This window comes from Micromesistius poutassou (assembly GCF_964030765.1).
Source record: "Micromesistius poutassou genome assembly, chromosome: 22".
NCBI classification, from domain to species: Eukaryota; Metazoa; Chordata; class Actinopteri; order Gadiformes; family Gadidae; genus Micromesistius; species Micromesistius poutassou.
In genome coordinates, this window is record NC_140292.1 from 11844713 (window position 1) to 11916801 (window position 72089).

Genomic DNA, 72089 nt, shown 5'->3' on the forward strand with positions numbered 1-72089 from the left:
ATTGCGATTACAAGCCATCTTAAAACCGCCCCTTTAGGGACCTCACAAGGTGGGGGACAGGGAGGGTGACAGGTCTCCTGCTCTGTGGGACTGCACAGCGTCTCAACCTTTGTCCCGCGTCTCACATATAGCCGGGAAGGCTGTCATCATGGGGATGTGTTTGATGTCAGTGAAACTGCACACATGGGTCAACCATATGGCTATGAGAAATTGTGAGTCAGAACAAAGTCACAAGCTATGCAGATTTAAAGCCCATGTTGCAGGTTAACCGGAAGTTTCGATTAATGGGTACATAAAGCACTCAAGATATGTATATAAAGTTAGAAATGTCTCCAAAATGGTGTTAAAGTCCAGTTTTTGTAGTTTTTGGTTAGTAACGGTTATTTTTTTACGAGCTCGGCGATGACGTCACATGAGGTAGTCGTGGTGGAAGGTAGCCTCAGCCTTGAAGCTGCTACTAGAGCACTATGCCGTCTAACTGGGATGAGGAAGAGGCTCAATGGGAAGAGGTGGCAAGACCCACAGTTAACATTTATGATATTTCGAACCGGTTAGACGTGAGAGGGCGAATGAGGAAATACCGAGAGCCGATGGCCGTCAAAATAATTGCATGGTCAGAGGAGAATGACTGGAGAGTTGGTGAAGTGTCCTGGTGAGCTATTTAGAAACGCAGCAAGGAGCGCTGGAGCTAGTAGTCTATGAACAGCAGTGCATACAATAACAACTTCTTTTTTTACTGTCAGTGAATAGCATCGAGTGAAAGTCAACGTTTTCTTTAGTTCCATGGAAACTGTGGTGGAGAGCTTGTGTTGTAGGGAGGTGAGCGCGTTTTGGTCGCTGGTCGAGGAGCTTACCCCGATGTAAGATGCAGATGTAACGTGCCTAACTGAGCATCCTGGATTTGAGGCATGCTGCCTGAATCCGTTTGTGCTAAAGATAGCATCAGTGTTTCCCACACATAGGCCAATGTGTGGCGCTGCGCCACAGATTGAACAACGAGCGCCACAAATTGAATCCGCTTTTCTTATTATTTTTACTTGAACGCGATTTTTAAATGTAACTCCGCCAGCCCGTAATCGCGCCCCCGAAATGCTGCCAGTACGACAAGTTCCCATTCCGACAGCCCTGTGCGCGTATGCAAATTAGCCATGTGCGCCAAACAGAAGGGCCCTATCTTGCGCCCGGCGCAATCGACTTTCTACACCGACGCATGTGTCGTTGCTAGTTTGCACCCGGCGCAAAGCTGATCTTCCCCCGCAGCAACCAGGCACCACTACACTTGCATGTTAAATATTATGATGTCAAAGATTATTCATACGTGTGAAACTGCATAGAAATCGCGTGTGGATTGTGGAAACATTTTTTTTCCATAGGGCTGCATGAATGAACATGAATGAAGTATAGTAGGCTATGCCATGCGTTAAAATAATAATAATACATTCGAGCAAAGTATATTCCAGGCTTCCAAAACAAAATCTAGTTTTAGAGTAAATGATTGGTAAAATTATTTGGGAAAGAACAGCTGATACAACGGTAAGTTGTACTTTTAAATCAATGCATCTGCAAACACCATACAGCGAAGATATGTTCTTGACCCAGACATCGTGTACAAGCCCATTACTTAGGATTGAAGAGTATTTGATCGTGAGAAAACTGTTTTACCGCGAGTGAGTATTTAATAGAATGAATGCGGGTGATGCTTGGTGCGCGCCCATCTGTCTAAACACACGCAAATTAAACACATAAGTGTATGAGAAGGAAATCGAGTCAGTCGACCTGCGATAAGCAGCTGATTCTGAACGGACTCGTCTTCGAGATGGACGTGTTCTAACGCATTTTTAATCAATGAAATGTTAACACAACAGTATATATCTGACCATTTAATTTTCGAAATTGTAGGTGAAGCCGAGCTTCCCTTGCAGTCGAGAAGTCGCCACTACGAAAGAATGCAATGTATCCAACTAGCGGGATCTAAACAAACTAAGCTCCAGTGAATTACTACAATGCAGAAGTAGTGGAGAATGGCGAAACACAGCAACTCTAGCCTACTCTCAACCAAAATAAGACTAATCGCCGCCCGGTGCAGCAGTGTGAACTGCCCCGTTTTTAGAACGTCTCAGCCCGTCTTGTCGCAAGGAGTTGCGAGTTGCAAGCAGTTGCGTCGCAACTCGCAACCCCCCCCCCCCCCCCTCAACAAATCCGACACACATTGCTACCTGGTCTGTGGGAAACACAGTAGCATACTTATATTTCAGGCAGGATCATGGTCCCCTTCAAGCCAGCAGGCACGAGTATGTTCATTAGGCATGGGCGATTCGCGAACGATTCGGTCAGAACGAAAGAATCCCGAAGGTGAACGACGAGAACTGATTCCCAAAAAGAAGAGAACTGATTCCTTTTTTTTTTTTGTTTACATAAAATAAAAATATGGTCACGTAAATAAAAGATACAAACGAACAGAGCTTCGTCTCCCCTCGACTTCATATTGATTGAGTCTAAAACGTTCTCAAACCACACGTGTGTCATGTTATGTTGTTATTCTATCTATCTATCTATCTATCTATCTATCTATCTATCTATCTATATATATATATATATATATATATATAGGCTATCTCTATCTATATATTTACTTATATAATCTGACACTGTCACTCTCTCACTAGCTGCTACTCGTCTCTCTCAAAGATATCAAGGCGGGTTTTCGGCTGTCGTCCCAAAGCGGAGTACCTCATGTGACGTCATGCAATGCATTGTGGGAGAAATAAGAATCATCGCTAACCTGTTAGCAAACCGCTAACATATCACCTACTTTTCCTTATTATATTTCTTTTTTGTGATACCCTACAACATCAAATACAATGGATAATTGTTTAAATGTTTATTACCAACTAGAAAACTGCCAGAAAAGAAAAAAAAAAAAACCTGCACATTGGCCTTTAAGCAGAAGAACTACCACAAAGAAAAGGAAATGCAGCAATCGGCATTCACTTAACACATTTAATATCCATATAAAAATAAAAGATGCTGCATGTCGTTAAAGTTCACACAGCATTTTTCAAATAAGAAATAAGTGATTGACTTGATTTTCTTCATTTAAATTCCAAATAAGGTATTTGGTAAAAATAAAATAAAAAATAAAGGAGTACATTACTATGCAGAATCATGCAGGTCAAATATAAAATAATATAAAAGGTATTTAAAGATTTTCTCTCTCTCACACACACACACACACACACACACACACACACACACACACACACACACACACACACACACACACACACACACACACACACACACACACACACACACACCACTCGAAGCTTGAGGCAGCCGGGTGCAGTGGATACTGGTGGTAATACACCCAGTAGTGCCAGGCATGTCTTGGTAAGTATAATAATGTAACAGGATTCAAGTTCATCAGACCCCGTGTCACTCCTCGGTTTCGTTGCCTCACTGCACCACGGACATCGAATCAAACGCACTGGCCGCCGCTGGTGTGTGTATTACTTGTGTGTAGCCGATAAAATGTGTCCTAAAACACGTCACTTCCGATCACAGCCACACTGGAAAAGTTATGCATTAGCGCAACAAGTCGCAGGACATGACCGACAACCTACTGGCTAAATACCGACACACCGTGAACTGATCTCATGTTGGGACTCGAACATGTAGCGACCCGAGGTAGGCCTCTTGAATCACTTCGACTAACCAATGTAGGCATTTATTGTGGATTTACTGACTAAATCTGGGATGTAATATAATAAGGTCCACGCCGTTTACCTACCTTTCATATCCCAATAGATAATAATCGTAATATAAGGCTATAGAGTTAAACACGAACAGCTCTACGCTGTATCGAGTATTTTGAAATGATTGTAGAGAGTCAAATGTATGTTTTAGAAAGGGTTTGTTGAAGTCCGCCCAATGCGTGACATCAGAGTCCTCCGACCCCGACTCAATCTGCAACAGCAATGTAAGCTACATGTTATAAATGTATTAACATGTCAATAACTTGTGTAATCGAGGAGTTGATTAATGTCCCAATGCACGCTTCACACGTCACTTGCGGTGACGTTCGATAGAGAAAGGCTTTTTCTCATTCTCTCCAAATGAACTGACATGCTTCTTCACTGGATGGCATAATGTGACCCCCTCCTCCATAATGTGACCCCCCCCCCTCCTCCATAATGTGACCCCCCCTCCTCCATAATGTGACCCCCCCCCCATAATGTGACCCCCCCCCCCCCCATAATGTGACCCCCCCCTCCTCCATAATGTGACCCCCCCTCCTCCATAATTTGACCCCCCCCCCCCTCCATAATGTGACCCCCCCCTTCTCCATAATGTGACCCCCCCCCTCCATAATGTGACCCCCCCCCCCTCCTCCATAATTTGACCCCCCCCCTCCTCCATAATGTGACCCCCCCTCCTCCATAATGTGACCCCCCCCCCCCCCCCCCCCTCCTCCATAATGTGACCCCCCTTCTCCATAATGTGACCCCCCCTTCTCCATAATGTGACCCCCCCCCCCATAATGTGACCCCCCCTCCTCCTCCATAATGTGACATAATGCGAAAATATTGGAATGCACAACCACATTTGACTGGCCACAAAGCCAGATTTGCGTTGCTACCACAGACTTTAAAATGTAACAATTCGTAGGTTTGTCGTTTTTGCAAGCTTTGCACATTAGCGTCATTATACTTGCTTGTCATGACTTGGATCTGTTTTTTTTTAATCACATTCCCTGGAACTTTGGGCTTCTGCAAAAACAGCTAGAGGTTTAACACAAGTTAAGTCTCCCTACTTCATTATTCCGCTTGATAAATCACCTTACTGTCATCCTTGCTTTATATGCTAGAACTTACATCTTTCGTCATAACTAGGGGTGTAACGATACACAAAAGTCATGATTCGGTACGTACCTCGGTTTTTAAGTCACGGTTCGGTGACTCAAAAACAGAGTTTTCACACCGTTTCCCGAAAGCATCATTGCGTAACAAACATTGTTAAAACCCTTGTAGCTAACGAGGGCTCCAGGGGCGTAGAGCGCTAAGAGCATCCCTCAGTGGAGTCACCAGCTGGACATTCAGTGGTATTGGATGTGTTTTATTAAAACATATCCCACATCCTGCATATAATAAAATCAAATTCCATTGCTGTTGTGTGGGAGATCGCTTTCAAGCTGCACTCTCTCTGATTTAAATTCAACCATCATGGTTAAAATGTCCTCGTATTGATCAATGACAGAAGACATACTGTACATGAATCATGCTGAGACCAGCAGGTGTCAGAGAATTTCTGCAGGCGTTTTTTGTTGTGATTGTTTGCCATAAAGCACTGTAGGCGTATTGGTGAGGCTGTGATGAAGTTCACTATTTACTGGACCGTGTCTAGACAGTTACGAACATCCCTGACCTTAGTGGAGTGCACAAACCTGAGTTGAGAGTTGAGAGCGTGGTTTCTGCAGTAAACATAGACTGCTGCGGGAAACTGTGCTGCGATGCGTGTCTTTACTGCTTACATTGCCCGCACCATCATACCCCTGCCCAACAATATGGGCAGGATCTAGACCAGCAACAGCAATAGCCGTGTCAATGCCTCTGCGTTTGAATGATAATGAATGAATGTAACGTTGCGTTTTTAATGTTGACACCAAAGTTTCTAGCCTAGAGAGTGCGCGCACCAATCACTGAATGAATGAACCTTCTGCGGAATGAGAGAAAGTCTGCCCTCTTTGCGGCACAAAGCATGTTTCAGAAATCAGCACATTTAGATAAATGCTATAGTTGTCACACAGACACATGCTATTTTTTATTTTTGTAATATGGAATTATTTCAGGGGGAAAAAAATGTACGCATGGTGCGTTCAGGATTAGGACTGATATAGTCGGCTTAGACCTAATAAATTGTTTTAATATTTGTAGCATTCATATTAGTCTATTCTTTTCGTAGGCTACTCTGCTGTTGACCTTGATGGGGAGATATTTTTTTTGCTGCCACAAAATATAGTTTAATCCAACAACATTCCTGCGTCTCCCCCTCATACGGAGCCCATTTCAGCACTGTGTCAGTGGACAGCTACAAGCCTACGACGTCGTAAGAGCAGAGCACGCACGTTCATGTTCAAAGATTTTATGAAGCATCGAAAGATCCTTCATAAGAATGATCGTACGAGCAGGGGTCCATCATTAAAGTCCTGGGCCCCGTTTCCCGGGGCCCAGGACTTATTTCCATTGTGGTCCTCAACACAAAACATCAGGACAAGACAAGACACTCAGAGAGTGTGTGATAATCAATAAAAACGAAAATGAAACGTGCATCGAACCGTTACGGAAAAATTTCGGTACGAATGAGTGTTTCGTTACACCCCTAGTCATAATGTTACTGATGTCCTCGAAAGCTTCTTTGTGAGCTTTTACATAAAACATAGAGAGCTGTTGTATTCAGGGCAGGGATTTCACTGGCAGCCATGAAGTTGCCCCTCTGTCTGGCCGTGATGCCTTTCTGAATATCGTGGCCTTGGTGCCCCACACTCTGCCCCTTTTGTTTTTTCTTTTTTAAGCATTAAAGAGCTCTTGTTGACCGGCTACCCGTGCAGCACAGCGATCCCAAAGACCATGTGATAATGTAAGAGTTCTAGGGATGCACGATAACTTTTTTTTTTAACCGATACCGATAACCGATAACTTTCAGCTCCTAAAGGCCGATAGCGATAACCGATAACACACACACATATCCATATATATGATCATGACCTAAGATCATGACATTGTCGCGCAGACATCAGTAGAATCAACGGGGGGTTTAGGGGGGCGGGCTTGCAAGGGGTGGGATATGACGTAGAGTCGAGGTTCGCAGGACGGCCTCTGTCACTCAGGTGTGTCTTGGTCTGACCGCAGACAGCACGGAGGCAGAATGGGCAGAACTCATCGCGATCATCTTAAATGTTGCTGCAGCGATGCATCATATATTCCGTTGCATCCACAACATCCGCATCAATCGATGAAAGATTGGAGCATGAGTTACAGACAAATAGAAGAAACGGCGAATAAGAAAGGCGTCGCAAACGACTGCGTTAGCGGAGGAAGAGCGTCTTCTTTTGCTTAATTTCATATCTAACAAGCACTGGGACAAATGTAGTTATGTGTTTAACTGAGAAAACGGAGTGGAAGGCCGGGACCCTATAATGTTCAGCTAACTGTTGTCAATAATAAGTGTTACGAGAGTAGACATGTGTGTGCGAGAGGAGAGGAATGGTATATAACACGTGCGGAGCATCTCTAAGCTTTATATCTACGATATGCCGCCCAAGAGATTCTCCTAGCGGGTCCAAGTTAAATAGGCAGGTAGGGTGGGAGTGTTCTGTGGCTTTAAAAGCCCGCCCCCTGACGTTGCAGCCCTACCGTATGTGCTCGGTGCTGCTCCCTTGTGGCTATGTGAGAATATTACCTCTTAACTATTAAATGTGCTCGGTGCTGCTCCCTGTGGCTATGGGAGGATATTATGGCTGAAATATGTCACAAACATAATAATAATAAAAAACATTTCTATATCCGCGTGCCGTTATGAACTCATGTATTGTAATTGATTGTATGATGTGTACTTTTAGGGTTATGATAAGACCTCTAATTTAGCGTTATTGGGAGCGGGGCACTGAAATTATATAGGCCAGCGGTTCTCAAACTATGGTACGCGTACCACTGGTGGTACGTGATGCGCTATTAAGTGGTACAGTGTACAAAGTGGTAGCACTATAACAGACACAGAGACACACACGCACACAACTGAGAATCCCGTCCGCCCGCAATCCAACTCCTATATCTTAAGACTAAATGTGCCTCCGGTGTGAACTGTGTGTAGCAGAATAGGGCCGCGGGTCTACGCTACTGTAGTTTGTTATATTGTTATATTATATTTTATTGTTCCTAATGATGGTACTTGGGGAGACAAATATTTAGGTGGTACGCGGTATAAAAAGTTTGAGAACCACTGATATAGGCTATGTTATCAGGGCTATTTGTCATGATATCGGACTTATTGGAATGACGTAATAATTTCTGTTATCGGCCCGATAATTATCGTGCACCCCTAAAGTGTTCAAATAGCTTTTTTTCTAAATCAAATAGCATTATTGACCAAGTAATGCGGTAGTGTCCACACAAGTTACATTTTCTCAAGCATTTCTGAAGCACAAGCGCAGCGGAGCTTTTTGCTGCACTCAGTGCAGCAAAGGTTGTTGTCAGTGTTGCCAGATTGGGCCCGATTTCCCGCCCAATCTGGCAACATTGGCAACCCCCATGACGGCAGAGGGAGGGTTATTGTCATTTTGAAATTATCGTAGTTATGTCTAATTAAAAAATAAATATTACTTATGGCAAATTCTAATCTCATAGACAATAATACAGTTTTAACATTTGACAAAATTCAACAAATTTACTCAACTTTTTTTCCTTTTGAAAAATAAGTGGAGAATTATTGCAAAAGGGCTCTTCAAGATGCAGATCAAAACAGCAAAACAATGAACAATTTCTCTAGAATTGTTACACTGTTTATTAAAAAAACATTAATGCTTTTAGAAATTGATTTGTCTATTTAAATTAAATCAAAATCAAAAAATGTTTTTTAACTTATGCCCTTGATGCCCTGACATGTGGCCTTTGTCACATGTTTTGCCTCGCTGCAGGCCTTGCCACGAAATTCCAGGCCTGGTTGTATTGCTTGGGTTCTCCATCTGAGCATAACGTCATACAAACTAGCCACCCACTAGACTACGTTCACACCCATCCTTTGTATATGAGCATGTGTACAATAAAGAAAGTAAGGGGGGAAACTGGTCTTGTACCCATCCATGTTAGCAAACATCACATAAAATAAGTGGAGTGCTGTATGCATCTAGCTGTATGCATCTAGAGAAAAATGGATCCATAATTTATTTTACAGACACAGGATAGGATAAATGTATTAATTCAGTGTTTGTATAGAAATATCTTTCAACTAGAGTCTTGTAGCTGAAGGCAGTGCAGAGATTCATCCTAGAAACCCAATAACCTGTTGCTATGGCAGCTAACACTGGCTATCACAGGAACTGCTACAGCCATGTTCAACCCAGTCTCATACCAAAATGGAGGAAAATGGAAAATGTAGTAGTTCACAATGACGGCTCTGAAATGTTGACATGCCTGTTTTTTGGCCTTTTCGTTTCTATAGGCCTGCGTCCACGCCACGTGAAGTTTCTGTCAGCCAAAACATTGTACAGTCTAACGGTAATTGTACAGTCTAACGGCACCAGGTAGGAATGATTTCCTGTGCCGTTCTTTAAGGCAGCAGGGTTGAATGAGTGCCGCTGAAGCTGCTCTTAAGCTTGTCCAGAGTTTCGTGGAGGGGGTGAGAGACATTGTCCATGATCAACAGCAGTTTTCCCAGCATACTGTCCTCCGCCACCTCCTCCAGGGTGACAAGCTTAGAGCCAACAACAGACCCTGCCTTTTTAATTCGTTTTTAATTAGTTGCCCGCACCCCAGGTCACCACAGCGAAGAAGATGGTGCTCGCAACAACAGACTCGTAGAACATCTGGAACATCCGGTTGCAGACATTAAAGGAGCTGAGCCTCCTCAGGAAGTAAAGCCGGCTCAGGCCCTTCTTGTAGACTGCCTCTGTGTTTGTGGTCCACTCTAGTTTATTGTGCAGCACCACACCCGGGTATTTGTAAGTCCACAATGTCAACGTCTGACCCACCGATGCAGACTGCAGTGGGCGGGGGCTTGTTCCTCCTGAAGTCCACCACCATCTCTTTCGTCTTCGCAACGTTCAGCTGCAGGCGATTCTCCCCGCACCATTTAACAAAATTGCCGACCAGGTCCCTGTACTCATCCTCCCTCCCGCCCTCTACACGCCCCACAATGGCCGTGTCGTCAGAGAATTTCTGTAGATGACACGACTCACTACGGTACTTAAAGTCTGCAGGGTAGGTGGTGAAGAGGAAGGGTGACAGCACAGTGCCCTGGGGGGCGCCGATGTTGCCGATCAGACGGTCGGACACACAGCTCTGTAGTTTCACAAACTGCGGTCTGCCCGTCAGATAGTCATCGACCCATGTGACGAGGGGAGAATACACCTGCATGTTCTCCAGTTTGGCCTTCAGCAGCTTGGGCTGGATGGTGTTGAAGGTGCTGGAGAAGTCGAAGAACATGACGTGGACAGCAGTGTTGGGTCTATCCAGGGAGGAGTAGGCTTTCTGTAGCAGGTAGATTATTGCATCATCAACCCCAACATGGGGCTGCTATGGAAATTGTAGGGGGTCCTGTGATGGGCACACTAGGGGTCTGAGGTGTGCTAGAACCAGCCTCTCCATAACCTTCATGATGTGAGAGGTCAGCGCAATCAGCCTGAAGTCATCCAGTGCCACAGGATGTCCTTTTTTGGGCACTGGAACAAGGCAGGATGTTTTCCAGAGCACTGGCACTCTCTGAAGGTGGAGGCTCAGGTTAAAGAGGTGCTGGAGAACTCCACAGAGCTGGATGGCACAGGCCTTCAGCACGCGAGGGCTGATGCGGTCCGGTCCAGCAGCTTTTCTCTGATTGAGCCTCTCCAGCTCTCTCTTCAGCTGGCTGGCTGTGATGTAAAGTCCAGTCTGGGGGGTGGGGGGTTGTGCAAAGTGGTGATTGCTGCAGGAGTATGTAGGCAACAGTGAGGGAGGTGTAAGTGTCCTGGGGGAGGGGGGGGGGTGAGACAGTCTGTGGTGGGGGCCAGCAGGTGTGTGGGGGGTGGAGGAGAAGGTGGTGGTGAAAGATGGTGTCTGCTGCAGGGGTTGGTGTGGGGCTGTGAGGCCGGTGTCAGGCTGTGGGGGGGTTGTATCCAGAGGTGGTTGCTCAGAGGAGCAGCAGGGGGGCTGCTGGGGGAGCTTGAGTCGAACCTGTTGAAAAACAGGTTGAACTCATTCGCACGTTGTACCTTTCCCTCCGCTTTCTCTGGAAGCCGGTGATCTCTCTCATCCCCCTCCATACATCCCTGGTGTTATCGTTTTCCAGCTTGAATTCCAGTTTTCTCCTGTATTTTTCCTTATTCTCCCTGATGCTGTGTTTTAGTTCTCTCTGAACACGCTTGAGTTCTGCACGGTCCCCTGACCTGAAGGCCCTCTTTTTCTCGTTGAGTAGGGCCTTAAGGTCGCTGGTAACCCAGGGTTTGTTGTTTGGGTAACAGCGGACCTCTTTAGTGGGGATGGTGTTGTCCATGCAGAACCCAATGTAATCACAGACAGTTACACACAGTTATGCCATCAATGTCATCGCCGTGTGGTTTGTAGAGGGCCTCCCAGTCAGTGGCTTCCAGGGCACCCTGCACTGATTCCATGGCCTCAGGAGACCATTTCCTTACAGTCCTCACTGTCACTGGTAGCTGCTGAACCACAGGCTTGTATGATGGAGAGAGCAGGACGAGGTTGTGGTCTGACCTTCCCAGGGGAGGGAGGGCAGTGGAGCTGTATGCATCTTTAATATTTGCATACAGCAGATCTATAGTTTTATTGTCTCTTGTTGTACATTTGACAAACTGGCGAAACGTTGGAAGTGTGGATGAGAGAGAGTGGTTGAAGTCACCTGTGATGATGACGAAGGCTCTGGGGTGTTTCGTCTGTAGTGCCGCGGTCACAGCGTGGATGACGTCACACGCAGCGCCGGCGTTCCCAGATGGCGGAATGTAAACAGTAATGGCGATAACACTTGTGAACTCCCGCGGCAAATAATATGGACGTAGTCCGATGGCGTTGAGCTCGATGTCCGGGCTGCAGAACCGCTCTTTCACGGAGATGTGCCCGGGGTGGCACCACCTGTTGTTGACGAGCACGGCGAGTCCTCCTCCTTTCTTCTTGCCGCTCGCGGTGGTGTCTCTGTCGGCTCGGACCGCGTGGAAGCCGGGGATGGTGGCGTTGGAGTCCGGTATCTGCTCGTGTAGCCACGTTTCTGTGAAACCCATGATACTGGACTCTCTGTACTCCCTCTGCGTCCTGGCGAGCGCTTCCAGTTCATCCATCTTATTTACGTGATGACAGCCGGGATGCAGGGTTTAAACGTTCTACTCTTCCTTCTCCGTTTAACACCCGCTCTGCATCCTCGCCGTCTCCTTCTTAGCTCTTCCGGTACTGTCGGTCTCTCCCCGGCTAAGAGGGTCTGGGGCCTCAGGGCGATCAGCTGGTCGCTACTGTAAACAATGCCGGCTGTAGAGCGGGCCCAGCTTTCAGTCGCCAGGAGAGACCAAAGTACAACAAAGGTAACCAGGAGATATCCAAACCGGTGGAGAAGCATCTTGTTGTGTGGATGGTGTGTTGATCCACAGCTCAGTGTGCAAATAATAAATAAAAACAAACTAAAAACACAATAAAAAGTAAATAAAAACTACAAAGTACCAGGAGCTGCTACGATAGGCTGCCACTCGCACTGCGCCATCTTGTAGATGTAGTATGGCTTTTTCTCCCTCGGCTTTACACAGGCAAGACAGTGAAATCATACCTGCTTGGCAGTGTAAAAATGCCTACTGTGAGTTATTAAGGAGAAGCTTTTAAAACAGCAGGAATTGCTTGGACTTTCTAAGCTGAATATGCTTTTTAAAGACACTGTACAAGAGGGAAACCGCACTTTGTTGACCCCCCCCCCCCCCCTCAGTGAGGTTGATTGCTCATCTGCAATTTCCTCAAACACAGTCCAGACTAGGATGTTAACGACTCAATATTTTGTGAGTCAACGTGCGATATGACTATTAGATTGTGAACGATTAAAATGTCTCAAATGTCTCCGCGATCTGCCTTTACAGACAGATCGTTAGTATCGTGCTACAGTGCACGTTAGGGCTGTCACTTTTTATTTGATATTCGAATATGCATTCAAATATGACGTGACATATCCTAGTCGAATATATATAATCGATATATAAAGTGCCATGTTGTGTGTTTCTTACATTCTATCATTAGACCGTTTGGTTTTTACTTTTTATTTTATTGTTTGCCATCTCATCCATTCGCAGGCGTGCTAATCAAGTGTTTAATATATCCTGATTCGAAATGGATAACGCACGGAGCAGCCAGCCTGAGCAGTAAATTGCGACCCCAAGTCATCCCCGCTGACAGCAACACGCTGTATTGGTGGAGAGACACGGGCTGCCACAAATACCCGCTTCTCTCAACATAGACGCGCAAATCCCTGTGTGTGCCAGGCACGTCTGTGCGCTCCCAACGTGTGTTCTCCGCCTCACGTAACATCGTGAATAAAAAGAGAGCCGCACTTCATCCACATCAAGTTGATAAATTGGTGTTTCTAGCAAACAACATTAAGAAATTATTATTTATTGTAGATAGGCTATAGGTTTTACTCCTGCTGCTGTCTCCTGTTTAAGTTGTCACGTCATTGTTTGCACTGTGCAGTTTCAATTCCGTTTTTGTTTTGCATAGCCTAATTTTGTGATATAGTATAGTGGATATTGATTAAGTTGATAACCTGTTTCAAACAAAGAGGATATGGCCTAAGTCCTGTTTATGTCTCCTCTTGTCACGTAATACATTTGTGATTGAATCTCTTGATTTGATTTTTCTCAAAAGTGACAGCCCTAGTGCACATTCAATCAGTTTCAGTTATATGGCTCATACACACATCCAAAGTTGTTGCTCAGCCAAATCTTAAATCACACAATTTGCTAGTCCGTTACACGCCTTCCCTATAGAGACACACCAATAAACCAATAATGGCAGTAGGTAGTGCCTTGGATTTAATCCCCTCCCCCTTTTTATTTGGCAACTTAGCGGCATGGATGACAACACTTAGGAGTTGGTCAAATGCAATTTATTTTCTATGCCTAACATTGTGCCAGATTTGACTCTTAATAGGTCTATGGTTTGACTGAGTTTACGTAATTATAACTGAAAATGGCGGAAAAGACGGTCTGGCAGCTGCTGCGGGATAAATAAATAAATAAATTGCAATGTGCGTGGATGATCAGCTGGTCTGACGAGGAAGTGACGTAGTTCCCCCCCAGACGCGATTGGCTGATACGTTTTGCAAAACGTTTTGCAAAACGATTTGCAAAGTGTTTTACGGATTGAAATGTCATTTGAATTTTGCAACACACGGAGCGTGGCGAAGTGCATTGCAATCACGGGGACGCTATAGCTTTTCAATTTGAATAAAGGAACTCAAAAAATTTGACAAAATGTTATTCTATTTTTATTGTTAGAACTTTTGCAAATTTTATTGAGGATTTCATTTTCACTTTGCATATTAAAATACACTTTGAATAACGTATTTACAAATTACATTATTCAATTGCATAATGTAATGACTTATTGAATTGCAAATTGCAAATTGCATTGCCATTTGAATTTTACTACATATATGCTTCCATAGTTTGCCCCCAGATCAAAGATTGTACAAAGGACATGCACCACCGAAATCGGAAGATGGTTCGTCAAGTGAAGTCAGTAGGCTACTAGAGCCAAAATCACACCGTCGCTTTCTTATAAATTTATCAGACAACAAAGTGAAATTTGTGCGGGATTGTCCCGCATTATGCTGGCCTGAGTTGCGGGATTTGAAAAAAATATGTGCAATACCCGCAATCCCACGCTGATATTTAAGCCCTGAGGAAGCTTTACCTTAAGGAGCCCATTATACCACCAGGTGTGAGGGAGATTTGCCATTGCAAGCCGGTTTCAATTCTCCTATTGTTATTGTCCACCTAGATTTATGATAGATAGATAAGCAACATTTGCTTCAGTCCACTGGTTAGCCTAGTAGACTGATCTATTCAGGCTACATCTAACGAATTTGCATAAGTTCTGATTCTATATCAGTATAAAGTATATGCCAGCATCTAGAGTACAAGTACAAATATTTGAACTTAAACTTAACAGAAATGAACACTGGGGAACATTTAAAATAAAGGCCAGGCCGGCTCGTGCACTTTTGCCGCTCTAGGCTGAAAGCAATTCTGCTGCCCCTCTATTTGCAGGTGACCATACCCTGACCAATCCTCAACAGTTCAGAGGTTATATGTGTGTGTGTGTGTGTGTGTGTGTGTGTGTGTGTGTGTGTGTGTGTGTGTGTGTGTGTGTGTGTGTGTGTGTGTGTGTGTGTGTGTGTGTGTGTGTGTGTGTGTGTGTGTGTGTGTGTGTGTGTGTGTGGTAGGGCTGCCAAATTTTTTTCAATGCATAATCAGGTGTTCACTAGTGCTGCCACTAAGGACTAATTTTATAACGACTAATCTAAACGATTAATTAAAAATAAATTGTTAAAAATATATATGAATAAAAAGGCTTTGTTGCACATTGTATGCACATTGTTTTCAACCACTCTGTACCGCGCTGTATTAATTCCCAAGTTTTGAAAAGAAAAAGTATTTGAAGCGAATAAGCGACGCTGTTTTTGATTTGTTTATTTGGTTTTGAACAGATAGATTTGGATGCATGCATCGGCTTCGCCTCGTGCACACTACCTCCGTCAACGGACGCATCTCATTGACTTTGCATGGGGCGCCCTCGAAATGCATTGTGGGTCCGTCCGTCCAGTCGGCTCCGTGGCTGGCGTCAAAAGTTGAGAAATGTTAAACTCTTCGGGAAGCGACGGGTCTGTCGGCCAATCAGATTGCGGTTATGCAAATACACTAGTGTGACGCTACTTGGACTCTGTCCAATGAAATGGTCTTTGCGATAGAACCCACCGTGGAAATGTCAAAAAGTCGGCCGGCAGCGGGGGGGAATTTAAGAATGGATTTAGGAATTGGGCGATTGCTGTGGTACACGTACAGGGGCAACACTGTCCTTGCGACTACGGGATCCATTTATCAATAACAACAAGCAGGAAGACGCAGGAAAAAGCCGGCTTTATAATGCCTGGTGCAAGCAGAGTGTTGCCCCTGTTGCAGGCTGCGTCCACAAAGACTACTCCCCCATACGTCAGACACGCCCTCGCCCATCCGTCGACTGACGGAGGTAGCGTTGCCCACTGTACACGTCCGTCGACGGATCTCATTGACTTTGCATGGGACGCTCCCGAAATGCATTGTGGGTCCGTCCGTCAAGTCGGCTCCGTCTCTTGCGTCCAAAAGTTGAGAAAAGTTGAACTTTTCAGGCAGCGACGGAGTGCACTGTCCAATGAAATCGCCTTTGTTATACAACCCGGGAAAACACATAGATGCGTCAAAAAGCCCCCATCCGTCGATGGACGTGTACAGTGGGCAAGAGGCTGTTGAAAATGAATATGGCATAGTCAAATAAAACTAACAAATATTTGTTGCCAATGTTTGTCATAGGACGTCAGGTTGATAGCCCAGGCCATCTGACCTTTGCCTCAAATAGGCCGTGGATGGCGTATTGAACGGTTCAATTTTATATTGAGTATTGCAACATCCCATGCACATATTCCCATATTGTCAACACCCATGCACACATTATCGGTCCAATCAATGTAATTGTCGTCTATGTAAAAATCATTGACAAATTTATCATGTCATGGGCTGAGGAAGTGAAAAAAAAAAAGGTATTGAAAATGAGAATAATATTTCCTACAATAACAATAGGTATCGACAGATGGCATCAACAGACATTACATTAGAGATTACAATAGACTCAGCATGCCTATAGGTACAGTATTCTTGATTAACCCCCTCCATAATGACGAGCGTGAGCGACAGTCCGTCTGTGCGTTGTTGACTCAGTGGGAAGGGTCCGCTTGGCTCGTAGCTTGCTGGGTGATGCCTCCACCACACACTGCAGATAACATTCATACAGTACACGTGCCTTAATCAGAGAGGTTGTTACCAGAGGTTCTATACATATTTGATTGTTTATAATAAGTTATTACATAATATTACTATATGTGTATATCCCATATTTTAGATGGGCAGGATAATGATTACATGACACTGTCATTAGTTGGGTTTTCTAAATTTAAATTCTGAAACGGTTCCGTTGGTAAGAACACGTTTCTTTTTTGGAATAATGCTTAAAGCAAAACTACAATATCATGAGTGTGTGCTGCGTGGAGGACGTCAGTGGCTTTGGGATCCACTCGGGGTCGTGTCCTTTACAGGAGAGCTTCAATACGAGCCACGGAGCGCTGGGCAGAAAGACGACACGTGTCAAAAGAGTCCAGTTCAGGTCTTGTTCTGTGTTTAATGTGATGCATGGCGCCTTCCTTTGACCTTTAACTGACCTTTAACTGGAGTGGCCTAACCAGGCAGCATAACCTAACTATGGGTAGCTATCTATGGGTAGCTAGCTGGATACAATAACTAAGTGAAAGAAACAGCAGTGGTTGAATTACAGCCTTCTATGTTTTGATAACGAAGCAGACAACGTATGTTGGTCCTTGTTCTCGGCAGCCTATGCTTCCTTTAAATGTTTCCAAACTAATACATAATGTGTTTCCTATGCTTTCTGTTTCAATGCAGTATTGCCTATATTTGCCACCTATTAAGGAAATGATAGAAATTGAAACATAGCCATGATGTAAAACCCTCACCTGCTTCCTAATACAATTTATTTGAAATACCTTATGCACATTAGATAAAAGTGTCTTCTTATTGACTGACTGGTTAATATTCCAATGAAAATTGGACAATTAAGATAACAAATGGTTTCTCCTGTTGGTATTGCCTTCAATGGAAGTTGACCCAATCTTATTATCAGCAGCAATTCTGAAGCATTGCAAATGGCTTACTGTGTGTCCATCAACAGGTGTGCCGCTGCATCCAGTGAGCTGACGTGTGCAGGCACCCCCAGGGCCCTTGGCCCCCCTTCTACGATGGTGGACATCCCAGGGGAGGCGTACAGCCCGGCTGCCCGCCTCCGGTTCTCTATGCTGGGCAGCCCTCTTTACGGAGACCTGCTGGATGACCTGGAGGACATATCGCGCTCCATCAGCAATGATACACTGGGTTCACTGGAGCTCCCAGACCTTCAGAGCACCGGGCCAGGCTCGGAGAGAACCGTCATACTGGGTGAGTCGCCACAACCTTTCTCCTCTGCCGTGGAAAATAGTCTAAAGCTCTAAATGTGTGTGTAGGGTAATCAACAGGTCATGACTCCAACTGGTTCATCAAATCTTCTTTTCTTTTGACCAATGTGTATACAGCTTTCACGTGATCAAAGATTTGCCTCGTTTTGTTTTGTTTTTGCCATTTAGCAGACCAGGGAAATGTTTTGTTACTAGTTTGTATGACAATCCACAAGGTAATTTGCATCGCTGCCTTACAACTTTGCAGATGGAAGTGCTTCAACCAGGAAATTAAATGGGCAATTGCAAATCAATGAGATTTTTGGTTATGCCCAATACAAAGTGGTAATTGGTCTCCCTATTATAACAATTATAAAAACTTAAAGGTGACATATTATACCACCAGGTGTGGGTGTGATTAACCGTTGCAAGCCGTTTTGAAAATCTGCCTCTCCTGACATCACAAGTGGGCGTGTCCACCTAGATGTGTGCTGGATAGATGAGCAGCGTTTGTTACAGTCCACTGGGTAGGCTGGTAGACTGATCTATCCAGCACACATCTAGGTGGACACGCCCAATTGTGATGTCAGAAGAGGCAGAAAAAAAACACATCTGGTGGTATAATATCACCTTTAATGTCACCATCAATGTCACCTTTAAGATCCCAAATATACCATTAGCCATTATCCTAGACGGTTGTCAATTACAGGTGACACCGTTCCCAATGTTTGTCCACCTTTTCGTCATCTGCATGCATACGATGACACAAGTGATATTGACAGTGATAGTGATATTGAGTGATATTGATGTGCGAGTACATTGCATTGCTTGCTGCATCAGAAGCCACGCTTCTACACTGTTCACTTCACAGCCTTTAAAGGACAATTCCGGTATTTTGAACATTGAGCCCCTTTCTGGTTTGTCTAGGATGAAATAGAGTGGTTGACACCGACATGTTGACTATTGGTCCTGTCTCGGGTATTTGGCTCATTTAGAATCGCCCTGCCTGCTTCAGAATGGCTGGCTACGGGCATTCACAAACCTGTCCTTAAAACAACCCTAAACGTTTGTTTTCAGAAATGTGCAACTCACCGAGTGGTTAGTGGTGTTCGTTGATGTTCCAAATCATGTATCGTAGCGAAATACAGTTTCTGTTGTGTTTTATTTGGCATTTTGTAAATCCCATTGAAACGGAAACCGGAAATGGGATTTTCAAAATGCCAAAAGGGCTCAATGTGCTGAATACCGGAATTGTCCTTTAACAAGTTGGATTTCAAAAACTACTCTGTGACGATCTAAGACTTTATGACGATCGAAGACTTTATGACTATCTAAGACTTGGCTAACAAAACCATGTCACCTTTAAGCTGGGGTCATGACCTTAACCTTTGCCCTGGACACTGGACATGTATATTTGTGCTATCGTTGGTAATAGCCCTTTCTCTCTCTCCTCTCTCTCTCCTCGGGCGGTGCAGACAGCCTGACCCCTGCCTCCAGCCCGTCCTCTGTGGCCAACAGTGTGTGTCCCGGCGGGGAGGACCCGCCCTGCCCCCTCACCCCGCCCCCGGTGCTCCAGTGCAGGGTGTGCTCTGACAAGGCGTCGGGCTTCCACTACGGGGTGCACGCCTGCGAGGGCTGCAAGGTGAGACAGACCTAGAGTTGAGTGCTCCGGGCTCCAGCCTAGCAGTGCCTGTACCTCCTCATTACGTTACGTTGTCAATCATTGTCATTCTAGTGATCGACTAGCTCGGTGTTTGCATTTTGGCTAAAAGTGCATTTGGCCTTTCAGTTTTCTTTATCTGCTATTATATTATATAATATATGTATATTATTATTCTTATTATTATATAGCCATTATCTTATTATGCACTTTTGTGTCAATGTGTTCCTCCCCCTCGGTCCAGATAACTGCCCATGTGATGTCAACGTCAAACTGCTTTGTGTCAAATATCTAGGGGTAGGCTATTGTTAGAAAAACAATTGTTTTTATTCATATTAGTTCAAATTAATAATCAAACATTATAATTAGCATTATTAGTGACAAAAGACCAGAGAATGTAATATTGGCGCTGCGCGACGTTGCTAACATGTTACATTCCAGAACAGGGATGACGCTGACATGTAGTTGACGTGTACTTGTTTTCCTCATTCAATTTCTAAAACTGTTCAGTTTTTTTTGAATATCGCTTCAAAACGAAAAACTACAATATCATGAAGTGGCTTTGGACCCATTCTCGTTCTGAGTCTGACTCGGTCATGCAGAGCTTCAACGTAATGCAGGTCGCACACCAGACAAACCAGGGGGTCCCACATCGGGCATAGTTTTGTCATAGAAACACACCCAACACACACACACACAACACATGATTTTAGGTGTTGTTCTGTGTTTAATATAATGGGTGGCAATGGATGGCTTTGAGTAATGCTGGAGGCTGTATGGCCACACTGTGAGTGCTCTCTGAGCTTCTTGGAAACACAACCTGTACCAATTAAACACAGAGAAATCTCTGAATTGGCGTTTGTGTCTGTGGTTACTGGTTTATTTAAAGGTCCCATGGCATGAAAATTTCACTTTTTGACATTTCTAACATTAATATGAGTTCCCCGAGCCTGCCTATGGTCCCCCAGTGGCTAGAAATGGTGTTATGTGTAAAACGAGCACTAGGTATCCTGCTCCGCCTTTGAAAAAACAAACAAAAGCCGATTTGGAGTTTGTATGTCGTCATACGGGGACATGTTACCTCCTCTTTCTCTGCTTGGCCCGCCAATAAGACAATGAGCTAGGACCGTGCCAGCCATGGTTGGGAAGGAATTGGGGGAAAGGAACTTTGGCTTTGACTCCCTGAAGTACATGAACCGCGACATGGAGGAGAAAGGGATTGTTGCCCGTGACTGTCTCCTGCCGGAGCCCCGCTGCCGAGGCGCCACCACTGGCTCGTAGTGGCTGTAACTCTGCACCAAGGCTGAATTTCTTGAACGTCTTCAAGTACTGCATTAGGGGCCCACTGACGGCTGTATAAAAGCATTCATAAAGTAGCATGCCATGAGATCTTTAAGGAGCCTCAGGCCCCAGCCACACTGACTAGCCCTCGGGCACTTGATGCACACAGATAAACCAGCCATCTCCAAACAGACTCAAGGAGAGAGCTCTGGCATGTTAGCATTCACCACCTGCTCCGTGTTTAACATCTCGCCAACTCTCAAAGAAACAGTTCCAGCCACATGTATGTGTGTGTTGGTGCCGGAGGAGCCCAGTGAAGCCGTCAGGGTGGAGCCTCTTCTAGAGCCTTTCTTTAGCTGTTTCAGATGTCATGGCAATTCCTTTGAGATATTGATTCTAGGACAGAGGATACTTCTAAATGCAAAGTTGAGTACAATAGTTGGAGAAAATGTACTTGATTGAACGTATGCATGTACCAGTCTCCTCTAGCAGAGTGAGCCCACAATACAGTTTCTTGTCTATTAACAGTTTTCACTCCCTCCCCGCAATTCAATAACCTGTACATCATGGGCGAAATGTTAACATAAAGGAGTTTTTCTTAGGAGTATAGATACTGCTTCCTTGTGACCGGTTCACCACAGGCAAAAGTTGAACAACAAAGGGGAACTCGATAACACTAGTTAACAGAAAACAGCATCCAGGTTCACTGGGTTATATAGATAGATGGATATGATGAATATATCTGAGAGGGAGCGAGAGTGAGTGTATGCTGTTGGTCAGGTGGGGTAGGGGTCAAGCTAGTGGCTCTCCTGCGTAACCTTTCCCCTAGTTGGCCTTCAGCCAAGAGGAGCCAGCAGGATGACATTGGTTTGTTCTACACACACCACACAGTCGATGGTTCTGCTTAAGGAATGATACAGGATAGAAAACTTATGGAACAAAATGTCTGACATCGATGTTAGGGATGGCGAAAATTTAAAATATTCTTGACCGACCACCGAGCCTCATTAACCGGTTGAAACCGGTTAACCGATCACATTAAAATGTGCTATTTGAAATAGCCATTTCGAGCCGCGCCAGCCGCCTGCTATTTCGTAACTCTGCTTATCTCTCTCCCGCTCTGCCTCCGGCTCACACACACACACACACACTCTGCCCCGGCCCCGCCCTTCCACTCACGTCACTTTTTTAAATCCCCTACAGAGCGAAACATGGAGTCCAAATGGCTCCACAGTTTGGAAATGGTTTGGGTACAAGGTGATAGCGTTGAAAATACGGGTTTGATCAGAGCGGACACGGGGATAGCACCCGGTCCGTCCCAGTGAGAGGCCGTGGCTCTAGCAGCGGCGCGACCTGTGTTAGAATTGAAACACGAGGCGTGCTTACTGCACGGTGACCGTGTGTAGAGAGCGGGCTCCAGCGCCCACAATGGTCTGAGATGGCGCGGACCTGGTTGAGACCCTGCGCGGGATTCACCAGGGGCCAATCGGAAGAGGGCAGCGTTAGGAGCTCATTTGAAACATTGCCGCGGCTCATTTGAGAGTGACAGCTCTGAAGAGACGCCGCTTGGTTAGTTTGGAGGAGACGGTAGTGCTAATAATAATAAAGCAAGATGATGATCATCATTACCTTATCTGTTACCATTGAAGATCCTGAAATGTAGTAATTTCCAAATCCAAGCCCAATTGCCTGATAGACTGCAACATGATAAAACAGGCACCTTCAGAATGGGTAAGAGACGCACCGGCCAAGGCAGCTCTAACTCACTGTGTGTCTTCTAATAACGGACAGCTCTAACTCACTGTGTGTCTTCTAATAACGGACAGCTCTAACTCACTGTGTGTCTTCTAATAACGGACAGCTCTAACTCACTGTGTGTCTTCTAATAACGGACAGCTCTAACTCACTGTGTGTCTTCTAATAACGGACAGGTCTAACTCGCTGTGTGTCTTCTAATAACGGACAGAACAACTCTTTTGTTGCTGTCGTCTGCCTGCCCTCTAACCTCGAGTGTTTTAGCCTGTAGCCTAAAAGTTTTACTTTTCGCAAACGTTGTGAGCTCACGAACCCTATAAACCCTGTGACCTCCCACCAAATGTTTTTATTGGTTTATTAAGTACAAACAAGCGAGTTATGAAAAATTGAGTGTGAGGGATAATTTGTTCACTTCACCCAAAAAGATCTTGGAATGAGATGGCTAACTGTAGTCTTATAGTGTTTAGTCTACTGTCCATAATAATTTAGAGGTCATATTCTCTGCCTCTCGCATGCGGGAATAATTAAGGATTAAGGAGAAATTAAACAGTGGGCTAGAGACGCTGTGTCCGTCCAACTTCCAATAAGTCCCCTCGTCTGATCATCTTTATGTGTGAAGTGAAACCAACCCACACACCCCACAGTCCACACTGACCCCAATTATTTTTTTTTTAACCAACAAGATTGATCGGTTAACGTTGATACGGTCAACCATCGGTCAAGCGGTCATCGGTTAACATTCCTAATCGATGTACAATACATTTGATTTGTTTGCAGTTTATGTCAGGTTTTATGCAAACTGCTCTGGTGTGCCATTTGACCAACTTTTCAAACATCTGTACACATCAAATCAGTACCAAAATCGATAGTACTGATTTTTAAGATGTGTACAGAGTCGTTGTTGTTTGGTAGTTCTATAGTGGCTTCATTAGGAAAGAGATTTGAGAATGGACGTCGATGTCCCCGCCTGAGGGTCATATTGGGGTCTGACTCCTCCAGCCAGACTCATCCGTCGTTGAATCACAGATGATCATAATGACTTTAACATGGTTTAAATGCTTGCAAATAATAAATTGGCTAATAATAAGTTATTATTTAGTCATATAAATAGTATAATCTGTATGTACAGTATATAATAGTACAAATGGTAAATATGGCAATAGTCTCCACAGACCCATCATTCACTCACCCTTCTTAATATCTTCAATAATTATTCACAGGCCAAAGCTATTAATGGACAGTTATGTTTTGCTCCTCATTTTTAAACAATATACAACAAGGCTCATATCCTTTTTGTAAACAATATAGCCTACAACAGGTCATATTTCAAACTAGCCATACTCACCCACTCTGATGGCTGTGGATACACACACACACACACACACACACACACACACACACACACACACACACACACACACACACACGTTTGAAATGTATTAAAACTTGATCACATTAGCTATTTCTTTAACTCTTCACTTTATTTGTTTCCCACCAAATATTTTATTTTAAATGGTGTCCATGTTTACATTGTTAACTCAATTTGGACTCTTCACTTGATTAAAGCCATTGAACATTTCTTTAAGTCTTAAACTATGTGGCTTTACTAAAACATATTTCAAACTTACTTTGCACTACAGCACTCAACGCATTTTCTGCAGGAAATGCATTTAGTAGTTATTATTCTGACTAAAACACCTACACAGCCAAAACCACTCTCATGGATTTTTTGAAACTTTGCAAAGTTGTAGTTGATGACTAAATATGGCCACAGAAAAATAATGACACTATTTGGCCCGTTGGTGGCACAATTTATTAGTTATTAGTTATTCAATTTGATCAACTTATGTGTCTCCTCATGCTGAACAACTTTGCCTCAAGAACCTATGACTTCCGTCTGGATAGATTTTCAGACATTTAGAATTTTATGAAAAACACAAAAAAAGCAAAGGATCCTAGTTTTAACCTTGGAGCCAATAACTATGCAAAAGGATATGGTTTAAAACGTATGTATACTAAATTGCTCATATCAACATCGAGATGGACTCCTATGATCTCCTATGATACAAAAATTGTTTAGGATAAAATTCTGAACAGCTGCCTGAGTTTGTTGTTGCTGGTGACGTAAAGAGGTCAACCAGTGGCTCTAGTAACACTAGTTGAAATGGGTACAGCGCCACCTAACGTACCGGGGAATGACATGCTTCGGCCAATGAATCGATTTACTCACCGCTATGTATAGTCGGACAATTGCAGTTGTCCAATTGAGGAGCATAGACAAACTATGGCTTTAATCGGATTAAGCTGTGCATGTAAACGTACTGAGTGTGTGTACACGGATGGCTGAGTCTGTCAACCAGGTCCCTACCTGACTGAAGCCGTGAATTCACATATCGGTGTACAACATTGAACATTATTATGGACACTACACTAGTACTAGAACCAGATTACAGATCAAGCCAATAAGACCGGACAAACAATAGAGGGGATCAATGTGGAGGTCAGAAGCCAGTTCTGTACCTGAGGGCATTCACCCAGTGCCCTTCACTGTGTACACAGGCCATGAGTAGGGCAGTGCCCTTCACTGTGTACACAGGCCGTGAGTAGGGCAGTGCCCTTCACTGTGTACACAGGCTGTGAAAAGGGCAGTGCCCTTCACTGTGTATACAGGCTGTGAATAGGGCAGTGCCAGAGGCGCACCAAAACATTGTAATGATTATCATATTTATTAATTAAATGTAAGTTAAAGCCCAACTCCAAAAGCAGTAGTAGTAGTAGATAAATTTATTATCCCCGTGGGGCAGTTGGGTTTGCGGCACAGTCGCCAGGCACTTCATGACAGGACAACAAACATATGACAGCAAGTAGTCCATACATCAGACACCAACAGACATAACATGGAGAACATACAACACACACTACAATACACTACATACCCTTGGATATGGCCAGGCCAGCTGGACATAAGATAGCTTATTTACTGATTTAAGGCTTTTATAGCTTGTGGTACAAAAGAGAATTTGGATCTGTTCTTAGTCATAAGGGGTGGGCAGAAACGACGCCTAGATGGGGGTAGTTTAAAATAACATGACAGGGGGTGTGTATAATCACATACAATGTTATTGGCCTTTCTCACCAGTCTGTCTTTATAAATGACCTCAATGCTCGGCAGTGTCATCCCAAGTAGCTTACTAGCAGTTGTAACTGTTTTTCTGATTGCCTTTTTTTGTGACTCAGTGGCATTTCCAAACCAGCAAATAAAACAGCAAGTTCAAACACTTTCAATAAAAGCAGTGTAAAACATTTGAAGCATTTTGTTATTGACATTAAAAACAAGCAGTTTCTTTAAAAAGTACATTCTTTGCTGAGCCTTAGTGTGCAAAAGGTCAGTCCATGAGTCCCATTTGAGTTTGTTGTCTAATACAATGCCAAGGTATTTGTCGTTTGTAACAACCTGGATAGCCTCCCCATTGATGAAAGTGTCAGTGGATTGCTGTGACTTTCTAAAATCTATTAGCATTTCCTTGGTCTTATTGGAATTTAAAATTAAGTGTGACCTAGTGCACCATTCTAAAAAGGAGTCTAAAACTGGCCCATGATCTACCTCCCCATCCTGTAGCAGACTCACTAGAGCTGTGTCGTCTGCATATTTCATAAAGTGCCTGTTTTGTAAAGTGCTAGTGCATGAGTTTGTGTATAAAATAAATAATAAAGGAGATAAAACACATCCTTGTGGAGAGCCTGTGGATGTTGTCATCGCATCAGACAGAGATGAGCCCATTTTGACACGCTGGACTCTACTAGTAAGAAAGTCCATGATCCAATAAATAATACCTGCATTAAGATGAAATTCACTAGCTAAAATATCTGCAAGAATCTTAGGTTGCATGGTATTAAAAGCAGATGACACAAATAGAATCTTAGCATGAGTCTTAGGTTTCTCAAGATGAGTGTGCAAAAGGTGCATTAATGTCAAAATTGCATCATCCACCCCCCTGGAGGCTTGATAGGCAAATTGCAGGGGGTCCATAAGATGGTGGGTTTGAAATACAATGTACCTCTTTACCAGACACTCCAAGCACTTCATGACCAGTGATGTCAGCGCTATTGGTCGGAAGTCATTAGACTCTGTGGGTCTTGGCAGTTTTGGCACAGGTACAATTGTAGATGTTTTCCACAAGATTGGGACTGTACAGAGGTTAAGGGAGGAGTTAAACATGTCAGTGAACACAGGGGCTAACTGTTCTGCACAGTGTTTAAGGGTATTGCCGCAGATATTGTCAGGGCCAGGGCTTTTTCGTGGGTTACAGCGGCTAAAAAGGTGAAAGACGTCCGATTGTCTGATGTATAAGACAGATGCAGAGGGTGGAGTGGGCAACATGATACCAGCCCCAGCATCGCTGCCACTCTCAAAACGACAGAAGAAGTTGTTTAGCTGGTTTGCCCTCTCCAGTCCCTCACCTCCAGGCAGGATCAGAGCAGGTTTCCCTCTGCCCTTGTGTGGGACATTGGTCATGGTTTTGATCCCCTGCCATGCCTCCCGTGGGTTGCCTGACACCAGGGTTGCCTCAATCTTCTGTCTGTAACAGTACTTATCCAGCTGTATTTGTCTTTTAATCTGTCTCTGTATGTCCCTTTTGGCTGTATCATCCTGATTCCAGTATGCTTTTTTCTTCTCAATTATAAGATGCTTTAATTTGTTGGAGATCCAGGGTTTATCATTTGGAAAGATTTTAATGTTTTTTATGGGTAGGACTGTGTCTACACAAAAATTGATGTAGTCAGTTATTGTTTCTACCTGTTCATTTATATCAGGGCATTTAAAAGTGTCCCAGTTTGTGAAATCAAAACAACCCTGCAGGGCCATTATACTGTCATTATTCCATACTTTAATTGAGCGTTCCTGGGGCTTCTCCCTCTGCAGGAGCCTCTGGTATATAGGCCTTAGGTAAACCACATTGTGGTCAGATGCCCCTAGTGGTGGGAGCAATGATGAAGAGTAGGCATCTTTGACAGTTCCATAACATAGATCTAAGAACTTATTTTTCCTGGAGGGACAGTCCACATACTGATAATATGTGCGTAAACACTTTTTCACAGAACAATTATTAAAATCTCCTAAAATGAACGTGCATCAGGAGACAGTAAATCGAGCTTGTGGGAGAGATTGAAGATAATGTCCAGTGCCCTGTCAAACTTTGCCTTAGGGTGTATGTATACGACAGTAAGGAATATCTGAGGGAATTCTCTGGGCAGATAGGAAGGCCGAAGGGAGACACACAACAGTTCAATATCAGGGGTACACAAACTCTCTCTCACCACCACTCATCCCGGATGAGAAGACAGACCCCGCCCCCACGGGTCTTCCCAGTGATTGCAGGGTCCCGGTCAGTTCTAAACACAGAGAAGCCGAGGGGTCCCACCTCGCTGGACGTGCTGTTGTTGTCCAACCATGTCTCTGTGATAGCCATGACACAGGCACTCCGGTACTCGTGCAGGTAGCGGATATTTGCAGTCAGCTCGTCGGTTTTCGCTTTTAGGGACTGGGCATTGATGAGCAGCATGACGGGCAGCGGAAGTTTGTTTTTCAGTCTCCTCAGTCTTCGCCGAGTACCCCCTTTTGATCCTCGTTTGCGTTTTGTCCGGGTAGACCATTTCTTTGGTTTAGTCCTTAGATAGTTTGGTATGGAGTTTACTACGGCTGCATGGTCCGTAGATGCGCGATCGCGAACGAGTAGGAGGAATTCTCTGCTGTATTGGATGTCACCCGCCACGCCAGTAACATGGTCATGATTGTGTCCATGGGCGAGACAGCGTTTTAGAATCAGTATAAGCAATCCGATCGTACACCAATAAGCCAAGTCCATGATTGCTTTTAGTGTAGTGCGGGTTTAGACGAATCCAAACATACAAACAATATAACACTCACGACGACGAACAAATAAACAAAAAAAAGTGCAGAGACGAAAGACCGCAGGGCAGCCACAGTGCAGCGCCCTTAGACTATTATAGGTAATACAAGATGTGCATATACATATATAATGAATAGTTTTTATAATGAATAGAGTATTTCATGCATTCATAACTGATCTGCCATCTGGTAGGTAGGATGGTGTCTGTCATACGGGGTGTACAGGACTTTGATGGAGTCATGATACACCTGCACATAGTTGCAGTCAGAAACACTCTGGATTGAGCAAAACCTTTTGCTCCACCAGCTGTCCTCCATGGTTTGAACAACCCTTTTGGATCTCGTCTGGAGGGTTCTAAGAGCGAGACGGTTGGGGTGGAATCAGTCCTGGTTTCTTTCTTGGATTAACGGACCGATTCGCCGGCCGCAGAGTGTACTGCTGAGCTTGGCTCTGGCCAGTTGGTGGACGGGTCAGGACGTCAGAGCCCAGGTTCACTATCTCCAGGGATCTTCAGCAGTATCCTCCAGGTGCAGTAGGAGATGGTTGGCCCTGACACTGCTCCTCCTCCCCTAGGGTTTCTTCAGGAGAACGATCCGCCTGAAGCTGGAGTACGAGAAGTGTGAGCTCCGATGCAGGATCCACAAGAAGAACCGCAACAAGTGCCAGTACTGCCGCTTCCACAAGTGTCTCAGCGAGGGCATGTCGCACAACGGTGAGCATACAACCAGCTCTGAATCTGGTTCTGAATTCAGTTCTGATCTGATTCTCACTAACTTTAAATAGTGAGATGTGATTATGTGAATATATAGCCTTGGTTACACTTGTCAATTCAACGTGACTCTTGTCATCCTATCACTCTATGGTGGATTAACTGTCAGGTCTGGACAGTCCCAGATCAGATCGTGCTCAGGTTGCTTAGGTGTGTGGACGTCACGTAATCTGGGCAAACTGTAGTCAATCTGGGCAAAACTAGCTACGTCATTGAAACATCCCCCCATGCCTACATGGAGCCCACTAGGATTCTCCTCAGTCCCCTTAGCAGGTATAAAATGCAAGACACATTAAGGGCCCTATTTTAACGGTCTGAAACACAAGTATGAAATGCGAAACGCAAGTAGCTTTGTGGGCGGATCTCTGGCGCTGTTTCCATTATACCGGCGGATAAATTACTCTTGCACCCAACGCAAATCTAAAATGGGTTAGTCTGAAGTAGCTTAATTACCCTTAAGTGTGTTTTGGGCGTAACATGCAATAATAAACTAATGAGAGTTCCATATCCCATCTCCTTTAAGAGCCAGCACATTTGAAGTTGATATTTTGACAGTGTGTTTGCAGTCTCCGCTGAGACAGATGCATGACCACATGAATTTCAAACTTCAAATGGCTCAGTTTATGGCCAAATATTAGGCATAATCCACACATAGAATAGCATTTTATTCTACAACTTCAGAAAGTTCAGAAAAAGTCGTCATGTAAATTCGGCAAAGAGAACTTAACACATATATGTTATGCGGTTCTGTGGCCGCAACTGTGGGTCTATTTAATGATATGCGGCAATACATTAACAAACATTGTTTGTTACCAGTATTGTATACATTATCGTTATCGACTTGTGTTCATAATATGCATGTGTCCCCCAGTTATATACATCGCCATGGACTGTATTATGTGTTACGTGTTTAGTTTGCGTGTGTTTAAACAGATGGGCGCACACACACACGCGCACCCGCATTCATTCATTCTTTTAAACACTCACTCATGGTAAAACTATGTTTTCTCACGATCAAATACTCATCAATCCTAAAAGTTATGGGCTTGTACACGATGTCTGTGTCAAGAAAATGTGTTTGCTGTACGGTGTTTGCAGATGCATTGATTTAAAAGTACAACTTTTTACTGCTGTATCAGCTGTTTCCAAAATAATTTAAACAACCTTATCATTTACCCTCAAACAAGATTTTGTTTTGAAAGTCTGGGATATACTTTGCTCAAGTTTATTATTGTTATTATTATTTTAACGTATGGCATTAGCCTACTACAGTGTTCATTCATGCAGCCCTACATGGAAAAAAATTTTTTTCCACAATCCCCATGCTATTTCTATGCAGTTTCACACATATGAACAATCTTTGACATCATAATACTTCAATCAGGCTAATCGTTTGCATGTTTGTGCTGTGTATAGCCTACGTGTGTGTAAGCTTATGTTGCAGTTCCGACCTGCCATGGCATGTAAAAATAGCACCAACTGCTCTATGCGCTGGTGCATTTAGACCAGGTATTTGCCAGTCGCCAAATTAATATTGCTTTTTAGATCACTAAAATAGCACCTAGTATAATTTGTGCCGGAACACGCCTCTGCTTTTCGCCGACACGCCTCTCCAGGCGCAAGTGTAGTGGCGCCTGGTTGCTGCGGGGGAAAATCAGCTTTACGCCGGGTGCAAACTAACAACAATACATGCGTCTGTGTAGAAAGTCAATTCAAGATAGGGCCAATGAATCATACCGCTGATCTTGTCTTTAATTTCCCACGTTTAGTTACCTTAAAAAAAGACGCTCACGGCATGACCAGGTATGAGATGAGTGATTTTATTTTAATACTAGGGCTGTCAAGCGATTCAAAAAAATAATCTAATTAAATACAGGCTCTGTGATTAATTAATCTAAATGAATCGCATACTTACATTTTGCTGAGAAAGTATTTCAAAATAATTTAATTCAAATAAATTATGGCAAATGAGTGATTCAATGAACAATAGACATAATAGACTTTAAAGTTCAATGTCTCTTTTATTTAAAACATTCATTAACATTAACATACAGTGCATTTTAAGATCAAATTAAAAACATTTCTATTCTCACTCTAGATGCAATGCATCTCAGGCAAAAAATATACAATACTTTGTTTTGACTCGTAAAAAAATTGAACGCGTTATTTTTTCTGTGATTGAAATGAACACGTTAATTTGACAGCCCTATTTAATACACAACCAAGGCAGCCCTATGCTGCTATACATTTTACTTTGAGATTTTATGTCAGGACGTTCGTGGCAGAGTTTCATTATTGTAAAACTGCATGGGAAATTCTTACCTTAGCAAGGCACTAAACGTTGGCAAACAGACCTATTTTATACATATATACTATGTTTAATCTGGCGCATCTTTCACAAAAGTCCCATTTGAAGAAAAAGAAGAGGGTAATCACGGCTGTTAACATACCACCTGATGCAAACACTAGCTCGCTATTAACACAATAAACAAGCTACAGCGGTCTCACCCCGACGGCGTACACATTGTTGCAGGAGACTTTAACCAGGAAAACCTGAAGTCTGTCCTGCCAAAATTCTACCAACATGTAAGTTGTGCTACTAGAGGGGAAAACACTTTAGATCATATTTACACAAACATTAAACATGCAGAGCCATACAACTCCCACACTTAGGCCAGTCAGCCACCTCTCTGCTCCTTACCCCCGCATACACACCTCTAAGAAGAAGCACGACTCCGGTGACCAAGCACCATCACGACCTGAAGACGAGCTTCCTCAACTACAGCACTGTCTCCAGCACACTGAATGGAGTGTCTTTGAACATCAGGACCTGTCCGTACATACAGAGGCCCCTGCCCAACAGTCTGCAGCCACACCACCCCAGCCCCATCCAGCTTCCAGCCCCGTGATCACAGGGGGGAGAAGAGTCTGCCTACAGGGACGAAGTCCTGAAACTGTCTGAGTGGTGCTCAGCACAAACAACCTGCCTCTGAACACCACAAAGACCAAAGAAATCATCCTGGACTTCAGGAAACACAGGACGGATCCATCTCCCCTCAACACCATCACCTTCCTGGGCACCATGATCTCCGATCACCTTTCCTGGTCTGCAAACACCTCAGCGGTCATCAAGAAGCACAGCAGCGTCTGCACTACCTGAGAGTCCTCAGGACCAGTAACCTCTGTGAGAAGCTGCTGGTGACCTTCTACCGCTCGACCATCGAGAGCATCATGCATGCACGAACGCACACACACACACGGACAATCGTGCAATAATTGTAAAAGAAACCTGTACATATGATCTATTTTATATTTTTATGCGTACATTGCACTACTGCCTTGTGTTTTTTACTCTTTTTTACTATTTATATGTTGTGTGTATACTTGGATGCAGCTACAAATTCGTTGTACACAAAATGACAAATAAAAAGATTCAGATTCTGTAACCAAGGCCTGTCACTGTAAAGTATATGTAATGCATGTGTAGACACTGCTTTTGTTCATGTATTTCCAGGGGGGTGGGACATAAATATATGACATTAATTCACCCCACACTCAAAAGCGGATTTAGTAGTTTGGCTTTGCTGTTTCCCTGGCAGTTAGTAAACCGGGCTATGACAGTAATCGGGACACAAAGACTGATTGATTCAAGTGATGAGCTAAGCCCTTCTCCATATCCACCCCACTCTCCTCCTCCAGCCATCCGCTTCGGGCGCATTCCCCAGTCGGAGAAACAGAGGTTGAAGGTGGAATTTGGGATGGGAGGGAGGAGCGAGGAGGAGCAGACCCTAACGGCCCCCGACCACAAGGTCCTGGTGCAGCAGATCCACCAGGCCTACATGAGGAACTTCAGCATGAACAAGGACAGGGCCAGACTCATACTGACCGGCAAGGCCAGCCAACCGGTAAGAGGGGAGGGAGGGGAGAGCAGTTAAGAACATGGGTCAAATAAATGACATTTCATATTGAGATGTAGTTCCTCTAAGATCCTCCTTTTTTCCTCTTTACGTGTTTTGCCCCTCCTCCACCATCCTCTTTCCTCCTCTCTCTGCCTTTCTCTTTCCTCTTGCCTCTCCTTTTTCACTCTTCCTTTCACCTCTTCCTCTCCACTTTACCCTCCAACCTCTCTCCCCTCTCCTTCTCCCTCCTTTCCTCTCCCATCCCTCTCCAGCCATTTGTCATCCACGACATGGAGACCTTCCAGGCGGCGGAGCAAACCCTGGAGGTGAGAGGGGCAGCGGGCCCTAGCCCCGGCCCAGTCAGAGGCCTCACGGCAGGGCAGGAGCTCCCGGTGGAGGGGCCCGGCGAGGCAGAGGCACGGCTGTTCCTCTGCTGCCAGAGCGCCTCAGTGGAGGCGGTCACAGAGCTGACCGAGTTCGCCAAGAACATCCCTGGCTTCCTCCACCTCGACCTCAACGACCAGGTGACCTAAACACCATATTTACACTTAATTCGTCGGATACACTTTCACTTACACTATTCCCTGGTGTGTGACAAAATAGAGTCAACATGTTAATGTCAACATTAACACGTAAACACTAATCGAAAGACCGTAACAGGTTAAAATGGCTTTAAAGGACAATTCCGGTATTTTGAACATTGGTGGTTTTTACTGGTTTGTCTAGGATGAAATAGAGTGGTTGACACCGACATGTTGACTATTGGTTGACTATTGGCCAGCCTGTCAGCAAAATGTGAAGACCTAGAGTCCAGAGCGAGACGGAATAACGTTTTTATATACGGGGTGAAAGAAGATGAGGAAACTAACAAGGACACTCTGAGTTTCACAGCCGATCTCATCCAAACCTCACTGACACTGCCAGAAGAGCTGAACCTAAACACAGTGAGAGCACACCGCTCACTGACTATGAAACCCAAAGACCCAGCGAGCCCCCGAGGTCCATCATCGCCAGGTCTCTGCACTACAGAATCAAAGAAACGGTAATCCAGGAAGCATGGACGCACCGGAATAACAATAGCGGAGGAGTGCCATATAGCGGGCAGAAGATATTCTTTGACCAGGACTACATGTCAGATATCCAGAAGAAACGCAAGCAAGTAAGACAATAACTTAAAAGAGAATAACATCAAAGCTCAATCGCCATTCCCTGCCAAGATGAAAATACACCTGGATTCCGGAATGATGACCTTCACTGACTGAGGACTGAGGCATCAACATCAAACAGAGCAAACTTAATGACCAACGCAGATCTGAAGAGCATTCTCCGTGGTGATCAAGGTCATTGAGGAAAAAAGGACACACAGAACTGTGAGTAGCGATTAAAAAATAAATACATGATACGATTGTAAAGCGTAGATAGGTGACTCCTCGTCGCTGGCATGGTGGAGTATAAATAAAACGAATAGTATTCTCTTCAGCCTTACGGTGTATTTATTCAACATTCAGAAGAGCATATGAATACACAAGCAGCACAGCAACAACGTGCGCTTGACTTGGTGCACTCATCTACTAGAGCCTAGTGACATCATCACGTTACCGTATAACATGTAAAGGTTTGTCAACAGGATAATACTATAATAAGTAATAAGTAGTATAATAAGTATAGTAAGTATAGTAAGGAGTAATGGAGTTTACCATTTAAAGTTATCCATTAAGTATGGGTTCTCCTCAGCTGAGGGGCTTATTTTTTTTCCTTTTCCCTCTTTGGCAGTAGGCCATATCATAGGCCACTTATCATCGTAGGCTACAGTTGCAACAGCACTGTGTGCAAACCTGGAGAGGCCGCTCACACCTCTCCGTCCTTGTGAGGCTGTTTGTTAGAACAGTCAGGATTTTGGAAGTTTGTTTGTTTCTTGTTCTATTTGTGTGTTCTTATTCTCCGCAATGGTGGATGTTATACTGTATGTAATTCTTACAACTAAGCAGTCACATAAGGTGCTTTATAAACACAAATATACATTTGGAAAATTCATGTTAACTCGGTCAAAATGATTGGATACTGTTATCCACATGAATGAACTGACCATAGTGATTGGATTAAACCATGGATTAGATAACCATTAGATAACCATTAGATAACCATGGATTAAACCATCCTATCAAAAGGAAGAAAATATTCTCTGTTAAAAAAAATGAAATGCTAAATTGCATTATTACAAGAAACCCATTTATCAGAACGCAAGGACATAAAACTAAGAAAGGAATAAGAATTTAGTAAGTTAGTAACTAAGGAAAAACCTGAATTACCCTAAAAAACCTGAATTACTTGGAATCCACATGTCAAAATGACGTAATGATGAGCAATGTCATTTCTGGGGAGATTCATAATAATTGATTTCCAATTTAGTAACATAATATTGCTACAGGCCAAAATGTATATTCCACTAATTTGTTTGTACAAAACAGGGAAACTCAAGGTAAGGTATAACTCTTGTTAGGTGTAAACATGCTAACAAGAATAAATATGTACAGATTATTCATATTTTTATGTCCTCATTTTTATGAAATAGTTATCTGTGCCTGTAAACATAGTGCATTATATGCTTGACGTTTGGTCCAATTACTGATTGGCCCAAGTCGATCAACTGGTGTTCGGGTTGACCAGACTGAAGGTGGTCATCTCTTCGTCAGAGTGGTGACTCAGATTGGACCAGGCCTCACTACAACCTCCCAGCCAACATAGGGGTCTGGTAAGAGAGGGTTAGGTTTGGTTACCAGTTTTTGGGAAAGGCACCGTTATAGTAAAGGCATACAATCACAAACACTTCCAGGCTAAAGTGACTCTACACCACCTCAAGGTATTGCTTTTCCTCATGTGGAGTTATGATAATTTGCCTCGGCTGATCAGGAGTGTGGCTGCGTTCTCTACGGAGGATCAAGATCAAGCCAGCTTCAAATGTCTTGAGGGATATTTGGAAACATGGTAGATGTAGTAAATATGTATGAGGTGCTATGTGATATGTCAAGGAGACCATCTTTATCAAGTATGTGAAGCACGTAATATATGCAAGTAACAGCTGTGAAACGTCACACCAGAATGCCTGTTGTGTATCCAGCTCACGCCACCCTGGTATGAAGCGTTATGGCCTCCATTATATGGCTTTCACTGCCTTTCTACTCTATATCGCCAGCTGTATTGCAGTCCTTGCAATATCATATGTTGGCTATAAATCATTGCAATAGGCTTCAAAACCATAACATTAGACTACATGATTGAATGTTTAAACGACCAGGGTATTTTGTTCAAGTGAACTGCTAATGTAGTACAAACTGTCCATGGATTTCTCACTATGTGACGAGCATTGGATATTGAAATGATATTCCTCATTCGAAAGTCGAATAATGTTTACCTCAACATACCCATTTGCTATTCAGGCACAGTCACATGTGGGACAACATTTTGTACCCGTAAGTTTTGTTTGTAGATTTGATTTGTGCCTGTAAACTTGCTGTTCACACATAAAATTGAGTTCTGTAAATCATGGATGACCACAAACTTACTCAAACGAAACAGCAACAAGACAGAGCTCATGGTGGTGGCCCCTGCAGCACTGCTCAGGAAGGTTGGAGACCTGGCCCTGGTTGTGGATGGCTGCTCCAGTTCCCCATCTCCTGAGGTGCGTAACCTAGGCGTCATCCTGGACTCCACTCAAGAACATCACCAAATCCGCCTTCTACCACCTCAGAAACATCCCACCACTCCGGCCTTCACTCACACAGTAACTGAGACACTCATCCACGCCTTCATCACCTCCGCTCTGGACTATTGCAGCGGTGTCCTGTCTGCCCACCAAGGCCCTTAGCAGACTGCAATGCGTCCACAACTCAGCTGCCAGGGTTCTCACCCACACACAGCCCTGGCAGCACATCACTCTCATCCTCCAACAGCTCCACTGGTTACCAGTCAAGTCACGCATCACCTGCAAAATTCTCCTGCTCACCTACAAATCTCTCCATGGACTCTCACCACAATACCTCACAGATCTCCTCCACCCCTACACTCAGTCACACTCTGTGCGGTCCTCTGACAAGGACCTGCTGGCCGTCCCCTGCAGTAGATTGCGGACCTTTGGAGACAGGGAATTCTCTTCCAATGCTCCCACACTACGGAACAGCCTACCACTCCACATCCGCTCTGCTCCATCCCTACCCATGGTTAAAAAACACATCAAAACATTCCTATTCACTAAGTCCTTTGACCTGTAACCCCCCCCTCTTCCCTCCTCCCTTTTTTGTTAAGCGACCTTGGGTATCTTGAAAGGTGCTATAAAAAAAAAAAAGTTATTATTCTATTGTGGGTGAAATGTTTTTTCACCCACAAAGAGATGGCTATGTAACTGCAAACCTGATGTGTAACTGAAAACCTTGTTTATAACTGCAAACTTTTGATGTCTAACTGCAAATTAAATAAATTAGTTATAATATTTTTAACACATTCACACATTTTTACTTTGCTTACTTTTTAACCTAATTTCATTCCATACTTGCGAGGATTGTCTGCATACAAGCAAGGTATGCATTTTGTGATCGGAAGGAAGGTGTCTTGGCCTTAGTTTGGTTCTAAACATGCTTGTGTTAAGTTAAGAGAATGCATTGGTCCTTAGGTCACGTTTGGTAATCAGATTTGTTTTTCTAATCAGTTTAGACACCCCTGAGGCACCTTCCTTTCAATATAGACATACCCAATTCCAGCCCAAAGTGGTGAAGTGCAAGTAGCGATCATATCTGCTTCCTTGGAAATGCCTCCAGTAGTTTTTGCTAGCTTTTATTCAGCATCTGTCGATGCTGGGGTTGGTTCAATATATTGAGCTTTTGTTGAAAAGCCATCCTTCAAAACGATGATGCACACTATATCTCCTCATTATGCCAAACTTGCAAATTGAAGCCGAAGCAGTCCCAAGCATTAATTAATATGTTTAAACTGCACCTGGGCATTATGTGGACAAACTGCTCTTTCTGGCAGAAGCCTTTGAGTCAATGGTTATTTGAACATAGATATACACGTTATTATAACAGTATAACAGGTACATTGTTGAACATAGATATACACGTTATTATAACAGTATAACAGGTACATTGTTGAACATAGATATACATGTTATTATAACAGTATAACAGGTACATTGTTGAACATAGATATACACGTTATTATAACAGTATAACAGGTACATTGTTGAACATAGATATACACGTTATTATAACAGTATAACAGGTACATTGTTGAACATAGATATACACGTTATTATAACAGTATAACAGGTACATTGTTGAACATAGATATACACGTTATTATAACAGTATAACAGGTACATTGTTGAACATAGATATACATGTTATTATAACAGTATAACAGGTACATTGTTGAACATAGATATACATGTTATTATAACAGTATAACAGGTACATTGTTGAACATAGATATACATGTTATTATAACAGTATAACAGGTACATTGTTGAACATAGATATACACGTTATTATAACAGTATAACAGGTACATTGTTGAACATAGATATACACGTTATTATAACAGTATAACAGGTACATTGTTGAACATAGATATACATGTTATTATAACAGTATAACAGGTACATTGTTGAACATAGATATACATGTTATTATAACAGTATAACAGGTACATTGTTGAACATAGATATACATGTTATTATAACAGTATAACAGGTACATTGTTGAACATAGATATACATGTTATTATAACAGTATAACAGGTACATTGTTGAACATAGATATACACGTTATTATAACAGTATAACAGGTACATTGTTGAACATAGATATACACGTTATTATAACAGTATAACAGGTACATTGTTGAACATAGATATACATGTTATTAATAGCAGTGTGTTCTCCGTGTTCCCCAGGTGACGCTGCTGAAGTACGGCGTGTACGAGGCGCTCTTCACCCTGCTGGCCTCCTGCATGAACAAAGACGGGCTGCTGGTGGCGCGCGGCCGCGGCTTCATCACGCGGGAGTTCCTGAAGAGCCTGCGGCGGCCCTTCAGCGACATGATGGAGCCCAAGTTCCAGTTCGCCACGCGCTTCAACGCCCTGCAGCTGGACGACAGCGACCTGGCGCTGTTCGTCTCCGCCATCATCTGCTGCGGAGGTGCACCAGCCCGCACGCCAGCGGCCATTTCCTGTCTATATGTTACAGAGCCCTCTAGTGAAAGGTTGAAAAGGACCTCCATAGGAGTGGTCTGCTGTTTCTACTTTATTACTTTATGAGCTCTCCGGTTCAATTGCACACATATTTTCTGTAGGAAAGAAATAGAACTGTGATGAATTTGTAAATATGTGATAGAAAGAGAACATTGTTAGATAATCATAACCCCATACATATTTTGAGAGGGTATGAGGAATTTGGAATTCATGTATTCATCATACATTTTTGAGATGCTGCCTAGCAATTTTCCGAAATTGAGTTTAGTTAACAATTTATTCAGGGCTGTCATATTCATCTAGAGGGAGTCTTGAACCATTCCATTTGTTTTGGTTTCTCACTCTCACTCCCTCCATCATTTCTCTCCTCAGATCGTCCGGGGTTAGTGAACGCCTCCCTGGTGGAGCGGCTCCAGGAGAGCATCGTGCAGGCTCTGCAGCTCCACCTGGTGGCCAACCACCGCGATAATGCCTTCCTCTTCCCCAAGCTGCTGCAGAAGTTGGCTGACCTGCGGGAGCTGGTCACTGAGCACGCTCAGTTGGTGCAGGACATCGAGACGACGGAGGACACGTCCCTCCATCCGCTCCTGCAAGAGATTTACAGGGACATGTACTGAGTCAAATAGAGGCATGCTCTGATTTACAGGGACATGTACTGAGTCAAATAGAGGCATGCTCTGATTTACAGGGACATGTACTGAGTCAAATAGAGGCATGCTCTGATTTACAGGGACATGTACTGAGTCAAATAGAGGCATGCTCTGATTTACAGGGACATGTACTGAGTCAAATAGAGGCATGCTCTGATTTACAGGGACATGTACTGAGTCAAATAGAGGCATGCTCTGATTTACAGGGACATGTACTGAGTCAAATAGAGGCATGCTCTGATTTACAGGGACATGTACTGAGTCAAATAGAGGCATGCTCTGATTTACAGGGACATGTACTCAATGAGAGAGAGACAAAATGTGAGGTAAAGCACTGCAGCCTCTAGTTGCTGCTTGTGGGAGTTTACAATATTGCAGATGGAAGTGCTTAAAACCAGGAAATGAAATTCAACAAGGGTCAAGGGTCACTGGATGTTGATTGTTCTTTGCTGAACGTCTCTGCAAGAAACACTAATTAGCTTAAAGTTAAAGGATAAGTTAACTATCTTGGACCACATGGTGTATTCACAGGTGCTCTTGAATAGGCCATGATCCTAGGGTGTAAACACCATTATATCCACAATCTGCATCAGGGTGGAGTTTCTTTTCTTCTTTATAGAATGTAGCTGAGCAAGAATGGTAGACAAGCTTGCACATGTTTGAAAATATCAAAAATGTAGCATTTATTCAATAGTTTAATTTGAAGTGAAAGTACTACAGACACAAACAAATTTGTGAAAATAATAGAAACATGAAAAAAAACATCTTGGATCATGCTAAACTCATTCAATCTGTGAATAGGCCCACTTTAACCAAAGTTCAACTGTTGTGCCCATCCCTTTTGACCCCCATCCCAGCTGGGGTGCGATGCTTCATTTGTCTGGTTGGGCTGTAACGGATGTGTGGTTATTCACCTTAAATATCTACCCATTTTCTGATGCTTCTTTGGAGCAGGTTTATCTCTCGATTTCCAATTACAATGTGAATCCAATATGAACATATGTATAGTCGTGATGCAAACTGTTGAAACTAATTCTAATCATCAATTACCATGTTTGATCAAATGTATATAAAAAGTATTGGTTACATGCTAAGTGAGTATACATTTCAGAAGAATGTAACTGGACTGAAGCTGTTGTTGAAGTCATTGCAACAGCTTAACAAAATCATCTAAATATCTTCTGAAGATGTCTGGTCAAAAACGGTCAATCAAAGCAAAGAAGATCTGGAGAAAAGAAGATTGTGCACATTGCTAACGTAAATCCAAATGGAAAATGACAGGTTCTCACTCTCTGTTGGAAACACGAGGTGAGAACAACCAGCTGGTTTCTTTCTCAAGAAAACCACGCCTTTGGAGATTGATAGCTTTGTCTTCTGGGCCCCTCACACCCCACGAGGAAGGAGATCTACTCAGATCAACCTCTACAGCGTGCGTGTGGATACTACAGATTTGAGCATGGCCGTGTAATGTTGATGGAAACATGAGGATATATGATCAAATGATAATTTTCTACACTATATATATGCTACTGTGTATCTCAAGGGCATATACACGGTATATACTGAAAATAGCCATGATGGTCTGGCTTCAGTCGCCATCATTATTTACCTGCTGGCAAGGTGTGATCACAGCCAACTCTTGCTCTCGAGTTTGCTGCTGCATCGACGGCAATAAGGAACACAAACATTATACCTCAGATGAAATGTACACACTCACAACACAGCTGGGAACAATGATCAGGTTGAATTATATGTCTCCGTCAAACAGCTGCATGCTGCAAGCTCTATGTCACCTGCGTAGCCCTCAGAATCCATGGCAGTAACACCTCTCCAGAAATGTGAAACGGCACGGGGACAGGTGAAGGCCCGAGTCCTCCTGGTGTCTTTCAGTTCATTTTTAATGGAGCAGGATGTTTAAAATGTGTAAATGTGTACCTCACATCACACTGTAAGGTCTTGGACTGCTTGCAGTCTCCAAAGGTATTCATAGCCTCCACGCACCCTCAACCCCAGCAACTGCCCTTTTTCCAGCAATTTGCGGGGGCATGCCACACTGGGCCGATGAGATAAGTCTCCTAAAGCTATTTGGAGTGAATTTAAGTCATGGTTTCACAGTAAATGCTGTTAACATGTGATTTTGCGGCCCCTTGCGGGCAAAGTGGTGCCTTTTTGTAATTGACCCTGTGACATCATTGATTGAGCTATGGTCACAGTACTTTATACACTTGTTAACAGAGCTGTCCTCTGTGCATGGCACTTTAATCCGACATGTCCAGAGAGCATGTGTAGCAAATTGTGTAATTTGCTCCGTTGGTTATTAGGGACATTTTTTAAGTTTTCACAAGACTTTTACTATACAGAGAAATCTATCTAGATTAACATTATGGCTCTAAGAGGAAATCATTAACGGCATGTAAAATATGGACTATTTGAGGTTTGCATATATGTTCATTCAAACACACATCCAATAAAGATTAGCAGACATATGTCAACAATTTCTTGCGGACTACGCTCAAAATCACTGGTGACAAGAACCTTTGTGGCTATTCAACGCAGAATTCAAGTTAAAACTCAACTTTAATATGTTGTAGTGTTTCTATATAAAATACAAATCAATCATGGCTCACTCACTATACATCTCTTCCATCCCTTCTTACAAAGTTGTCTTCTTCCAAAGGCCAGTGTTTATTCTTTATTCTTTTGACAGCCATGTCCAGCAATCTGGCAGTTGATTGTCTGGTTTGTAAATACATATAGAATGTTCTGAATGAAAGGGACAGCTGTGTTCTGGGGTTTCAGTATAGCAGTATCAATAGTTTATTACTAAATCAATAACAATCTGCATCAGTATATGGTTTCTGATTTAACTACATGTAAATAAACATGTGATAATTATTGTGAAACGTGTTGTATTTAACTTTGTATGTTCATCTTGTGGTAGAAATGCCTTCAATGCTTTTCAATAAAAAACCTCATAGTACTGCTATGTCTGGTATCAGTGGAGTCCCTCATTTAACCTCACAATACTTCTATGGTATCATTCAAGTCCCTAATTTTTCTGATAATACATTTGAGTTTTTCTTCCTCACCAAAGTGGTGTTCTCTCCAACGTTGGCTGACACAACGGGTTGAGGCTCTACAAGATGAGCTGGTATGGGACAAACTCTTTTAGGGGTGAACTGTTTATGTGTGAGCCTGTCCTCGCCCACATCACTTTCCCAAAAGTGTTCAGCAAGTAAATACAACTTACTGCATTTTTCCATTGGCACCTTCGGCCATGCGGTGCCAAACCACACATTTTCAGATAGGGCGTGGCATCGAAATGGACATGGCCTGTGACAAAAATGACCACAGTTCCTAGACAGAATGTTTGATTTGGGCGGGACCCATTTAGTGACTGTTGGGAACCAAAGTTCTAACTGCTCAGGTAAGATGAAGTCGATACAAATTTTACTTAATCGTCCCTCAGGGTCTTTATGGTCTGTGTCAGTGTCTTTATGGTCTGCGTCAGTGTCTTTATGGTCTGTGTCAGTGTCTTAATGGTCTCCATCTGCATAGAACATCTGATAATGCTGCAATTATGTCCCTCCCACGGAAGCTCAGCGTCTCTTGGGGTGAATAGACCTCTGAAGAATAAGTCCCGCCTCCGAGGCTCCCGGTTCCCTCGGTCAAATGTCTATGTGAAATAACATGGGGTTTATGAATGATCATACATAACAAACTCTGTAGGTGGTGGAGAAGTAAAAGCTGTGTCACGTTTTCAACTACAACCGTTTTCATCTAGTTTCAACTGGGTTTTTGGATTTTTGGTGCCGTTAAAGTAGCATTAATAATCGTTTATTTCTTTAACGGCACCGACGATCCAAAAACACAGTCGAAACTAGATGGAAAATGTGTGTAGTTCAAAACGTGATGCAGCTTTTACTTCTCCGCCACCTACAGAGTTTGTTATGTACGATCATTCATAAACCCCATGTTATTTCACATAGACATTTGAACGAGGGAACCGGAGCCTTGGAGGCGGGACTTATTCTTCAGAGGCCTGGACACTGGGCTTCTGCGTGAATTTGGAGGGTCTGCAAAAGACTGAGTTGCCGTTTGATTGACAGCGATTTTGAACTATAAAAAGTCGCTGGAGCTGTCTTCATTCCTCAGTCCCATCGTGGATTTTGCAAGCGAGTCGAAAGACGAACTGCAACCAATTTCTTGATATTTGCTTGGCGAAATTGCTAGACAATTTTCATCGTACATTTCGTACACTTATTCACACAATTCCTTGCTTCAGTTTAACATAATTCCCACATTTCCTTGTTCAAGTTTAATATCATTTTGGTAGTTGGCCATCACTTTGATTCAGGGAGCCTGAGGTCTGAACTTCAAGTCCTGTATTCAGATCAGGACTTGCAGGGTGACAGGGGAAAGCTGTGTGATTTCTTGGTGTTCCTTAAAGACATGGAGTTGGACAGTGCAATGCCTCAGCTTTACAAACTGTTTTCATTAGTGGCAACAATTGGAGCTACATCTGCAGGTGTAGAAAGGAGCTTCTCCTGTTTAAAGCGGCTCAAGTCCTACACCCGTAACACAATGGGCCAAGGCCGTTTAAGCAGCCTAGCTCTGCTGGCCATTGAGAGGATACTGGTCACTGGAAAAGACAGCTAGTTGGTATATGAGCATTTCCTTGAAAAGGAACAGAGAGCATAATTTACATATACATAAATTGACAATTCATATGATGTAGGCCGAAAATGAGCTTCCCCTCTTTGAAAGACCAGCAGCCGCCACTGATTTCCAGGCTAGTCCAAAACAGAATTAGAAAACAAAAAAATAGGGTCCTAGGACCGCGGCAGCCTACGGTAGTGCAGGACCAAACTATTGGAGTTTTTTAATGAAATATATTGCTCCTGTCCAATAGGGGGCGATAGGGCTTCATGAAGCGCTTTTTAAAAGGCAACCAAATACGAGCAAACCGGAAGCACAACAAGCCGCCCCCGGTGCGGTGAGCGGCTGCTGTTCAGTCTACGGTTCATACATGGAGCAACAGACGAGTTGTGGTCTGCTGCAAAACACATTCACGTGTGAATTATGTGGTTTGTCTACCCCTTTCACCTACTTTGGCCAGAAACCACCCAATACCAGAGCCATTGTGTGAGTTAAAACCGTCTCACTCAGTATGAAGTTAACTCAGATCTTTTCATTATAGGATATTAGCGATAGTTTACTACTCCAATCAAAGCGTATACACGTGGTTATAAATATCTATCTTTCCTATGCGCTATAGGTTGTTAGAGGAGTGTTTTGTGACCAAGGACCCTTTCAGTCCGGACAAGGAGAGGTTTCTAGTTCTGGGTTCAAACTGCAGCCTCTGCGGCCGCTCTGCGTGCGTCGGGTCGGTGAGGAGCGTCTCGTTAAACCTCTTCAAACGGGGGATCCGGATTGTCTTGAAATATTTTAAACGATCTAGTTCGGAGAATGATATTGCGGCTGATGTTTTTTCCCGTTACTAACTAAAACTGTTCTTATTCTGTTGTCCAGAACTGCAGTCTCTTCTACACCGCGCGTTTCTGTATGCGTTGTGTGAACAAAAACCTCCACCAGTTTCCCGGTCCGATCCAGAACGAACTGGCCAAGAAGAACCCGACCTCCAGGCCGGCGGTCCCCTGATGACCATCCAGGCCGGCGGTCCCCTGATGACCCCTACAGACACACAGACGACCCCTACAGACACACAGACGACCCCTACAGACACACAGACGACCCCTACAGACACACAGACGACCCCTACAGACACAGACGCTGTTTGAGCCAGCAGGCTGTACTGCTCTAGTGTAAGACTGGATTCAGTGAGGCTGTTAATATTATTGGCAGCCATGATGAGATGAGGTCTTCGTTGTAAAAAGAGATGTATTAGTCGTTTAATTTGTTGTGTAAAACATGGTTATTAATTAAAATTGAAGGGAGAGAATGGCAAAATGAATCAAGATTTAAGGAATGCAGAAGCCATTGCTGTGTCTGGGTGTGAAGTGTGAACCAGCTTCTTACCAGACATTGTTTTCTCAACATGCTTGCTGTTGAGAGATAGTGTTTGGTTGGAGGTACCTGGCTACACTGTATACCTATACTGTGAGCGGAGAGATGAGAGAACCAGAATCCTTTTTGTAGAAGCTGAATTAAAACAATGTCTGAAATATCTTTCAGTGATAATATAAAAAATATATACGTAATTATACTGATGCTCTCTCTCGATCGCTGGCTCTCAATGTTTTGCCCAAAAAGGTGAAACAGACTTTTCAGTGACTTATGAAAGTAGGCTACATTTATTCACGGGGAAAGGCCCATACAAATTGTCAACATACATTATCTAATTTAAAGTTAGGCAGATAAAGAACCATGATTTCATCCAGCATTGAGCTTTTTCAGTTTTTCTTTGATGGTATCAACATGAATCTTCCTGTGTACAGTTTTTTTTTTTACCTATCAACCTTGTTGATCATCAAATGATATTTATAATCGTGATTAAAACAATTAAATCCATTAGTTGCATGGTACTCGTTATTATATATCATGCCATAGAGCATCATGTAGTTCAAGTATTCATAGCCGGTTACACTGACAGGGCTGGTAGGAGGCTGAGCAAGGGGCGGGAACATGTCTGAACGCCAGTGATATTGCTTCTCTGTTTAAATAGTTCCGACGCCCTCCTCTCCACTTGCAGACTTGTAGTTGTTGTGTTTGTGTTTCAATCGCCATGTTGGCTCGGCTAACGTGTTGTTTTTCTGCCCTCTTTACTACTACCTTACAGCGACGGCGTTTCTAGACGCGGACGGAGACGCGCTTTCTGCTCAGCGCGGACAGGACTCCAACATAATGATCCTCAATTCGGATTGCATTTGAAGATTTTTTTTTTGGAACCTGCGTAACGAATACCGAAGGACTGTTTTTTTTTGTTGCATTTGTGCAACAAAATGTCAGACGTTCGCCTGTCGAATGCCAGTCCGACATTGGAGAGGGGGGTCGGGGACCCGCGTCCAGACGAGCCAGCGAAGCCCCCCGTCTGCCGGAACCTGTTCGGTTACTTGGAGCGGGAGGGCTTCGAGAAGGACTGCAGGGCGACTATGCATACTGCGCAGCGGGCTTTCGCAGAGAGGTGGGATTACGACCCGGTCGACGACCAGCCTCTTTCCTCGAGAGGCTATGAGTGGGAGGCCGTCCAGTCTCCACCGGAGTACTACGTCAGACCGGCGCACCAGCGACCCCGTCCCCGTGGGAAGGTCGACCCACCTGGGAGCGACCCCCAGCCAGAGCCCGGGGAGGACGGGACACTGCTGAACCGTGAGCCGGTGAAGGGTTCGAGGAAAAGGCGAGCCACAACATTAGGTAATATTCTCCCAACACGTTAAAAAAAGGTTGTTCACATGTTTTATAGTGTTATGCTGATTTTTGAAGACGCCGCACAAACACATTCACATTTGACTAAATGTAGATAATGTGTTACATTGTTGTGGGCTTTAACGTCGCATTATTACTTTTTGTTTTGGCTTGGGGTTTAAGTGCAGTTGGCAGAACTGCAGTTAACCAGTTTACATTTAAATGCACCACTTTGTTGTGGTTGTGTGACGCGTTTCCTGAACACCGTTTGTGGACGTTTCTGGCTGTCAATATTAAACTTGAGCTTTAATCTTCTCTCTGTGAGATGGTTGTTTGTCTGGATGTCAAACTCAACATTACTTGTCGGACGAGGAGGACCGCGACCAGCCTGACCCCCTTGGACTCCCGACCCTAACGCGCGCGGAGCAGACGCCGAGGAAGCCTGAGAGCCAAACCAACTCCAAATGGTAGAGTTCACATCCCTCTGACCAGGAACACTCGAACATACAGAAACCTTCATTTAGTAAATGAGTCACCGTGAGGGAATGGTTTTTAGTAATTGCTTATCCCTAGGCCTTTTTGTAATGGTATAATAAAAATGGGTCTGTGTGTGTGTGTGTGACAAACCCCTCCATGTCTTTCAACAACAGTGTGTCTCCTCTATCTGGCAGAACTGTGGTGGATACTGGAGGAGAGAGAGAGAGGAGGAGGAGGGTCAAGCACTGAATATGTACACCATCAACTTTTGGCACTCGTCATCAAAATTGCCTCAAAAGCAGACCATGTAGCAGCGTGCAAACGGATGGTTTTCCTTTGTGCTCCGATATTTACTACCTTTGTTTCAGATGTAGCAGATGTTTTCATAAAAAAAATGTGTTGTTATTTTACTATGGAGATACTTTTGAGACTGTAAAATTGACGTGCTGGAATTGCAGTGCAAATTGAATTCTAATCTAGCAGACCAATAGACTTGGAATGTCAGGGTTTTACAGAAGTAAAATGTATTGTTTCTTGTAAGCTTTATCTGTCACAGGGGATACTGGCGGTTTCTGGTCCTACTTTAGTTGTTTTTAGGCTTGAACTTGAGGAACACTGGGGCATACTGCTGGGACCAGCATTGGAAAAATAATGTTTACAGACAAATCATATCTCCTTTCGTCATATTGAATGACGTTTTTATGCATGCCAATCATATCATTCTCTTTATAATTTGCCAACGTTTTGTGTGTTTTGTGTTGGCATGGCAGGACTGCAGAGAGATCTAGAAGAATCAGCTCTTGTTTTCCAAAACGACTCATCAATATGACCGATATTAATCCCCTTCTAGGAACCCTCATAGCAGCCAGGTCACACAGTATGCCCAAACAATAGGACTCATGTAGAGCATGAGACTGCACTATGTGGACAGGTACAATCCTGTGTGTGTGTGTGTGTGTGTGTGTGTGTGTGTGTGTGTGTGTGTGTGTGTGTGTGTGTGTGTGTGTGTGTGTGTGTGTGTGTGTGTGTGTGTGTGTGTGTGTGTGTGTGTGTGTGTGTGTGAGAGAAATTATACAAACTTATTTATCTTGAGCTTTTGTCGGTGTACAAGATGGCTTGCCAAAGTGACTTGAACATGCTTTTTCATAAAATGTTTTCATTATTTGTTTATGAAGGTAAATAAAAGGTTTCAAAACTGAGCAATATACGATTAAACATATGTGAAATGAATGAATATATGAAATCTAAAAAATATGAATACCCTAGCTCTTCCTTAACCCACATCTTGAAATGTGTGGGCGTGCCTGTGAGAAGTGACCATTTTGCAATCACAGCAAGATTCTATGCTTGAGTTTGTAGTTGGTTTATCTTCAAATTTAATCAAATCAACAAATAACGCAAACCATTGAGCGTGTCAAATTACACATTCATAAACTTGGCTGCACATCTTGAGGATAGACGTCCGTGTGGACATGCATTCAGACATTCTCTGGTGGAATGAGCCCCACTGTTCGAGTGGAAAACAAGGGCGGGGCCAGAACCACGAAAAAAAACACTTTATTGGCTCTGGCTTTGTCCAACCACTGCAGGCTTACCAAAGCGACCACTAAGGACAGCCGCTGAGCAGAGAGAAGACTCCCTATCCTCTCACTCATTCTCCCCTCTCTCCTTTCTCTTCTTCACTCTCCTTTTTCTGTGAAAGAGGACCACAGACCTCTTTTCAGGAAGCCCACAACTCTGAGTTATGTTTTTATCCTATTCTAAAGGCCGGCATGAAATGGAGCAAAACTATGTCTAGACGTGATCTCTACATAGACCACCAGGGATCCGAGTCCCTATTGTTCTATGGAGTGAAAGAGATTTGGCCTTTTGAACTCTAGGCAGGAGCTCTCCTTATCCTGTTCTTAATAGACTATTGTGGACCTTCTTGAAATTCAACTGGCACTTGAACATGGAACACGTTTATTTGTTAACTATCATGTATTTTAGTGCATTAAAAAAATTATTGCCTTCTAAGCCAATGTCAAATTTGAATGGCCTTGAAGGTTTTGAAATTCAAACAATATATATATATATACAGTACATATACATATATATATGGCTTAGTTTAAGTTCACTGTGGTCTAAGACGGGACATTGCATTCAAAAAGTAGTGAAATAAGATGATCTAGTGTTTAAGAGGGATCACCACGACCGTTCAGAGTCACGTTGTTGTGGGACAATTTCATCTTCAATGTTCAAGACCATAGACTGCAAAATAAATATGGACGAGCAAGAAGAGTTAAGAAAATGGCCATAGAAAGCTATAAGGTCACGAGGTCCGGACATCTGTCCTTTGTTGCTGCCTCCTCCTGCAGGTTTTAAACCTGGAGACGGGGCAGTGCCACAATACGAACAGGTGTCGGTGTAGTATAAAACTCCAGTTTGCAGTCGCTATATAACCAGTGTTTATACGTGGGGGCTCCTCAGTTTGAGCATTACGTGCTCAACCTGGCTAACTAGATTAGTTAACTCACCTAGAGTAAAACACAACCACAGTCTAGATAAGGGGTGAGCAATAATTGTTCATCAGGGGCGACCTAAGAAATTCTGAATGCCTTTGAGGGCAGAGGAAACTCTGTCATGTCTTAACCATTATAAAATATATTGCTTTAACTCTTAATCACTTAAAAGTCACTACAAATTAAATTATTTTATTTAATTCACCATGTACACAACAAGAACTACAGATTATAGTAACTATAAAAACAACAGTAACAGCCTGACTGTATGGCCCTCAAGGGACACCATACCCCCAGTATATATCCCCGTACCCCAACGAGAGTTGGGTGTGTGATCTGGATGGCGGAATAAACCACCAGTTCGTAACCAGTGTCCATTTATTCTGGTTATTTAATAGATATGTTGGTTTAGCCAGTGTGAAACCAGGCAACATTACATGGTGTCAGAGTAGAGGCTCTAATACTCACGTCCAATATAAATATGGATAGTTACGGCGTTCCAGCACCCAAGATGGATTGGGATTCGCCCAATTTACCTGAAGCGTGGTGACGTTTCAAGCAACACGCGGAGTTGATGTTCTCCGGACCCCTACGGGAGAAAAACGAGCAAGACAAATGCCGTTACCTTCTCTTATGGATCGGGGAGAAAGGACGGGACGTTTATAACACATGGACACTGGCGGATGAAGATGCAAAGAAATTCCAAACATACTACATGTACTATAAGTACACTGCATATCTCACACCAAAGTCTAACCTGATATACGCAAGATATCGCTTCCATGAGAAGATGCAAGGGCAAGGAGAGACTTTTGAACACTTCGTCACTGAACTAAAGAACTAAAGCTGTTAGTGAAAGATTGCAGATATCCAAACGGCAACGAGATGGTGCGAGACTGCATCGTTTTCGCTACAAACTCACCGAAAGTGAGGGAGAAGTTGCTTAGCCACGGCGCAGAGCTAACGCTAGACAAAGCCATAGACATCGCATGCTCTCATGAGCTAGTGCAAGCCCAACTCAAAGAGATGGTCAGAGGCAGAGACCTCAACAACAACGCTGTACACATTGTTGAAGGCTGAAGACCCGAACACAAACAAACACACACAAGTTCTGAACACAGACGGCCACACACGATTTCCAAAGCCAGGCTGTGGGAGCCCACCACAACACACAGGGAATGTGACCGATGCGGAAGCTCGCACACGACCAAAGATGGCGCCTGTCCAGCCAAAGGCAAGCAGTGCATGAAATGCAAAAAGCTGAACCACTTTGCAAAAGTCTGCAAGTCAAAGCAGCACACAAACACATATACAAGAAAAGTGATACACGCAGTGGACGAAGACACTGATGATGAGCAGGTAGAATTGTTTATTGATGGACTTTGACACTGGTGCACAGACCAAAGCAATTCCTGTACACACATTTGAAAGACTGTTTAGAGACACTGTTGTAAAACCAACAACCAAAAGGCTCCCCAGGGAGTGAGTTCCTAAAAGTGAAGGGCACCTGCCATCTGACGTGTAAGTACAAGAACACAGCCACTGTACTTGAATTCTACATAGTAGACACCAAAGCACCTCCCATTCTAGGGATGAGAGCTAGTTTGGATTTAAAGCTAATTAAACTGATACTGGCTGTGGCTGAGGAAGAAGAGAGCCTTCTTAGAGCCTTCTTCTTGGAGAGTACAACCTCCATGTCGACCCGCATGCCACACCAGTAGTATACCCTCCACACAGAGTACCGCTCGCTCTGCGAGATAGACTGAAACAGGAGCTCGACAAGATGGAAGAGAGCAACGTGATCTGAGTGACAGAGCCCACAGAATGGGTCAACGCCCTCGTAGTCATAGAGAAGCCCCAGACTGGTAAGCTGAGAGTCTGACCCCAGAGACCTCAACAAGGCGATCCAAAGGCCCCACTACCCCTTACCGACATTAGAAGATGTCACCACGAAGCTCGCCGGAGCAAAATACTTCAGCGTCCTTGACGACAGGTCAGGCTACTGGGCCATAAAATTAAACACACAGTTGTCCCTGCTGACAACATTCAACACTCCTTTCGGCAGATACAGGTTCCTGAGGCTGCCGTTAAGAATCAATTCAGCCCAAGACAAATTTCAAAGGCGCGTTGATGAGGTGAAGGCAATACGGGAAATGCAGCCACCCACAAGCAGAGGGGAGTTGGAAACCATCCGCGGGATGATCAACTACTTGGCCAGGTTAGGCAAGGTAAATGCACCACTATGTCAACTATTGAAGCAGGACAGTGAGTTCATATGGGACAAAAACCACGACAAAACATTCATGCAGATGAAAGAACTGATAACACATCACCCTGTACTTGCATACTTTAACCCTCAGAAAGAACTGGGGCTCCAAGTAGATGCTTCAAAATGTGGCCTTGGCGCTGACATGCTCCAGGACGAAAAGCCTATTGCCTATGCTTCCAAGTCACTCAACAGCACTCAAGTGAATTATGCTCAGATAGAAAAGGAACTGTATGCAGTTTTATTCGGCTGCAAGCCTTTTTACGAGTATATGTATGGCCGGAGAGTGATCGTAGAGTCTGACCACAAACCTCTAGAAGCAATCCCCGAAAACCGTTGGCTGCAGCAGTGGCTACAGAGGATGATCCTAGGGCTCTAGGAGTACAACATCGACATCATCCACCGCCCAGGGAAGGACATTCCAGTGGCCGACACCCTGTCCAGGAAGTCCATTGAACACCAGGACAGAAGCCTAATGGAGAGCATCGAAGCACAGGAACACACACTTTTCACATGGAACACCCACACCACCACAAGTCCACTCTACCCACAGAGCAATGGCCTCGCCGAAACAACTGTCCAGACAGCGAAGCACATCCTGGTCAAGGCAAAATCTGAAAACAAAGACCCCTACCTCGCTCTGCTGGAGTACAGGAACACTCCAGTGGACAACCTCCAGTCACCTGCCCAGCTTCTGATGAGCCGACAACTACGCTCCATACTCCCAGCGACGAGCAGGCAACTGCAGCAACAGGTAGTAACCCAAAAAAGTACCCCGTAGCCTCTCTGTATTGCACGCAAGTGTAACCACCAATATCCTTGATTCTGCCCATTTCCAGCTATTTTGGTTTGCAAGAAGGCGACCAAGTCCTCCAAATTGGTCAGATTTATCCTTCTGTACAGACAAAGTTTTCGGCACAACCTTTTCAACGTCCTTACACATATGACCACATTGTGTTTTTGGGCTAAAATAGCGAGTATTTCCTTGTTGCTAAACCCGATTCCAAACTACAATATCAAATTGTAGTTTGGAAACGGGTGGAAACTAATTTCACCAGAGTCGTCGGCCAAGTGAGTCTGAATTAAGGTCTCGCTCTCTCCATATGATTTAATGGACATGTCGACATTAATGTTGACATTTTGAGAATAAAGTCGACATGATATTTAAACTTTATCCTCAAAATATCGAGATTAATGTCGACATGTTGACTTTATTCTCGAAATGTCGACATTAATCTTGTCATGGTAAAAAAAAATAAAAAAATCATCATGCGTGTCCCTAAAACGTTGTTGTATGATTGCCAATTGAAAGGAAAACCAAACCTTAAAAAATGTATTGTAGACGAAAAGTGATGTAGCGGGTTACATAGTAGTGGTATGGATTAAACCTGTTCAAAATCTAAACAATGTTTTAAAAAAGAAGGGGACTTTAATGTTACTGCTAGTTTTGTGTTACCAGGTAATGTCAATCAAAGGCTAACAATTAAAGGGGTATCCATATCGAGATATAAAAGATTGTGCCTTTAATTCCCCTATCCAAAAATCAGACACGATTCTAACCTGAGTGAACCTTTGTGTGGCAGGTGGACGTCACGTTCGGACAGCCCATCATGCAGTGAGCTGTTAGTGCTCGTCATGTTGGACTCACTCATTATGTCTAGGACCCATCGGGCTAACAGTTCTATAACTGTTAGCCCGATGGATCCTAGACCTGATGAAGTATAGAATTCCTCCTGTACTAAGATCTGTACCTTATTCCCTCCCCATCAATATATCCCTCCTTCTTGCTCTCTCTCCCATCTTTACTGAGAGGGGAGAGAAGTGGAGATGAGAGGAGAGGAAGAAAGAGAAGAGCGATATCAGAGAGGAGAGAAGAGTAGTCAGGTGCATTTGATTTGATTTGATTGCTGTATCTGCATTCCCCTGTTTCTTTAGATACAGGCCAGGTTGTGGGCCAGATGGCGGTGGCACCAGAGTCTAGTTTCACTGGTTCAGACACACACACACACACCCCCCCCACACACACACCCCTCTTATACACTTATTGTACATACCTCCTGCACTTAAAGGGATGTGTGTGTGGTGGAGGGGGGGGGGAGGCTATGCAGAGTCTAGGTGAACTCTGCATAGCCTCCCCCCTTACCCCCCCCCCCCACACACCCCTCTTATACACTTATTGTATGTACACTTAAAGGGGACATATTATACCACCAGGTGTGAGTGTGATTAGCCATTACAAGCTGTTTTGAAAATGTGCCAATTCTGACATCACAGGTGGGCGTGTCCACCTAGATGTGTGCTGGAAGCGGCACATTTTCAAAACGCGAGCAGCTTGCTGATCAGTTGACTTTCAAATTTTGCTCCCAGGTCACTATTGATTCGTTCTGGGAAGCCAAACACACAGAAGAACTTGCCCCAGAGAACCCTCACCACCTGCTTGGCTGACTGATCCTTGCAGGGAAATGCCTGAGCCATTCTTGTAAAATGGTTGGTAACAACCAACATATCAACTGTTTTGTTTCGTCAGTTCCGCTGACCAGTAATCAATGCAAACCAGCTGGAGTGGCTGGGTCGACTTGATGCTCTCTGGGTGCCCTGTTGACGGGTTCAACTGTCTAACGATACAATGTTTGCAGTTATGGACATAATCTCTGACATCCCTGTCAAGACAGAGACAAAAGAACCTCAGCCTGACCAACCCAAGACTCCTGAACTACCCCTGATGAGCAGCATCGTCATGAACACCCTTCAGGACAGTGGCTTGAAGTGACTCGGGAACCACATATTGGTGACGTTTTGACCTGGTAGATTGGTCTCTTGAAACTCTGTAGAGAATCCCATTGCTCACTACAAGACTACAACAAGACTCGAGAGAGTGTTCCATCTTTGATCTGTTCGTCACGGAGTTCCTTCTCTGTGTAGGCAGGGAGTGAATCCTGACCACCAGGGACCAACAGAGGTAAGTGATGCAGAGCTGCAACAGTTCGCATCCTTGCTCCATCCTCCCACTCAATGTGTGACTGCAGGACCACAGACACATCCTCCACCTCCAATGACTGAGCGTGCACATATACAGGAGTATACACACTGAGCACGGCCATCTGCTCGACATTGAGTCCCATCACCGTCACTGGACCAGCGAAAGGTATCCTGAACAGCGTCAAGTTTCAAATTCTGTACCTCAGAAAGGAGGTTTTCGTAAACCTGGAACATACTTGATATCAAATTTGTAGCCCGCCAACTTGGCTACCCAGCATTGCTCACAGCAATCCAACTTGGGTTTCATCATAATGTGAGTCAATGGATTGTCATCTGTCCATACAGTGAATACATGACCTTTCAACCAGTGACTGAACTTGTCGCAGATGGCCCATTTCAAGGCTAAGAACTCCAAGTGGTGAGCTGGGTAATTCTTCTGAGACTGTGAGAGGGACTTGCTGGTGAATGCAATGGGTCTTGCTTTGGATTCCCCCTCATTGATTTGCGAAAGAACAGCACCTATCCCATCCAGAGAAGCATCTGTAGATAGCATAAAGGGACGGGCAAAATCAGGGTGTGCCAGGACAACAGTTTCAACCAGTGACAATCTCAGATTCTGAAAGGCCTGCTCTATTTCAGGGGTCCAATCATTTGCAATCAACTTCCTGCTTTGCCTATCTGTTTAACTTTGCCTTTCCTTTTCTGGCCCAACAACAGAGAGAAAAGAGGCTTAGCAATGGCAGAGAAGTTGGGCACAAAGTGCTGATAGTAGTTGATCATACCCAGGTAAGATCTGACCCGTTTCAGTGAGGGAGTCACACCATCTGCTTCCATTAAGTCTGCACTCGTCATTTTCACAATGGCTTCAGTCTTACTAGGGTCAGTCGACACGCCAGTTTCATCGATTATGTGACCGAGAAACCTCACAGACTTATGGAGGAAGAAGCACTTCTTGGGGGCTAGCTTCAGATTGTGGCCACACAGTCTGCTAAACACCATTTGCAAGCGTTCCAGAGCAGTCTCCTCATTAGGTGCAAAAACTAGCAAATCATCCAAGTACACTAGCAAACTGAGATAGTTCTGATCTCCAAAGATGCTAGTCATCATGCACCTGAAACTCCCAGGACTATTGCAGAGGCCTTGCGGTAAGCGATTATATTCGTACAGACCCATAGGCGTAGTGAATGTGGAGTACTTTCTGTCATCTTCGTGTAATGGCATGTTATAGAACCCAGAGGTTAAGTCCATGGTACTGAAGAAAGAATTCCCTCCATGTGCCGCCAAGCAGTCGGCCTGATGAGGGAGAGGGTGAGCATCTTTCAGTGTCCACTTGTTCAACCAGCGAAAATCTGTGCACACCCAAAGATCCCCTTTTTCCATACAAGAACTAGGGGAGACGCATACTCACTGGTTGACTTTCTGATAATCTCCTTCTCTTCCATCTCACTCAGTACTTGCCGTAGCTTCTGATACTGACTGGGGGGCACTCGTCTGAATGGAAGCCGGAAAGGCCTGTGATCTGAGAGGTGGATACGATGTACAAATCCCTTCACTTCTCCACAATCCAAATGATGCTGTGAGAAAATATCACTGTAGCTCATAATCAGTTCAGTAAGCTTGCCTTTACACTGCTCACTCAGCTCACAGGAGTCTATGTCAAGCCCACTTAGTTCAACTGACTTGGGCTTCTCATCAGTAAAACTGGCACTATCTTCAGGGGGTCTGGTTTCGAGAGAACAACGCCATTCTTCAAGCACAATACAGGGGAAGACGTCAGCTAACTTAGCATTGCGTCTCACCAAGACAGGCCTGTCTGATGTGTTAATCACCTTTAATGGAACCCATCTGTCTCCCCATAAGGGTGTCACTATCCTCGCCACCAGAGTTCCTCTTGGAGCTGATCGGCATAAAGTGAGCTCCGTCATTACAGCGCTGCCAGGAGACACAACAGTTGCCTTAGGCAGCTTTCCCCACCACAAATATTCCGGACCAGGCTCGAGGCATACAGCCGAGTTGCTTCTCACTGTGCCTACTTTGTCGGGTACCTCTTTGCCTCTCCAACGGTCCAGACCAGCAAGCATGGACAAAAACTGTTCAGCCTCTGGATTGAACAAGGGGTAGAACTGGTAGAACAAGGGGTAGACACAGCTTCCCAGTAGGCATCACACTGCTTATACTCACAGAGAATATGCTTGATAACATTGGTGCCTAGTATCAACTCATCACACTGGCCTTGGACCACCAGGGTAGGGACCATGATTTTTCTGCCGTACACCTTCATCTCTAAATTGAATGCCAACTTTGGCTTGATGCGATGACTACCACAGCCAACAAGAACGACATTTGAAATAAACTGGTCATCTTGTGTCACTAATCCAAACTTAATTTCTGCTCCCTCGATGATGGTACAAGCCATAGACCCACTGTCCAACATGGCATTAAGACATCATTCTATTACCAACCATTACAGGTGTGTAGAAAAGACTGTCACTGCCACCGATTGTATGTGTATTTTGAAACACAACAACTTCAGAGGCATCACACAAGCTCTTGTGCGTTGTATACACAGTTTCAGCATCAGATTGTTTTTCACTTCGGGAGCTCACATCTAAATGTGGATCAACTAGTTTCCCTTAGGCTTTTGCTCAGTGGAAGACCTGGTCGAGCATTCCATCTTCGTGTGACCTGGAGCCAGGCATACGAAGCACAGCCTCTTTGACATACAGTGGGTGATGGTGGTGTGATTGCTGAACTTACCCATCATCTGTTCCATCATTGTCCTCATGTGAGTGAGAATCCTCTCCTCACTCACCTGAGTATTCTGAGCTACAACAGGCACAGGGGGACACGGGGGAGGGCATGGAGTCTGACATGAAGCATGGCTCTGGCCCATAACAGTGACAGGTGAGGGGCACTGTGTGTGACACACTGGACTATGAGCTGGAGCAGAAGTGAGAGAGGGGTACTGAACGTAGCACTGCTCAAGTATAGGCGGGCCATAAGTAGCTGAATTGGACTGCAGATCGATAAGTGCTGTGTTGTGACCCTTTAACTTTGCAGCTCCACTGGCACTACCTGATGCCCTCAGTTCCCTCTGATGATCATCAATCATCAGGTCGAGACCTTATATAAACAAGGTCACGTGAGTGACGCGTAGTCTATATAAATCACGTGACAGCCTACGCTCGGCCTCTCAGGATCTCGCACCAAAAGATTTTGAGTGACCGGTGTGACTGGCAGTAATTCAGGAATTCACAGAACCATAGTTACATTCATAACTTACGTTCTGTTTCATTCCTTCCTGACTGCCAGTGGCAGTACACAAAGTGGATGACTTATACCAGCAGTGTCACGAGGAACAACACCCACCTATTGGTGAACTGTAGAAGGCAATGGTAGGATAGCCAACGCCACCGTGGACCCAGAGACCACATTAAGGCGATAAAACCTTGAGAATGTGCAGGGTGCTGTGCAGGGTGCTGTGCAGGGTGCTGTCCAGGACGCGGCCAAACAGACCTCTGATAGTGACACCCCCCTCATTGCCGCCCAGGATGTGGGCGGCACATCCTGGGCGCACCCCTGGTGGAATGACAGATAACCTCTGAGGGGGCAGGTTTACCTGCTACGTCATAAGCCTGTTTGATTGCCTCGACAACCCAGTGGGAGAGCTTCTGTTTGGACAATGCATGTCCCCTGTTTTTTCCGCCAAAGCAGACAAATAGCTGCTGTGAGCGCCTAAAGCCCTGCGTTGCCTCAATATACAGCCGCAGCGCTCGGACTGGGCACAGCAAATTGGCCCTCTCCTCCAGCCGGGAACTGAATGGAGGATGGTATGCTCCCATTTCTATGGCCCGATTAACATGGTTTGGGGATATAGCCTTTGGTAGGAAGCCTTTGGTCGGCCACAGTGTCACCCCAGAGCCATCCACCTTCCAACGAAGACACGTAGGACTGATGTTTTTCTTTTGGCAATTACAACAGCTAAGCGTGTGAGTGGAGTTCACTCACACGCTTAGCTGTTGTAATTGCCAAAAGAAAAACAGTTTTTATTGACACAATTCTCAAAGTCACCCCTGCCATAGGCTCAAAGGGTGACTCGCCCTGGGCTTGCAGGACCAGTGGTAGGTCCCATGCTGCAGCACACCTCATCCTAGGAGGGTGTAGGCTTCTGGTACCACGCAGATGTCACCCAGTAATGCACCCTGACTGGCCTGCCACCAATGTGGCCATGGTTAAAAAATATGGCCGCTACGTACACCTTCAAGGTTGAGGCGGCCTGGCCTACATCAAAAAGATACTGCAGGTACCGCAGTATGTCCTGTAAAGGGCAGGAGACTGGGTCCAACTCCCTACCCCGCACCATGTAGAGAATGCAGCCCAGCAGTTACCATACACCACTCTCGTGGAAGGAGCTCTTGCATTCCGCAAGGTCTCACAAATTGAGGGCCCGAGGTCAGTCAAGAGTGACCGATCCCTGTCAATGGCCATACCCAGAGTTGAAGGAGGCCCGGAGACAGATGCCAAACCTTTCTCTCGAGCTGGGACAGAAGGTCCATCCTCACTGGGAGCTGCCATGGTTCTCCGTCCAGCAGACTGAGGAGTGCGGAGAACCATATCCTTGCTGGCCACTTGGGGGCCACTAGGAGGACCCTGTGGCCTGACAATCTCACCCTGTGAAGCATGAGCATTATCAGGGGGATTGGAGGGAATGCATAAAGGAGACCCCTTGGCCAGGTGTTGGCGAGAGCATCTATCCTCAGCGGAGCACTGGTCTCTGCCAAGGAGAACCATAAGGGACAGTGAGTTGTGCACTCTGAGGTGAACAAATCTACCTGGGCCTCCCCGTACCGGTCCCAAATCATCTGCACTACCTGTGGGTGCAGCCGCCATTCCCCAGGAATCAGCCGCCATTCCCCAGGACCAGCACATGCTTGCTCCTGAGACAAGGCAAGAAGTGCTTCAGTGCCAAGTAGACAGTCTGGAGTTTTGGGACATTGATATGCTGCCCCCTCCACTGAGGGCACCAAACCAACTGGACTGACCTCTTTTGCCATACTGCCCCCCAACCATGGGATGAGGCATCTGTTGTCACCACCTCTGGTCTCGCTGGAACTGAGCCAAGAGGAACATCATGCAGCAGAAATGTGCTGTCCTGCCACCGGAGGAGATGAGCAAGGCACTTGCGAGTAGAGATGTCACAATACCAGAAATTTAGTAGTCAATACCAATACCAGTGAAATTCCACGATTCTCGATACCCAATTCGATACCACGGTAAAAAACAAAAACAATAAATCCGATGTACTTCAACATACACTCATTTATTTAAAGCATTTGAACATTACAGAAACAGTGGCACTGGCATGTAGCCTTCAATGACTAATTAAAAATAAATTGTTAAAAATAACAATAATGATGAAAAAATAACAATAATACTCACTGAGAGCAGGCAGTCATGCAGCTATGCTGCTTGCGTTTACACTTGTGTGCATGGCGGGGTTTGAAACATAACTTCCAACGTAATATTAAGTAATATAACACAGGTGGCAGCCACAGGAGATGCCAACATTGTTTTCAACCGCTCAGTACCGCGCTGTATTAATTCCCAAGTTTTGAAAATAAAAGAAAGTATTTGAAGCGAATAAGCGACGCTGTTTTTGATTTGTTTTTTTGGTCTTGAAAGAATAGTTTTGGATGCATGCATCGGCTTTGAGTTGGTTTGTTACTTTTCGCATACGCTCGCAACACACGCACACACACGTTCATTCATTCACGGCCGCACCCACTACAACCTGGCGATCTTCAATCAAAACAACATCAAGTAGAGTCTTGTCAGCGTAGCAGTGATAGGAAAAAGGGTTTCCCACAGAATTTTACAGCTAAGGCGGCTGCCTAAGCAGGTTTTAATGTTCTAATGTTTTTTGGTGAATATTTTAGTATTAAAATATTCACTCTCTGTGCATAGATAAGGCTGCAGGGCAACAGCCTGCATGTTAATAAGCATAAATGGCCCACCTGTAAAAGAGTGCAAGAGTGAAAAATGGCAGGATGTCGCTCGAGACGGCCTGGATGAGTGAGGAGGGGATCGGGTCAAGGGGGCTGGTGGTGGCGTGCTTAGATGCAACTATTCTGTTGACATCTTCAGAGGAGAGAGGGATAAAGTGGGTAAAAACAGAGGTGGGGATAGGGTGAGGGAGGATGGTGGCAGGGGTAAAAGAGGAGCTGATGTCCATCACCTTCTGGGTAAAGTAGGGAACAAAGTCATCAGCAGTGAGGGAGGAAGGAAGGGGAGGGGGAGGGGGGAAGGTAAACAGTTTCCTGGGTATGGAGGCCGAGGAGTTGATTTTGGTCCAGCAGAAGGCAGATTTGGCTGTTGAAACAGTGGAGGTGAAGTCTGATAATTAGGACAGTCTGATCTAATGTCATTGTCAATAGATAAATACTTGTAAACTGGAAGCAAACTAAACAGCTGTATTTCTCTGACCGGAAACGAGGCACACAGATGTGGACGCTTGGCTAGAGTTCATTTTCATCTGTTTGGATTGGCTCTTGCTTCCAAGTCATTTCACAAGCTTCCCAATGGTGTAGTCTTTGATTGTGAAAAGATGCAACTGCAGTATTTGAATTCAAGGATAAAGATTATGTAAGCCGTTCGATAATTGAAACCAACGTGAATTAAAGAAATGGTAGAAATCAATTCATAATTTTGAAACATTCTGTCACTTTCCTCTAACTAAATGAACAAACAAGATTTGATTGCTCTTGACTATCATACAAGTGTAGGAACATAATTCAAAGCAATAAAGAGCAACGTGCTCTATAACCAAGGCAATGTAAAATAGGCAGGTGGGTGTTCACACGGAACCTCAAATATTAGCGAAATTACTTTACGGCAAAAACTATTGCTGTAAATCGGGGGGCTATATTCATATTGTAATTCAATGCATTTATTGACTCGTAATTACCATAAATTGCAGTTCTCTCTATATATTTACGCTTTCTAATCAGATTCCAATGGCCCGCCAAGCACCTCCGGGAACTATCTGAAGTCTCTGTTAACCGCGTGACGATGGAGTATTTTGAACTTCCGGTGTGTAACTCTCTGCAACGGAAGTTGTCTGCTTCTGCTAAATTTCAGAAATGTTTGGCAAACGGGGCAACTTACAGGGCAGTGTGTATATATATGCAATATATTATATTTCTTCAAAAGATCCAATAATAACAACAACCAAAGATCTTAAATCTTCATTTGGAAAACTTTCTCCGCTCCCAGTCCCGATAACACACACACAAACACACACAAACATTATCGTCTTATTTCTACATTCAATAGTAAAGCCAGTGTGTACATTCACATATTATTGACATGCTAACAGGTCAAAAGGCGCAATGTAAAACATATTTGTACGATAATTGCTCAATTAAAAACATGTTTTGATGATACTTGATGATACTTTGAGATGTGCAGAATCACTAGGTAGCACTATTTGATAGGAAGCATAGATTGGCAGAACACCGGTCTCACCATGCCACAGCCGAGGACCAACCCGTTTTTACACTGCCAAATATGCCCGTCTTATTTGAAACTTTTTTCCGGCATGGTCTGCGCGTTGACACTGACCGAGGTAATATAATACCGTCTTGATTTCGCACCTCAATGTCTGTGAAAGACGATGAAAATCTACGAGAAAGTAGCAGAGGAACTTTCCTTACGAGGCTTTCGTCAGGATAAAAAACAATTGGTCAGCAAAATAAAGAATATGTTGGTGTTTTTTCACTTGAGAATAATGAATCGTGTTTGTAGCCTACTCTCAGGGAGTGGCTTGACAAAAAAAACATTCAGTGTATGCAAAGTATTCTAAAGAGGTCTTTGTGCGTAGTCCCGCCTGCTCCAATGAACCCAGGAAGCCGGCTCCTTGACCAAGGGGGAATAGGCCTACACCCCTTCGGTTTTACACAGGCAAGAAAGTGAAATTGTAACATCTGCCAAGCAGCGACCGTACCTGCTTGTAGTGGAAAAATGCCTACAGACTCAGAAATAAAATAAACTTATTTTAATAACCTTACTTTAACTTCTCGAATGCCAGCCCGCCCAATGTAATTTCAGATAACTGTGTGCTGTTACATTTATCCGTTTCATTATGTGACATGTCATTCCCTTCCTGTCCTGTGGGGCCGCTGTGACCCGGGCTGTCGTCGGTGTCCAGTGACGTACGGCCGTGACGTCACCCGCTGCTCAGTAAACAGGACATAGGTGATCCGGTCTCAGAGTAAGGAGCAGGCGACCACCGAAGGTACGAGAAAACGTTAATATTCCTTTCTTTACTCAACACGTAACATTTTATTATCTTGTGTATTGTTTGTGTTGCATTTCTCTATCACGCTGATTAATAATAATCCATAACTCGTATTAATTTGACTGTTGCCTATGCCTGGAGAATACATGGGCTTTATTTTCTTCCACATTCAGATAACTTTATGGGGAGAAATGGTGAGAAATCGTTTCTGTTCCAACTTCACTGTTCAAGATAAAATTAAATATATGTAAGTAAAAAACCTGAACGACAAGGCAATACAATTTTGAAGGATTTGCATATTTTTCTATTTTTTTTTAATAATAAACTAATTTATGTAATAGGCACAATGTATGTGCATATTTTTACGTGTCAATTTACATTTAGTGTGCATATACATAAAATATACATAACTATAAAGTGTCTCATCAAAGTGTTGCTCACAGTCACAAGTGATGCTGTGACTGTAAGCATTCCTTAAAAAGCAGGCTTAGGAATTTAAGGAATTCTGATAGTATTTCAGAAAAACCAGAGAGCTTTTATGTCCTGTAACTTCCTGCATTGGAAAATCTTGATGAATTCCTAGGAAAATGCACAGAATCTTGTACTGTGCTAGCTTTTGCATTATTAGTACTGAGCCTGTTCAAAATCTGACTTTTGGGAACGAGCCGATGGTTGCAGCTTAGAAGTGCTCATCCAAACCACCCAAGAACACACGCTAGTGTGCAGTGGATTGCATGATGTTGAGATTACAAACATACGTTGAGAGACTCCTAATTATATTTACAGTAATATAACGATAGTATATCCAGCATCCAAGTACAGTTACTAAGTGAACTACAGACAAAGAACGGTGTCGTGTGTGGGCCCTTGGCTCCTGTAGTTGAAGACATTCTGAGCCTGGCCCCAGAGCCCGGACTGCTGCTGCACAGGACACTGCCTGTTTGTTTGGTTCAAAGTTTGTTAATATTGAACATGCCATGTGTCCAAATAGGTTGACCCGGCCCTTTCTAGGGTCTCCAGCAATACACATGCCAAGTATAAAGTAGTGAACGGTTCTAGAGATATTCCAAGTACACTTGTTTTTTAGGTTGATATCTGTAAAAACAATACAATGACAAAGCTTTTATTAATACGAAAATTCTTTGTTATACGTTCCAAAAAGTAAACACTGATTCCAATAAAAAGAGGAAATAACAATAACATTTAATTCTGTGCATGAATATATGTGTGCATGCATACATTATGAACTGACACCCTGGACGATGTTAATGGTATTGAAGCAAGATCAAATGCCCTGTGTCTAACTAAATGAAGTCTTTATTCAACATGTACCTCCACTATTGTTACTATACTTTCAGGAAAGCTTTGTCCTCTCAGACCCTGACCAGTGACGGCCCTGACATACTGCCTCCATCCCCCTGACCCCCTGCTGCTGAGGACCCCCCCGACTCCTCTCTCTCTCTGTGATGCCGTCTGTCTGCTGTGGCTGTCAGTCGCAGTACACCTACCACCACCTGCTCGCATTTTTGCTCACCTTCTTCAGGTACGACCACTTGCTCCCATACCACATCTGTAATCAGTAAGTAGGAGGATGGATGTCCCATATGTCAGTCGACAAAATGATGGCTATAACTGTTGCTGCAACTCCACTAAAGCAGTGTTATTCAATATAAACTCTCAAGAGGTTAGAGAAAGGACGAGAAACATGGGATGACGTCAAGAAACATCCTAATGTCTTCCATTTGTTATGATTCAGTGCCATATATACTGAAGTAGCCTAGTAGTTGTATCAATGTCTCTATGCACAACAACAGCTCAATGAAATCAAATGAGGAAAGTACAATTCAAAGTATATTTCATTAATAATAATTGTAATGTTTTCACATTGAACCGGAGGGATTATAAATAATAAGTACTCTAATAATAAATAAAGGTTATAAAAAATTAATAAATGCATAACAGCGTTTTTGAAAAACATGCATCTTAAAATAAAGAGCTTGATTTTAGAAATAAATTATAAAAGGTAGGCTGTTGCTCTGGTTTTACTTTTTCTTATTTTTCTCACTATATCTTCAACTTAATGATCAGCATGCATCATTTTTACTGCTTAGATATCCGACTCCCTTATATCGCACTCCCACATGTTCTCTGGTTCAGTGGGAGAAGGTCACTCTAGCTTGTCCTGCGAGGATCTTAAATGTGGTATCAGAGCCGTGAAGAGGTGGTCATTGGTGAGGCTGGAACACTATTGGGTTGTTCATAGTGTTGAACGCTGCCTCGCAGTTGATTGTGGGGCAGACTATGTGGAGTCAACATGTACGATGTCCATGGTCTTGGTACATATGACATATACTGGTGTACTAACTAGCCGTGTGAAGAATGAACTGTCCATTGTGGATTAAAAGCAATTTTCACATTTTCTCAATTTTGAGGGAGGCATGTTAAATGACTGTTCTCTGACGGATCTGGCCTCGGAATGCACAGATTTGATTGAGTAGCAGAACGTGAGATGACTTACAACGCATGCAATTGGTCTGGGATAATCCTGTTATACCAGTGGCATAATGGGTAGAAAAGCTGCTCCAACTACAAAAACTACAACCCCTTTGACAAAATGTGAAAATGATCAACAATTATCCATTAAAGGTCTGGATCCAGATAGAACGGCGGTCAGTCTATGAGTGACCTCTGCACTATAGGTGTGTGGATCTGAGCAGCTTGCTGATTAGTTTTAACAGTCAGTTAATATTTAACCGGTGCAGGAAACTTTGATCCCTGCAGACACCTTTATCTGCAAGTCATTTTGTTCAAACAATTTGGCTTTAACAAAAGCCAATGTGCCTATTTGACCCAGGAGATCTCCTCCAATCCGCTTCCTGGTTTCAGGTGTTGACAACTATATCAGGTTATTGTATGAGTTGCTGTTTGGTTACTGAGCCAATGTGTGTCATACCTGATGGACAAGAAAAAAATTGGATTCTGGTGACTGGAGGGCGTTCAGATCAATTTCGTACAAAATAGTTTAATACTAGCCTGCAACCTGTTAAAGGGATAGTTCAGAATTTGAGTGAGTGAGCCAGTGTGTTATTAATCATTGGATCGTTTGCAACACGTTTCATTCAGTCCTTCTATTTGCATAGATCACTGGTGCTAGGCTAGCGCAACTCAAGGGGAACTGCTAGCCTGCCCACTCCAAAGTACACCCGATGCAAACCAATTATAATGCCCGACTATCAATGTAAATGTCTGTGTTGATAGAATAGAAATAAAACTATCTTTGTATCGCAATGATCGCATTACATTTCGGGGGACTACTTTCTCAGCAGCGGCGGAATTTCACTTTGCTCCGGTGTAGCAACCAATTCACTACAGCAGAAGGTAAACAGAGAAGCGCACTCCAGGTAATATCAGTCTGCCGCTGCCGTAGCTTGCTTCCAACTTCAGGGATTATAAACTAAATGCAATGCGATGCAAGGGTAGTTTTATTTCTAACATTATTCTATCAACACAGACATTTGCATCAATAGTCTGGCGTTATAATTGGTTTGCCTCAGGTGTACTGTGGAGTGGGTAAAACTGTTTTTATTGGCAGGCTAGCAGTTCCCCTCGACTTGCGTTAGCCTAGCACCAGCGATTTCTGTAACTAGAAGGACTGAATGAAACATGTTGAAAATGGTCTCCAATGATAAATAACACACTGGCCCACTTGGAAATGAGGTCTGATGTCCAAAATTCCGAACTACCCCTTTAATCCAACGGTATTCCAAACATTTTCCTAACTTTGAAACTACACACCCACCCCTCCTCTCTCCCATTCCTCCTGTTATCTTCTGAGAACATAACATTAACTTGCAAACTAACCATTAGATCAGTTGACTACCCAAACATCTGTTTAGAATGTTATATGGGGTAGTTCAGCGCTGTTGTCTGTGGTCTCAAACTATCATAATAAAAATTAAAGCTGCAAGCAGCATTTTACGGGGGCCAAGCCTAAAGCAGACCAATAAGACCCTGATAGACCATTAAAAATCTGACAGGCTATTAAGACCCTCACACAGACCATAAAGACCCTGATAGACCATTAAGACTGTGACCTGGTCCTGTCTCTGGTATTTGGCTCATTTAGAATCGCCCTGCCTGCTTCATAATGGCTGGCTACAGGCATTCACAAACCTGTCCTTAAAACAAAACGTCCCTAAACGTCCCTAAACGTGGTGTTCGTTGATGTTCCAAATCAAGTATCGTAGCGAAACACTGTTTCTGTTACAGTTTTCTGTTGGCATTTTGTAAATCCCATTGATTTCTGTTGGAAGACTCATTGCTCGTTGGCCGGAAACGGAAAGGGAGGCTGTTTACGTTTGGTTGTAGTCTTTTCGCTCGGTTCTCTGTCTCAACAGTAGGGCTAGAACTGAGCGAAAAGACTACAACCAAACGTCTTCCAACAGAAATCAATCGTCTCTTAACTGTGGTCATTTTAGTCAGAGGCTACGCCCATCTTGATGCCAAGCCCTTTATCAAAATATGTGGACTTCATCTTGTTAGGTGCCAAGCACAAAGTGTGCGAAGGCAACTTATTGTGATTCTAGTTCAAATTGTTATTCTGAACAACTTTTGTATTGGACTCAAGATCATAGGAGTCCATCTTGATGTTGATATGAGCATTTAGGTCTTTACACATTTTTAACCACACCTTTTTTTTTTAAGTTAATGGCTCATGGGTGCTTTAATCTTTATTGTACAGACTTCGCTTTATGTCAGATTGAAGACAGACTTCGCTTTATGTCAGATTGAAGACAGCACATATCATAGATGATATGTGCTAAAGGATTTTTGTCTAAGGCCCTGTCCACACTAACCTGGGTAAATCTACAAACGCATGAATATTTATCCATTTAGCCCTTCCGTCCACATTAGAACGGCGAATTCTGTCACTGAGAACTGTGCTGTACTTGCTGTGCTTAAGCGATGGGAAAAATAAATGCAAAGACACCAGTTCAAACCGTACTTGGAGCGGCGTTTCTAAAAAAAACAACTTGCCTTTGTGCTTTTGGTTTGAGCCATATTTTTGTTTGTGAGTGAAAATGATAAGCCAGCTGATCAACTGCAACTATCAGCTGATCGCGCGCCTGTAATCTAAACAGAGAGGCGTTGCGGGAGTCGCATTGACAAGGCAGCACTATGAAAACGATAGTGTGGACAGAGATCGTTTTCAATGCGACTGTGCGTTTTTATATTTACCTGGGTTAGTGTGGACAGGGCCTAAGTCCAAAAACCTAAGATCCTTAGGGTATTTAGTGTTTTTGACAAAATTCAAGATGGCCGTTAATCTATCCAAAGAAAGTCATAGGTTGTAGAGGCAGATTTGTTCATCATGAGGATGTGCATGTGTCATCAACGTTTCATCAACGTTTCATGACTGTAAGTCAAAGGGGTCACGATATATGCTTGCTCAAATATGCTTGTTATATTTCTTCTGTTAATCTTGAGTCAGCCTCTACAGCTGTAGAAAGTTTCATCAAAATTTTGCGAGTAGTTAAGGCTGTGTAAGTCAAACGTGGCGGAATAATAATAATAAAAGTAACAATTACAATAGTTTGCCTTGCACTTTGTGCTTGGCCCCCTAATAACTTTGAGCATGTTTGATGTAACTTTAAAATGTTACTGTACACATTGCAGTGTTTCCCACACACTAGATTATACTTCTTCTGGTAGCTGATGGGGGGATGAAAGCGTTTTTTTGTTAGAAATATATTGGATATTCGACCTCTGAGTAACAGAACTGTACACCCGATAACCGGCATCATCTCTCACCTCCATAAAGAAATACAATTTACACATTTTAAATAAAAAAAGGATATGGTCAATATAAGGGAAGTAGTACATTATAGTAAGATAGATAGGTATTGAAATATCACATCAATAAATTATGTTTCCACTGGAAAGAGCTTGTAGTTTTTGAAAATGACAATGAAACCAAAAACTTGGCATAGTTTATCCCCTTTCAGTTATTGGTTTAAGGCACAGACTCACTCACTACACCTACAGCATCTTTAAAGCTTGGGTAAGAAATTGATTTTAGAAGCATTTTTTCATATTTCTGGAAATTCTCTTCATCTCAAGAAGCATTCAATAGATCATACACTCTGACAAAAAAAAAGAAGTGGTATCTTTGGCTGTAATAAGCCGGTCCCATCATTTAAATCAGCCTGAATGAAATGTTCAACTGGTCTGCCTGTTTGATAACCTACCGTTACCTGGAAAACTGCCTGTACTTAACCCGTGCACTTGACTTGCGACTGACCAGAGCCTACCAAGATGCTGGGCAGACCTATTGCTTCAGCTAGCAAGCTGTTCATGTGTTTTGGGGGAGTGGCTTAGGAGGGTGGTCTGAAAGAAGGGATTTTTTTCGGTTGGATACTTTCAAAATCTAGCTTAGTTTGGCTGGTTTCCGAATTTAGTGAATGTTATGAAATAAAGCACATTTTCCCAAAGATTAAGGTAAAACATCTACATCTGTTTGTTGCTGTAAAATAATGAAATAATCGTATTTCATTCATCAAATGAATCTATATTGTTCTGCTGTTATTTGTGATACATAATTTCTATTGTGGTTTATGATAAGGGGAGATCAGAGTGGAACCTTCCTCTCCAGGTTTAACTGCCCCAGCAGGTTGAACAGCAGACTAACTGCCACTGCCTTGTTCCACAGCTATGTCCTCCTGCATGCATCCAGGAAGACCTTCAGCAACGTTAAGGTTAGCATCTCGGCTCAGTGGACTCCCTCCGTCAAGAACGACAGCCTCCCCGCCTTCTCCCCCAGCCAGGTACCCCACACCTCTTCACCCTGAGATCACAGAAACGCCTAGTTCATTTACTATGGAGTTATTTAGCGATGGTTGATAATGACGATCAATTGTTAGAGTAGATTCCTGGGATGACGTCATGTTGTCGTTTGTTACCTCATGGCAGGTGTGGGAGGAGCATCGGTTGTTTGCTGATGAAGAGGAAGCCACACTCTTTCTCGGAGCTCTGGACACCATCTTCCTCTTCTCCTATGCCGTCGTGAGTAACCAGCTGCTGATATCTCTTTATTAATGTCAGAAGTATTTTGTATTGTTTATGTCATTGGTGTCATCTTATTTTCACACTTTGTCAGAAATATTTCCTTGTGCCATCAGTATTATGTGGCTGTTATGTGACTATTATACTTTATGAAGCAACATGTTGGAATAGCAGGCAGGGCCGTCACTCCCCATACTCAGAGTACGCAGGGCGTGTAGGGCCCCCAGTACCTGGCGGGGGCCCCCAAAATTAAGGTTGCTAAAAAAATGTCATGATAATTATTACATTACAAAAAATCTATATAAATTAGTTATGAACAGGCCCACCGTTGTTTTTACTTAATTGTGTACCCTATCATTCAATTCGGGCAAATTCTATGTTTTTACCTAATATATAAAAAGAATCCCCCCCCGCTTCACTGAAATGGTACAGCCTTCAAAGCTCTCGTCTTTTCGCAACGGAGGCGGAGCATCCTTTCTCAGTGCATTTTTTCTAAACTGAAACTTGGTACGGTCAACAATGGGACAAGAAGTGGCAGATAGGATGTCTTATGATGAATCAATTTAGCATTGCACACTATCCAACATTTATAGTTCTGCATAGTGTAGGGAAAATATTTTGATTAGGACAATACTGCACTTTGAGGTTGTTATTGGGTGTGTGAAAACTAGTGTGTGTGTGTTTGTTTTGCTATTGTGTAGCATCTTCTGGGTTCTTCTGAGGGTTCTCTGGATTAAGGTTTCCTCATGACTCTTGTACCTGCACAAGTTTGGATGTGGATGGTGGCTGTACCGGGGCAAGCAGGCCGAGCTGTCTTGGGTCATCAAGCCTCATAACGCTCTTGCGAGGAAGGCCTGTTCCACTTCTTATCCTCCTGGAGAGGATGTCCGTCTGGATGTCAGAGATGTAGGAGTACAGTTAATGGAGGTTCACGTCTCCTAAAATGTAACAGTTCTGTTCCCGACGAATATGTGCCAACTAGCAGCTCT

General features: G+C 43.7%; 4 protein-coding genes across 5 annotated transcripts in view; all 4 read left to right on the forward strand.

Moving 5' to 3' along the window:
- Positions 1-3579: 3579 nt before the first annotated feature.
- On the forward strand, positions 3580-40264 carry LOC311367395 (peroxisome proliferator-activated receptor alpha-like). The gene is made up of 8 exons (XM_084486230.1): positions 3580-3687; positions 17727-17989; positions 19461-19627; positions 29167-29305; positions 33062-33267; positions 33534-33785; positions 39208-39451; positions 39877-40264. Exons 2-8 carry the CDS (start codon positions 17794-17796, stop codon positions 40119-40121), a joined length of 1449 nt encoding a protein of 482 aa, XP_084342356.1. The 5' UTR covers positions 3580-3687; positions 17727-17793; the 3' UTR covers positions 40122-40264.
- Positions 40265-45181: 4917 nt separating this feature from the next.
- cdpf1 (cysteine rich DPF motif domain containing 1) lies at positions 45182-45884 on the forward strand. Its single transcript, XM_084486476.1, has 3 exons — positions 45182-45299; positions 45433-45544; positions 45687-45884. The coding sequence occupies exons 1-3, from the start codon at positions 45184-45186 to the stop codon at positions 45813-45815; spliced, it is 357 nt and encodes a 118-aa protein (XP_084342602.1). The 5' UTR covers positions 45182-45183; the 3' UTR covers positions 45816-45884.
- A 1228-nt stretch (positions 45885-47112) lies between these two features.
- Positions 47113-49147, forward strand: cdkn1ba (cyclin dependent kinase inhibitor 1Ba). Its single transcript, XM_084486475.1, has 3 exons — positions 47113-47528; positions 47845-47986; positions 48191-49147. Coding segments are annotated over exons 1-3 (555 nt in total). The 5' UTR covers positions 47113-47116; the 3' UTR covers positions 48192-49147.
- Positions 49148-63992: 14845 nt separating this feature from the next.
- slc37a3 (solute carrier family 37 member 3) overlaps positions 63993-72089 on the forward strand; it is a 26289-nt gene continuing 18192 nt past the window's right edge. Inside the window, exons 1-5 of one of the 2 annotated variants that reach the window (XM_084486157.1) lie at positions 64017-64035; positions 64212-64285; positions 65397-65581; positions 70748-70862; positions 71008-71100. In XM_084486157.1, coding sequence (XP_084342283.1) covers positions 65505-65581; positions 70748-70862; positions 71008-71100 — 285 coding nt within the window. In that variant the 5' untranslated portion in view covers positions 64017-64035; positions 64212-64285; positions 65397-65504. Of the gene's footprint in view, positions 64036-64211; positions 64286-65396; positions 65582-70747; positions 70863-71007; positions 71101-72089 lie in introns of both variants that reach the window. The other variant, XM_084486156.1, reaches the window with a different exon arrangement.

Bases quoted from the DNA above. Each gene is read 5' to 3' on its own strand.
- LOC311367395 (XM_084486230.1), top strand. From the start codon at position 17,794: ATGGTGGACATCCCAGGGGAGGCGTACAGCCCGGCTGCCCGCCTCCGG. The intron at 33,268-33,533 runs GTAAGAGGGGAG...ATCCCTCTCCAG, and splicing joins CCGGCAAGGCCAGCCAACCG to CCATTTGTCATCCACGACAT. The intron at 39,452-39,876 runs GTGCACCAGCCC...TTCTCTCCTCAG, and splicing joins CGCCATCATCTGCTGCGGAG to ATCGTCCGGGGTTAGTGAAC.
- cdpf1 (XM_084486476.1), top strand. From the start codon at position 45,184: ATGGAGCAACAGACGAGTTGTGGTCTGCTGCAAAACACATTCACGTGT. The intron at 45,300-45,432 runs GTGAGTTAAAAC...TATGCGCTATAG, and splicing joins CCCAATACCAGAGCCATTGT to GTTGTTAGAGGAGTGTTTTG. The intron at 45,545-45,686 runs GTGAGGAGCGTC...TCTGTTGTCCAG, and splicing joins GCTCTGCGTGCGTCGGGTCG to AACTGCAGTCTCTTCTACAC.
- cdkn1ba (XM_084486475.1), top strand. From the start codon at position 47,117: ATGTCAGACGTTCGCCTGTCGAATGCCAGTCCGACATTGGAGAGGGGG. The intron at 47,529-47,844 runs GTAATATTCTCC...TCTCTCTGTGAG, and splicing joins AAGGCGAGCCACAACATTAG to ATGGTTGTTTGTCTGGATGT.